The sequence below is a fragment of the Cupressus sempervirens genome, chromosome 8 (genome assembly GCF_028749045.1).
Source record: "Cupressus sempervirens isolate cs-2001-9-10 chromosome 8, ASM2874904v1, whole genome shotgun sequence".
Lineage (NCBI taxonomy): Eukaryota > Viridiplantae > Streptophyta > Pinopsida > Cupressales > Cupressaceae > Cupressus > Cupressus sempervirens.
The window spans coordinates 372726442-372798530 of record NC_143125.1 but is presented as its reverse complement, the minus strand read 5'-3'; positions in this window follow the sequence as shown (position 1 = coordinate 372798530).

Genomic DNA, 72089 nt, shown 5'->3' with positions numbered 1-72089 from the left:
TGTCCTATTCAAATGTGTCATCACTTTTTGCAAATCTATGTGATGCCAACGAGTATACTAAGGAAGTTAAGGACAAATTATCCAAAATTGATACTGATCTTAAAGCAAGTGCTCAGCAACTACAACTTGACCCTAGTTTAAGCTCTACACATTTCAAAAAGATTAGATTTTTGTTAGATATGCAAGAAAAGTTAATTAAGAGAAGAAGAAAGGATCATGATCCTTCCAGTCATGGATTCTATGCAAAAACACATTGTATATTCAGACCTTGATTCATGATAACAACTTCTCTATTGCTGACCACATGATTGAATTATAAGCAGAAGTGCAAATTTCCATTCATACATGCAAGGTATTACAAGAGAACTAGGATAAAACCTTTTCAATTACCCTCAAGGTACACTCTGAGTTCTTATCTCATTTTGGTGTCTCCATGTAAATATTTTGAATAAATCTTTGGCATTGCTATCAAAAAGGGGGAGATGAGATATGAGAAGAGATGAGATATGGGAGAAAAGTTAAAGAGGGAGAATAGAAGAGTTACAGGGGGAGATATGTGTATAAAAAAAAAGTTACATGTACATGGTAGATCAGATAGTATGGGGAAGAAATATGCTATGGAGAAGAACTACTCTGTATATGCTTTACAAAGATCAATTTTGAAAAATCTCAAAAATAGACTGAGCTAGTACTGCATGGTAATTAATACAAGGTGTTTAGTTTTGGGCTAATAAGTGTTTTTGTCACTAATGCCAAAGGGGAAGATTGTTGACATATCAGTCAAGTTAAAACTATATAGTTATTGAGCTCATTGAACAGTTTACAATTTTTGCCATGTAATTCAGTAGCCACCAAGTTTTACAATTGCTACCGAGCCCTTTGGACCAATTCCAATGGTTACCAAGTAGATTCAATTAGTGTGAAGTCCAATAGTTCAAACCAAGTATTTTAGTGTTCACTAAGTTTATCAGTGGTTACCGAGTTTGCAGTTCATGTGATGCAAAGACAGTGTTAACTGAGCCACTTCATGGTAACCAAGTGATTCAATGTTTTCCAAAATACACAATATCTATCGAGTGACCAGTGTAGACTGAGTTCAAGACTACTTGAAAGAGATCAATATGGACCAAGCTTCTATGTCTACCAAGAGCGTGATCATGCCAAGCAGTGACATTGGATGCTGAGTATCAGAACCTCACCAAGTTAGTCTTAGGAACTTGAGTATCTTCATGTGAGCCAACTTTGTAATATTTGTGTTTATTTGTGTCATGGCTGACTTTTTAATTTTTTAATTTGGATTGTTATGTATATGTAATGTATTGTATCATTTCAAATATATGAAAGTGTATAAGCAAGAATACAAATGTGGGCAAATGTATTGTGAATGTAAAAAGTTCAAGTTCTGATAGCAGCAGATAAAGAATTATGAAGGCCATATCAACATAAGGAGAAACAGTGAAAAATCTATCATATAAAGGTGATCAGTACACTAAGGAATCTCTATCAACAAACTCAGTTGCAAAGTAGAGATCTATCGCTTCATCCTAACAGGTGAACTAGTCAAAATCCTCTAACAAGGTAGACCTAATAGTCTATTCTAAATCTCTTTATCGAGTGCATACTTCATTGTATGCATGTAAATCCTCTCACAAGGTGGACCTTGTAGTCCTAATTGCTCCTAATAGGGAAAATAATCAGAAATGATCAATGTAAGCCTTAATAGGCCAACTTTATGTTGTATTACTAAAGTTTGTAGATATCATCCCCACCCCAGTTTTACTTTCTATTTGGAAGGTTTCTGGGTCACCATATCATTGTGTTCAAGTGTTGTGGATAATTTCATGTTTTCAGTTTCTCATGCATGCAATTAGATTAGATGTGATGAACAAAGTGTTAATTCATTTATTGGATTAATTTTTGGAATTGGTAGAAGTTTTAGAAGTTACCGATTCACCCCTCCCCTCTTAGTAACTTAGCATAGTCTTGAATATTTCCAACAATATGGTCTATTTTTCATCTCAACTTGTACCACTTTTGTAATGACATGTGAAATTTTTTAATAGATAAATTAGCCATTATGTCAGCTAAAATATTATTTGTTCTATGAATCTAATTAATAGAAAATGCATTTAAAAACTCTAGTAAATCACAGACATAATTTCTATATCTTTTTAACTTTGATTTTCTTGTTATGAACTTATCTCCAATCTGATATATTATCAATTCAAAGTCTCCAGATATCGAAAGAAACTTTATTTTATTAAATTTTTCCATATTTAGTCCTAAAATTAGGGCCTCATATTTATAAATATTATTTTTGCATTCAAAATTCAACAAAAATAAGTACCTAATTTTTTTACCTTGTGGTGATTTGATGACTACCCTACTCCATTACCTTCCTTACTATAGGCTCCATCAAAATTCATTATCTCATTGTTCTCTTCCTATGGAAATACCTCATTGGCATCTTCTATATCCTAAATGAGTTTATTTATACTTGGAAGTTATCAATATCTCTCTGGAAGAAATTGATTCTAATATCAAGATGGAATCTTTTGACAAGCTATTCAAACCTTGACTCCTTATCAATTATGATGTTTTGGACATTTATTGGAATGGTATCATAAGACATATCTAATTTTATGTGCCCTCTAACTAAATTTGACCATTTTCTTAAGAGTAACATGGCATAATAGGAAAGCACTTCTACCACAATTATGTTTGTTTTATAGGAGACTTCAAGATAAGTGGGGAATCTAAAGTCAACATTTTTTATTACACCCATAATAGGCACTAATATATTGTCCATATCATAACACTTTCCATAAGTAATTCCAAATTTAAATCCTAATTTTTTTATAACTTCTGTAGGCATTATATTCATAGTCGCTCCTAAATCTACCATGCAATTTCTTGCTAATTTATTATTAATAAATAAAGATAGATAAAAAAGATCCACCTATGGGGAAATATCATTAATATTTGTCCCAAGATGAATAATTGATGTCTCATTAACATTTTATTCTTTGGCATATTCTTTTTTATTAGTTTTAGAGAAAATATTTAAAATCACTCTTCCATATTCAAGAATTTTAACAATTTCTAAAAATGGAACTAAAAATTTTAATTGTAATAAAGCATTAGAAATGAATGATATGTTACTTACTAGTTTCTTACCTTATACATATTGAGTTACCTATGGGTCAGTCTATTGTTGATCCTTGGCCATCACCCTTTCTTTATCTTTCTTATAGAAAGTGGGAATTTCAGTCCTCTTTCCCATGTCTGGATTTATAGTTTTGTTTCTTAGCTTATAATTACTCCTTTCTTGTTCAACTAATGAAATTTTATGATCCCTTCTTTCCTCTTAGTTTGACAACATCATTATAGGCCTTTCATCATTATCAGAAAATACTTGTTCGGTGTAATGATGCTTTATTCTTTTTGTGTGAACATCAGGAATATATTAATATTTAGAAGAGTCGTCTTCTCCTTAAAATGATTTAGATGATAATGTATTTTTTGTCTATTGATCATCTCCTAGGTGAATTTCATATTCTAGTATGGTTCTAGCCACTAAACATTGCTCAAGCATATGAGGTAATTTGGAGGCTTCACATAAAGGACCATTTTCAACATAATTATTATTTTTCTTTAGAGGAGTTTCATTGTTCCTTATTGCTTTACCATCCTTCCAAGTTGTATTATAAGGAATGTCTTGCAATCTATACCTATCCATTTTGTAATATGGTTTATCATTCGTATTAGACTTCATTCCCTCATTCTTATTATATCTTATATGAAGATCCTTAATCACACCCAAGAGTTTATCAATCTTATCTTCATCTTTTTTCTTCCTGGGGATTTAGAATCAAATAGTTTAGGGTAATATCTTTTACCAACACCTTTTCTATCATTCTTAATTTTATTTCAACCTTAAAATCTTCTTCTAATGTTCTTGGTCTATGTGACCTCATCTCATATTGAGTCTTATTTTCAAAAACACTTAAGTAAAATTTTATTAGGAATAAATCAATAGGTCTGATATCTTGTGGTATCCTATTTAGAGCTTTATTAAACCTTTTATTAAACTCAAAAAATTACTCATTTGCATTTTTCTTAACACTAGCCAATCTATGTGAGGCAAAGGAGGCATCAATATGATTTCCAAACTTCTCAAGAAATAAATCAAAAAATTATTTCCAACTTGATATAGATTGTTTAGGGAGGCCTCTGAACCATTTATCAACATCATTGGTTAATGAATGGACAAATAATTTCATAAAAACATTGTCATTTTGTTCTTCAAATTCTTTAACAATGTTCTCTATATTAATCACATGTATTTCAATAGATTGATTTTCTTCTCGAGAAAAGTTTGGTATAGTAGTTCTCAAATCATTTGATATAGGTTTTGGATAACCTACTATTCCAATGAAATATAATTGTTTATATCTTTCAACTATCATTGGATTTCTTATTCATTGATTTGTATGATGAAAATTTTATCTTCTTTGATTGTTCATCATGTTGTTCAGATTATTAATATGATTTTTTCTCCAATCACCATCAATCTTATCCCTCTGATTCTTATTTTGATCAAGCACATTATTTATATCTTCATCCCTATTATACAAAGGATTATTATGTATAGTATTAAATGAAGAATTTTTATTTTTATGAGTATATTTAGATTATTTACCTTTTTCTTTCACTACATTCTCTCTAGTTCATTTTGGATCAATGATATTATCCTTTTTGAAACCTACTCTCTCTAAAAGTTCATTGGGAACCTTTCTCAAGGATTTTGGTTTTTTTCTCTAACATAAAAAAATTTGAATAGATTTTGTGATATTTTGAGCTTTCATTAATCTCATCTTCGTCATCATCTCCTTCTTCATTAGTTTCATCATCTACTTGATGAGCTTTAGGCTAATCTTGATTAAGGAATGAACCTATACCATTAAATAGATTTTCCTCCATTTGTTCATTATTTTCTTAATCATAAGCATATAACTCTCTTTCTCTCTTAGCAAACTTCTTATACCTTGTGAATGACATATCCATTTTTTTTTCCTTTTATGTTCCTCTTCTTGGGAGTGTATTCAAGACATTCTAGATCAAAATGAACTGACCTTCTTCCCCACATGAATTTTAGGGATATGTCTCTATTAATTTTCTTCTTTTCAACCACCAATAAATGATCATTCATGAAAAAATATATTCATAAATAACAAATTGAGTTGCCACTTCTCAGAGGATCGAAGACTATATTTTCTAGGTCTTTTCCTCAGGTAGAGTGTAAAAACTTGTTTCTTTGGTATGTGAAACTATAATTTATAAGTAACCTCACATTATGAATTTTGGTCAACTCTCCCAAGTAGATTCACCAATCTATTGGTTCTCAAAAAATTTGGTTGAATTCCTATGAGCCTTTCCTACTCGATGCTGAGAATCTCAACACAATCTTGGTCAATGAAGAAGATTGAATCACAATTGCTCAATCTCCACACTTTAGGCTCTATAAAACCTAAGTGGTTGTACCTATACTTATGCTTCTTGAGGAAAACTTAAAGATTAATTAAGCATACATTTAACTAATACTCTTGAGTTGGTGAGCATTTTCTCAAGGAGAAATCACATTTGAGTTTTTTGAATGTATGTAAATAATGGAGTGAAATAAGGTATGTATGCATGGATAAGATAAAAAAATCACCTTCCACAAAATTTTACTTTTGTATTTAAATTCAAAGGATAAATATCAATTACACAAAACATGCATATGAGTTTTTCTTGTCAAGGATTTTCCCCAATTTAAATCTATCAACAACAATATGAATCCAAGAAGACAGTTCATAGATGACAATGTTTATGATCAATTCTTGGACTTTGGAAGAGAAGCAAAGTATGTTTATTTGATTCTAAAAATGAGTATAATTGGGTTGTGACTAGTTGTAATATCTACCCTATGCTACATATATACATATATATCAATGTGTTTTGTATTTTTTTTTAATATCTTGTTGTATATCCTTTCTATTCTAAGGTCTTGGTACCCTTTCTTATGGGACATGAAAGGGTGAAAAAAGCTTCAAACCTTTAGAAAAAGAAAATAACTAAATAACTAATTGCAACCACTCACCAAAATTTACAATAAAAAAATTAGAAAATTTCCAAGAAAATTATAATTCTCGCACCATGTCAAGAATCTCATCAAAATTTTGGTTGCCTTAAAGATCTTGGAGCTCTACAATAATGGAGAAAACTTTAGCCATGTCTTCCTCAAGCTCCAATTCATGAGTGTTACTAGAAAATCTTGCATAATTGATCCATGATTCCTAGGAAGATGCATACATGCTATTGAGAATGTCCAACTAGTCTTCCTAAGCCAAAGCTAAATCTAGTTACATGAAAAGCTTTGGGTCACCCTCTACATTGTAAGATTGAATTGGAAATATCATGGCTATGTATCTTTTAAGCTTGTACATAAGAAAAAAAGAGAGACAACACTACAAGAACGTTTCTTGTGAATGATCTCATAATATCCTTTTAATAATAGTCAAAAGATGCATTAACTCTAACCATCCCCATCCTTTCACATGTTTTAACATAAAGTTATTGTCACATCTAATTCAATGCAAATTTAAGAGCACCAACTGTACTTAGCTTATTTTACATAATATCATGAGGCTTGAGAAATAATGTTGTATTTTTTCCTTTTAACATTAAGTTTTGTGATTATAGCTTTGAAGAGTTCTTCCTCTGATGAAGTTACAAAATCAAGACAATATTATTTTTTAACCCAATAAATCGTGAAATAAAGTTGTCAAAAAACCACAAGCTACAAAATTGCAAAATTACACAAGTAAGGTTGTGTCCTAAAAAAAATTGCAACATTAGAAGGTTGAAAATTGATGCTCAATAAAATTGTGAAATCAGACATAGAAGATTCATTCATCTCTAAAATTGTGAAATTGGAGCTCTTCTTTTACCACTTGTATAATATTCAAAATTTTGGATCTTCACTACCCCATAAATTCTTCCCATCCAAAATTTAAAAAAATCGCTATATCGCAACCTTGCCCAAATGAAGACTCCAAAAATGAGGAATGGTTCATCCTTGAAGAAATTTTGTTTTAAGTACCATTAGAAGGAATCACTTGCATCTTGTTTATCCAAGGCCTACCCAGTAGTATGTCATATGCCAAAGATATGTCAAGGACCTAACATATGACATCTCACTCTATAGGTCCTACTCTAATAGGTAGCACAATAAGACCCTTCAATTTATTTCCTCCTCATCAAATAATTTTATTTTTATTTTCCTCTAAGTATCAATGGACTCCTCATCATAGCTTATTTGAATCAACAAAGAAACAAAATAGATGTTAAGACCAACACCATTATCTATTAACACACAACAGACACATTTCTTATGGATCATGACCTCGATATGTAGTGGTTGGTTATGACTATGATTTAAAGAATTAATGTCCTCCTCAGAGAAGCATAGGTAGTAAGGTGAAGCCAGGTGACCCACCATGGAATGAAATTGATCGAGATAAAAATTCTTAGCTATGCTCACCTTAGTAAGAGCTTTGTCAAGAATCTTCCAATGAGAAAGCGATATTTTCAATAGTTCAAAGATGGTTATCTAAGCATTAGTTCTTTGCAGTTGTATGAGAATGTTATAGTTGGAAATATTAGAGGATTTTTCTAGCTTTATGTTCTTTCTAGTAGTTATGCTAGCAACAGGTTTGTCTTTAGTTTGTTATCACTTAGATGTAGAGCCTTTGAGCACTATCTTGGCATGAGATCATGTGACAAAATTTGCACAAAATTGGGAATTTCCCTGATTAGATTTAGGAGATGCATTTCATTTAAGGACAAATGGAGTCTTTGGTTTTGTTTTGTTGTCACTTTTTCCTTTGATTGTGATAAGATCATAGTATTTACATTCCATATGTTCAACCATATTGATCACATTGTCATCATTGGTATATGTATAGTTGAACTTGGTATTATTTTTTGATTTGGATGTTCCTTCATTTTCATATGGAGAGAATGGTTCCTTGAATTCTTTATGATCCAAGTTTTTGTTATGTCCTCACACAACTACATCACCATCATCAATTAGGTCCTAGATCTTGTGTCTCAATTGGACATAGTTGTTTGTTTTATGACCTTTGTTTCAATGGTATTCACATTTGTTCAACTTCATTCCATGATTTAGGTATTAGTTGTGGGATCGTACATATAAGAATTATCCAGAGGGCTAATAATTTGATTTTAAATAATTGCCTTATAGACCACTTTAAGAGTCTCACCAAGAGGTGTGTAGTCATTCTTTGGTCTAGGAACACTAGGTTTGTCTCTAAAAATGTTTATAATTGGTTTAGTGTCTAAAGCATTCTTTCTAGTAGCTTTGGTTGTTTGCATGTTATTTGTAAGATTGAAGACAACTTTGGGAGGTTTTGGAGTAATTTTATCCACTACCCATTCATTCACAATGTCACAATTCTTGTTGATGTATTAGGGTTTATCTTTTCTTGAGTTAACCCCATGTTTGTTGTCTTTTTGTAGAGTCAACTCACCTTTATTGATCATGAATTCTAATATATAGACAACTTTTTTATCATTTCATTGAAGGTAGTAGGTATTTGAAGTTGTTTCTTATACCCAAAATTAGGTAGAAGGTTGTCCATGAATATGTCAAGTTTCTTATTTTTAGGTATCTTACGGGAGTATTTATTGTACAACTATCGTCATCTCTGGAGAAAGTTAAAGAATGACTCTCTTGTTCATTTTTTGAGGTTACAAAGATCTCTTATGTGAACTAAATGTTTGATATTGTGAGAATAGTGTTGGATAAACATATTCACAATTTAATCAAAGGTTTTGAATCTAGTGGGAAACCTTGAAAACCACTCCATGGCTTGTCTACCAAAATTATGTGGAAACAAGTGTAGGAGGTATGTTTGACCATGCATGAACTCCATGGATAGGGAACTAAATTCCCTCAAGTGATCTTGAGGGTTAGAAGTGCCAATTTTTTTTCATATTTGTGCAGTTCAACTCCTTTACGAAAAGGAGACATGTAGAGGTCTTTGTCAAAAGGAAATTGACAAATGGCATCCAAAGTGTATTATTTAGCAGGTGTGTCCTTATCTTTCATCATTTGGAATAACTATTCCTCCATGGTTTGGATTTTTCTTTTTGAGGTTTAGACATTTTAGTCTCCTCCTCTTTGATGAAAATAGTTTCCATGCCATTTTTTAGGGGAGCTTGGCTCCTTCTTTACCTAGTTTAAGGATATACTTCTCTTTCTCTTCCTTCATCGAGATTTCCATCATTTTCCTAAAGTTTTTGTTTTCTCAACATTTTTCTATGTCTTCTAGGGGTATTTTCTCACCATCCTCATATTCAAGAGTGTAGGTTTATCAATGCTTTTGTTTGTTAGTTTTCCTATTTTCATCTCTATTTTCCCCTATTTCTTGGTTTTGGTCTACCTTTTTTTACTTTTGGAAGTTTGAAGTATGTAGGGATTCAATATGCAAATTTATCATATGTAGATGTTTTATATCAGGAGTTGCAAGTATGTGTGTCCCATTTGTAGTGACAATATCAAGTTCAGGAGATTATTCTTAAGAGTTGTCTTTGGGATGCTCTCAAAAAAATGGGGTTTGAATTTGATGTAGTTTATGGAAAATGAGTTTTTGATGAAAAATATTGTGATGATCCTTCACTAGGTGTCACAAGTGAAGGAGACCATGAGGATCCCCAGCTATACTCAGACTATGTGTAGAATTTGGAACAACCTCTATCTCTACCTCTCCCTCTTCTAGATCTACACAAAGGAAACATGTTTCCACTTCTAGTTACAAAAGTCATAGACAAAAAAGTGTAATATTTTTAGACTAGGACCAAACTTAAAAATTCATCTCAAATTAGGTGGAAATGATAGCAAGGGTGATGTACAACAAGTTATGAATCATCAAAGTAGTGGCTAGAATAACCAAGAGATTTGACTATTGTGACAAAGAGGTGTGATAATATAGTAGGATACGTATAATAGTTGAATAAGAGACTTTTTTGTATGTGGGTGATAAGTGTTTAACCAAAAAGGTTAAACTTTAAATATAGGTTGTTGCAAAAAGAGAAGTGTATAGAGGTTCCAAAATAGAGACTAGATTGGACTAAAGATTTGATAGGATGATAGAGATACCTTATTATTTTAGAAATTTTCACATAAGCTCACATGAAATAATGCTTCTCTAGGTGAGATTTGGTATGACCCATGCAAGTAAATGAATAGCCCAGGTGAGTGAATACCTTTCCATGTGAGACTTGGAATTAATTTTAATAGTTTGACCAAAGTTTTGACAACACTTGAGAAAAAGATCATGCAAGAAAAAATATAATTACTAGGTAATAGGTTAATATTTATAAGGAAAGTAAAGAAATGAAGCAACCCTAAGATCCTAACTCACACAATATTTTCCATAGGAGTAGGTGAGTAAATAGGGAAGTTTCTTAGTTTTGATAGTTTGACAATTTCTCAAATTTGATAGGTTTGTTTTCCACATTTATGTGAAATAGATAGTAGGGATGCAAAAAGTAGTTGTTGTGTGTACAAAAAGTATCACACTTCTATTAACCATTATTCTTGGGAATACCCATGAAAGAGGGCATATGAAGAGGTGGCTTATAGCTCTATCTGTGACATGCAAAGGTGCTAAATAATAGTATGGTAGCTCTCAAATGAACCAAGTTATGTAACCCTTGCAAGGTGCACCATAGAATGAGAGATTCAAATATGGGAGCAAAATTTCTATCATCCAAGAATATATAATTATTATAATGCAAATGAAATCTAAATGAGAGAAAGTAGAATGTAAGATAAACTAGAAAATAAGTATTACAACCTCTATTTAGACTAGATGATTTAATCTATAAGCATGGAGAGAAACTAGAATGAATGAGAAGCATGAAGAATTAAGAATAGAAGATAGAAGAAGAGGAGCTCCACAAGTATGAGATCTTCAATCCTACACCATAACATTAGTAAAAGAGTGGAGTTGTTAAGTGAGGAGAGAGCTCTCCCTTTTAAAGAGAAATGGATGATAGAGAGCATGTGTTAGGGATTGTTTTATAAAAGATCTTAGGGTTAGGGATTGTTTTATAATGTGATGCAAAATTGGTTCTTGTGACAGTATTGAGCTGTAAGGGATTATAGATTGTAATCAGGTTATACTCACTGGATCGTAATAATATCAAACTTGTTACTTTGTGGATGTAGCCTAGGAATTGGGTGAACCACGTTAAATCTTGGTGTCTTGTGTTATTTTTTGTGTGATCTATTATTTTATGTTATTGGTTATATTTGCATGTAATTTTTATTTTTGTCTATAGTTTAATCCCAACAAGTGGTATTAGAGTGAGGTTGTTTTTTCAATTATCCTTTGCAAGAAGTCTCACGGTTGAGTGGGAGCAATGGAAAATGAGGGTAAGCTGAGAGTTGATAGGTTTAATAGGCAGAACTTTCAGTTATGGAAGATGCAAATGGAAGACTATCTTTATTAGAAGGATTTATGGAAGCCATTGGAAGGCAAAGCCAAGAATTAGGGATCTATGTCAAATGATGAATGGGATATTTTGGACAAAAAGGCACTTGGAAGCATTTGATTATGCCTAGGACCATTGGTGGCATTTAATATTACAAAAGCAAAGAGAATAGAAGAGTTAATGAAAACCCTAGCGGCACTATATGAAAAGCCCTTCACTTCAAACAAGGTATTTCTCATGAAGCATTTATTTAATATGAAAATGGTAGAAGGTGGATTTTTTGTAGATCATTTAAATGGGTTTAATACTATTACTAGTCAATTATCTTTTGTGGGTATCAATTTTGAAGAAGAAATTAGGGCTCTCTTGATTTTGTGTTCTTTGCCTGAAAGCTGGAATGGTTGTGAGTAATTCTATTCTTAGATCTAGTACCCTAAAATATGATGATGTAATTGTTGTTATTTTGAGTGAGAAAAGTCATAAAAAATATCAAGTGGATCTACATCAAGAAGTGCTTTGAATACACAAAGCAGAGGCAGAATGACTATGTAGACGCTCAAAAATGGTTCGCATCTATGACCTCATCACTTCTTCATACTAATTTGTCCCATTTTCTCATTCTACTAACTTTGATCTTTTGGCTAGATTGACCATATTTTGTCATTTGTATCCCCTTTCATATCAATTTCATATCAACTCAGAATCATATCAAATCAACTCAGAATCATATCAAATCAACTCAAAATCACCTCAAATCAACTCAGAATCACCCCAAATCAACTCAAAATCACTCAAAATCAGTCCTAATCAACCTAAAACATATCAAACATCCCAAATCAATCATAATTTATCTACTCCCAGGCATTTGTGTGGCTTTCAGTGCCTTGGAAACCTATCAACTTATCAATCTTATCAATCTGACCTTAGTACTGTCATGGCTCTCAGTGCTAGGTCAAAATATCATTCATGTCATTAAATATTTGAAATTTTTGAGGCTTTCAATGTTAGATCATGGCATCATCAACCATTTTAATAATACTGATAATGTCCATCGGTGTTATTATGATCGAACCTTATCAATCAATTTCAATCCTGTAGCATTTACACTGTCGGTTAAATGTTACATATCAACCAGTTCATGTCATGTGTCCTTGGCATGTTATCAACTCCAATCAATCAATTTGACCATGGATTTGGTCTACCTTTTCATCATCTTATTTGATATCCATCATCGTCACATTTTTATCAAAGGATACGGTCGCATTCATTTAATCAATTTGGCCAATTATCTACTAATTTTCTATATAGGATTAAATAACCCATAATTTAATTCTATTCTTTCTAATTATTCTTCCTAATTATCATCCTCAATTAATTAATTTTATTAATTAATTGATTCATTATCTGCAAACCATGGAAATTCTTAATTTCCTAAGTTCCATTTTTCATCATTAAATCCATTTTCTACTAATTCTTATTTTGTGGAATAACAGGATTTTTAATTCAAATATTTCACAAAATATTGCATCATCATGACACTTGGATGTGACACCTCATGGATCCTCCTTTGACACTTGGCTAAGATTTGTCATAATCAAATATTATTACCTCTTACGCATGTCCCTATTTGGCTTATTCGTCATACATTCTTGGCTTTAAGTGGGTTGAGGAATCTTATGATGTGTCATAGATTCTCTTCCAAATTTGAAACTCATGTGTCATAGAATCTTACTTTTGGCATATTCTGTCATATGCATCATAGGAATCTCTTGCCACATCACATGTCTATGGGTGACAAATCCAATGCTCTCACCCTACATGAAAATTATAAAACGGACACCCTTCCTCTCATTTTCGGGGGGGGAATGCTAAAGTTTTGAAAATCCAAATCTTTGAGTCTTTAAGTCTCTATTTTTTTGCATGCTGCATTCTTGCTCTCACATTAAATCACACTTCAAGTATTCTCATGGCTTTATCCCTATCATAGGCTCTTTGCTTCAATTTTGTGTGCACTATAGGCAACTTTGGAGCTAAAATCATTTGGAGAAGAAAGAAGGACATGGGAGCTACAAACGGAAAAGGGAGTTTTTGATTATGTTTTCTTTCTTTTGTTTAGTTTGGCTTTCATGGTAGACTAGTGGGTGCTAACGTATGATTATTGAGTTTTTTGATTTTCTCATAGTATGTTATGCATTTAACCCATTTTTCTGGTCCTACATTTGGTGAACCCGACGTGAACATGCATATCTAACTTGGGTTTTCTTGTTTTGTGCTTGTAGGTGCAAGGAAGGAGCTCACTTGGAAGAGTATAATAACTATCTGCTCTTCCTTTTCACACCTAGATTAATTAGGGGGTCCAATAAAATGCTTATATGCTCTCATTTCATGCATTCTGTTAGCTTGCTGCCCTAGGGTGCACTCTGCTCTGTCAGGGCGCACTTGGGACCCCTAGGAGCAATTTTAGGAGCCCAGAAGCCACCAAATCCTCTTTCTACTATTTCTAACTTACCAAATGCACCCATTTGGGCCCCAACTACATCATCAATGTAGTCTACACTATTTGGGTGCACTTGGGAGTGTAGTCTTCAAAATTTTAGTTTTTGGGTCTTGACTAGGCACCTATTTCCCCACACCCTGCACCTGACTTCCCAACTGCACCCTAAAACTACCAATTGTGCCCAACTGGGCCCCAACTACATCATTGATGTAGTTTTCACTGTCTAGGTGCACTTGGGGATGTTCAAAGCCATTTTGGCCTTCTGGGGAGCAATTTGCACTGTCAGAGCACACCTAGGTTCATAGTAAGCACATGCACCAATCAAAATATGCATTTCAAGATCCTATCTAGATTAGGTGATTTTGTGTTACTGATGATCTATTTTCAGCATGTGGCAATCATTGGATGAAGATATGATCATAACAAACTACAGATGTGTGTGCTTTGCAGGACGTTGTCGAAGACTTTGTGTGTCTTTCAAAACTATGTGTGTGGATTTCCTAGATTAGATAACATTTTGTTTGGTGCTTAAAAAGAACCTTTTTCTTTCTTCCTGGTGTGTCTGCAGTGTTAGATCCCTAGGAGTTGCATTGGATGTATCCTCTCCCCTCGCCATTTGTAGATCTTGGGTGTAAGAGAAATTCGTGTAACTTCTATAGGAGGCTTGCCTTGGACCAAGATACTTGATATTGGGTATGCTAAGGGATGACCTCAGAGCGATAATAGGCCAAATCCAGGTCAATGTTCTAGCTACTATATAAAATTTTATTACAGTGAAAGTTGTGTCAGCGGTATTGCTGCGTGATAGCTCTCCTCCAGTACCCTTGTGGTGCATCAAACCCCGGTTCTCGAGGCTGGAAGACCTTATGCGAAAGTTTATCATTAACTTTCTGAATGGAATGCCCTTACTAAAAAACATGTTTTAGTGGCCAAAATCCTTTCTATCCACTAGCTCAAGGGGTCACCCATGCCCGTGAGACATCCTACATTCTCATGGTCCTTAGTAGAGGCAACAGTACCTTGGGAAGTGGATCTTGGTAGCCCTGAGAAGTGAGTGCGATGTAAGGGGGAGCTTGTGGTACCAAGATCTTAGGTTGTCCACTCTAGATAAGCATAGCTGAACTTCAATTCAAGTAGGAATTCAGTGGATATCATCCTAAAAGCCTAGGTTGTGGTCTATTTTTTAACCTTTTACAACAGCTATTCTTGTCTTAATGTGTCTTGCGTGTGTGTAAAACATAATCAAGATAAAAGCCAAACTATTAAATTTACACCTTGGATATCATTTGAACCTATCAAAACCTCACACATTTCCAAAACATTTCAACTTGTATCAAACTTTGCAAACATTGATTCAACACACTCGAACCTTGGAAAACATGGCGACTTGTGCTCTTAAATGTGCTTGGCAAAATGTAGATCTCACACTTGCATAGATTTCACTTGCATTCACCCTAGTCCAAGCTTCATTCTTACATAATATATACTTCATATTGCACCTTTTAATCCTCATTTAGTATCTATTACTTTTCATATTGCATCCATTTAGGTTCTATTTTACTTTCCTTAGTTTTTGCATTCCCATCTTAGAATCAACACTTTGCATTCACTGCCTTGCATCTTTACATACCTATTCATCATCTTGACCACTTTATCCATCATTTTGGGTGTCTTAATCATCATTTTGAGCATCCATACTGGCCCTAACACTATCCTCTACCATTTACCTCTTTGTGACATCAATCTTGAAACCATAGCTTCGAGAATTGCATCAATTTCAGCCCAGCTTACCAACTGCGCCCAAAAACTACCAACTATGCCCAACTAGGCCCCAACTATATCATTGACATATTTTGCACTATCTAGGCACACTTTTTGGTCCTGAGATCTAGTTTTGGGTTCCAAATAACATTTTGGGGCTTCAACAGTGTCCCTAGATACCTGGTTAGCTCCCCTTGCACTAGCTTGACCAGATATGCATTCTACAGCATCTAATCTTCATCACCTTCACTTAATAAATCATTCTATATGTCATAACCTTCATTTTTCATCTCCCAACCCATCCTAACATCAACCCCAGCATCCTGGCTTCCTGGCATGTTAGTTTGGTAATCATACCCCTCAGAATCAGCAAACATTCTTCCTAGCTTACCAACTGCACCTAGAAACTACCAATTGTGCCCAAACTAGCTCTAAGTGCATCAATGATGTAGTTGGTACTATTATGGAACACTTGGCACTATTAGGGCACACTTGGGTACCTGCATGACCATTTTTGGCCTTCGAATTGCACTTTAGGACCCCAAAACTGCATCTAGGAGCCTCTAGACCTCCCTATTCTGCACTTGACCCAAAACTGTATCTTGCACCCAAAATCCCCTTTTACATCATAGGAATTTTCCATATCACATATTTTCTCAGCATCACCATCATTTCAAGCCCTCAAAACATCATTTTGAACCCCCAAAACCTTTGAATTTAGTCAAAAATCTAGACAAAGTATAAGTCTTAGAGTATCTCCTAGTGTTGATAGATAATGGATCTTGACTAGTCTTTTTACCTCTTTGCTTATCATTTTCATTGGTAAAAATCTATCTATGTCTTGATATATTTGACTTTTTCATCTTTTACCAATTTTACCTTTTCATCTTTTATCAGTTTTTGGTCAAGATCCAAAGTCCTTTATCACAAGGTTAAACTCTTAGGCAAAATACTTTCAAAAGGTTTTATCTAAGTTCAAAACTTTCCATATACCCTTGTCATAGCATAATCATATCCCTAGCATCCTCAAACATCATTTTGACTTACCCTAGTGGTATATCACCTTCATATTGCATTGATCAAAATCCTTAGCATCATTTTCACTACCAAACCCTATCAAATTGTCCATCAACCAAATTACCTTCTTGAGCATTTACCCTCATTTTGCATGTCCCAAACATCATTATGAACCCTAGAAAATCATGCTTTGCATGATATAACTTGCATACATCAACCTTTAGCATCCTTAACAAGTCCAAAACATAACCCTAATTGTCATTTTGCATACCTTAGAGTCATTTTCATCCCCTCTAGTCAGACTTCAAAACATCACTTTGCATTTTGCATTTGCATAATATCCCTAGGACATTTTTAATTTGCATATCAAAAACATAATTCATTTAGCATTTTCTCACATTTCATAACATTCCTAAACAATTAAAAGTCCCAAAAACACTCATATCTTCCATACCCACCACTCTAAAATCACCCAAAACACTCAAAAATTCTATTGCATTTGCACTCTTAGGTATCATGCCAGCACTTACTAGGACACAATCAGCTCAGAGACCCAAAGAACTCTATCAACCTTTGTTTTTTGAGGCACAAGCACAACCAAACCTTTTCCAAGACAAAGAAAGAGCAAGAAAATCCAACAAACCTTTGACGAAGACCAAATTGAGGCATCACAACCATTACTAGCAGACCCCTTGAACATGTATATGCAAGATCCTCATAATCAAGCTATGGCACAAACAACCTTGAACAATGCACCTACCATGAGATTTCCTCCAAAAAATTCCCCCACACATGGGATGGTTCAATGGAGTCCTGACTTTGAACCTATATTTGTGCCAATGCCACCAGGCGGAGGAAGTGTACCAACCTCCCATGATGATGAACAATCACATGCATTTGAATTCAACCAACCTAACACATCAAACATAAAACAATGTATTGTACACCTAAGTGATGAATCTAATACTAATTATGGTATCACTGATGAAGAAATGGCTAGGGCATGTCAAGACAAAAAATTTTGCAAGAACTTCAAACGTTTGGCAGCACAAGAAATTATCAAATTTAACCCAAACTTGGAAGGTCCTAGGTCCAAAAATCAAACCAACACAACAATTGAAAACATCCAACCCATGATAAATTTGGACTTAGACAAGGGAAAACAACCTTTGGAGTTTTAAAACACAATAATGGCACCTATAAGGTCCCATACAGAACCAACAATTTAAATCCTCCAAAGTACATTTGAACACATCAATGTTAACCCCTTGTTTGATGAAATACCACCAATCCCTAAACACCCCAAAAGGACATTAAGACTTGATTTTAGTCACATGATGCAACAAAAAGATGCACCTAAAGGGACCCATGCTCTAGGGATGCCAGACATACCTTCTTTGGAGGCAAATCAACAAAGTACACCTTTGCTTCTAACTTTACCCCATGCTACGACATCAAACACTATGGAGCCTCTCATAAATAAAACATGTGAAACATCAAGTGCAACCATCCCTATGGACACACAAAGGAAAAGTCTTATTGAAATTACACCCATTCCCAATAGAAATGTATCTCATAGTCAAGTCAATATGATGCCACAAGCAGGAACATCTAAAACACAAAGGTACCAAAACAACAATACAAACATGATGTTCAATTCTCAAGGACTTAGTCAACCCCCACGACAACAACAACCTAAAATGGTACAAGGAATCAACACTTCCAAGGCACAATCAAGTCTACATCTACTTGATACACATACCACATATCAACAACAACAACAAATGCAACAATAACAACCACAAGTGGGGCAAACATCCAACATTCCTAACATGCAATCCCATGTGGACCCACTTGACTTACACACAATTTATCAAAAAAAATTCCAACAACAACAAATGATGTTTGCTAAACAACAAGAGCAAATCAAGCAATAGTTGGAATACCAAAGATGCCTTGAGCAACAAATCACATACCAGCAACATTTGTTACAACAACATGTGCCACAACAACCTCAACAAATACCTCTAGAACAACAAGCATGCACATGGTCTCACATACAACCAACAGAGGTATCCAAACAACAACTACAACACATGACACAACAACAACACATGGTACAACAATCGCAGTCAATCCCACAACAAGTGCCACATCAAATACCACAACAAGTTCCCCAACAATAGGGACCTTTCTATCTTTGAGGTGCCAACTTACCTCCACCCAGTGACACTTCATCAGACTCATCAGACATAGAAATGTCAGAACCAAGTAGACATAGTTCTTGCCACAACAAATGGTCTACTCATAGACACAAAAGACTTGAAGGAAAGACCATCATGCAAAACCCCATTGAAGAACTATTACAATAATTCAAACAACTTTCCAAACAAGTCGAGGCATTGGGAGTTGAAAAGGAATAGGCTCTATATATGGAAAGGGACCTACGTCCTAACCCATTCGATAAAAGTCTATATATGCCTCCATTCCCAAAACACTTTGAAGCTCCAAGGTTTGAAAAATACTGAGGAAAAGGCAACCCTATTGATCACATCCAAGAATTTTGTGCTTCATGTACTAAACTCAGTGATGAACCCACTCACCTTATGAGATTGTTCCCTTGTTCTTTAGGTGGGCCTGCACTTGAATGGTACTCCAAACTTCTTGGTAATATCAAATCTTGGTTAGAGCTAGTAGACAAGTTTATCTCCCACTTTTCCTTTAACATTACAAATGAGGTGACACTTTCTGATTTGTGCTCAACTAAACAAAAGGCAGGAGAGCCATTCATCACATTCTTACTCCGTTGGAGAAGCTTAGTTAGTCAATGCTCATTAGACATCCCTGAAGAACAACAAGTACACTTGTACATTGAAAACTTAGTCCCAAACTTAATGTATGAACTCAAAATCAAGAGTCCAAGCACCATTTCTAAACTAATGAAAAAAGGGGCTAGTATTGAAGATGCTCTTATCCGTAAGGGAGTCCTCAAGATAAACAAAGAAAACACAAGCACCAACTCATCTAATGACAAGGAAAAAATTTTCTCCAAAAATAAGAATGTGACTAATGATGGCATTGTGGATGCCCACACAATTAGCACAACACAACCTCAATTGACTTTGAAAGGTGTCAACCCTACAAATTCACAAACTCCTAATCAAACAACACCTCAACAACAGAAAACTAAGACTTCCACGCAAGACAAAAGACATCCTAGAACCAAGGATAGAAAGTTCACACCATTGGGAATACCTCTTGAGAATGAATTGCAATAGTTACTAAGTAATAACTTCCTACAGCTACCCCCAATCAAAGATGAACCATTGACTAAAGCTGATTGGTGGGATGACAAAAAGTATTGTGATTACCATCGCACAAAGGACACAAGACTTCATCATGCTTCCAACTAAAACATGCAATACAAGACCTTATTGATGATGGTGTCATCATAGTTGATCCATTACTATTAGCATCCAACTCTGATTATATTATTTTCAAAGATCCTTTGGGTAATCATGACAAAGAGAAACCCTCAAGTTCAAACTCAAACTCACAGGGTAATGTGGATTACACATGCAATGGCTATGACTACACCATCAATTGCTTTAATGAGTCTGACTTTCACATATCCACATTCACATTGAAGGCTGAAGACCCTCATTGTGTTGTCACTACACACCATAACAAGATAACCCTACCTGGAACCCCAGCTAGACCTACTACTTCTACTAGACCTGTACCCCCATCTAGACCTACTGCTCTTACTTCAGCTGATTATAGCCTTGTTGAACAACTTGGCAAAACCCCTGCACAAATATCCATTTTGGACCTACTGCGTGCATCCCCCCAACACCAAAAGATCTTCGAGCAAGCCCTTAAAGAGTCAATAGTCCTAGATAACATGGATGTTGCCCAGTTCCAAGCCATGGTTGGGAACCTATGCGCGTCACAACATATCACTTTTTCATCCCGAGATATTCCTAAGGACAAACCTAACCATAATGATCCCCTTTATCTTGAAGTCTTCATCCATAATGCCAAAGTCAGACGTGTCTTAATAGATGGAGGAGCAGGACTGAACATCTGTACTCTTAAGGTTGTCAACAATTTGGGTTATTCTAAAGATGATATGTATCCCTCTCAAAGAATCACAATAAAATCTTATGATGATGGTGAATGCTTCTCCAAGGGCATCATCACATTACCTATTAGAGTTGGTCCAGCTACTGAAGACACATTGTTCCATGTCCTAGACATCGAAATGAATTGCAACATGATACTAGGATGCCCTTGGCTTCATGCTATGAAAGCAATCCCTTCTACATATCATCAATGTCTGAAGTTTTCCTATCACAATGTAGAGGTTACCATCCCCGGTGATCCAAATCCTTTCCAATTTTGTGCTAATCTAAGAGATGCTATTGCATACCAAATCCCAACAAACAATGAAGCACAACCCACAAATTCCTCTAAGTATGTGGATGCTGATATACTGCTCAGTAAAGCCAAGGAAAAGATGAATATTGAAGACAATTGGTGTGGAGAGTACTTTATGTCTCAAGTCTCCCACATCAAGGAGTCACCACTTTCTCCCATAAGTACAAAGAATTATACTTCTATCAGTGAGAATACATCCATATGTATTAAGAAAGCAAAAGCAGAATGAGAACCCTCTTTGATATCTCCTAGCAAGTATGGACTTGGGTTTACCATCATGTAGAAACAAGGCTATGATGGCTATATTGGTCTTGGATCTCAGAAACAAGGAATCATTGAACCTATCACTACAGAAGGACAACCTCCTAGTTTGGGGCTTGGATTTAAACCATTATGAATAGGTCCTCCTAGTACCACGGTACCTACATGTAAGACTATGGATGTTTTGAATGATGAAAAGGAATCTAAGGATATCCCACTTGAAACCAACAATCCCCTAGTCTCTGAACATAATCCCAATGACCCATTTGAATTAGTTATCCATATATCTACCTTCAACCAAAGCCCATTCAACACTGATGATGACATCTCCTCAAGTTATTTTGAACCTTTGGATTGGGACCAACGTGGACCACCAATTTTTGATCAATTCGATAATGATGACACTCTTATAATAGAATTTGAAGGCATTATGACTAAAGATCATAAAGAAGTAGTTTCTCCTAAAGAGAACACATTGGCATATTTTTGGGAGCCAACTCCACTTTCTATTTACAAAGCAAAAAGAGAAAAATATAGCAAGCATAGGTCTCTTGGTGGAAACCGAAAGGCACCATTAGACCATAAAAAATCAAAAGCTAAGAAGCTCCCAAGGATACAAAATGAAAAATATGATGCCACAAATATCAGTGTTCCAGTGTTCAACATGCCACAAAGTCTTTTGGAGCTCTCTCAATCAGCATTCATGCAGAAGGTCATTGGTCTCAACCCTCCCAACCCTCCCTTATATCCCTTTGTTTATCCCCAAATCTAGCTACCTAACCAAAATCAATCTTTTATCCAACAAGCCTTTGCATATGTCATCATCAGTGACATCCCACATGATACATCTACTGACCCAAATATCGTCAAATGCCTTGATTCACAAGAGATAGACATTGTCTTACATATGGTACACGATGGTATCTCTCGAGGCCTTTCTAGTGGTTTGATTTTAGCTACAAACTCAAAAAAATCCTCCATAATTATGGTCAGTCATGGATCTAGAGCTCATCAACTAGCAGCACCAATAATAGATATCTTCTCAGCATTTGTCAGTGACATTCTTGATTCCATCTAAAATTCATGAAAAAATATCAATAAATTGCAAAAAGTCCTGAAAAATATTAAAAAAATAGCAAAAAGTCATGAAAAAAGAAAAGAAAAAAGTGAAAAAAGTCATGAAAAAATGGATGGCTTGATGAAAACCTGGCAAACAGGCATCTTGGCACAAAAATTTGAGTCAAGAGAAAAATTCCGTCCAAAAGTGAAAACTTGGCAAACAGGCACTTTCGGCAAGTACCATTGTGAAAACCTGGCAAACAGGCACCATGTGTAATCAATGTCGCTCCTCCATCTATCAGGATTCCATCTGGTCTTTTCCCCCTCTATCATTCCTTGATCATATCCTTCATATTGCAAGACATCCTTGGTCCCTTATCATGGCTCACAAACTGGTTAATGTCCTTTGTTACCTTGCCTAAGCATCACCAGTCTGCACACACACTTTGTCATTAGCCTTTGTACATAGTTTGCATCTTGTCTGGGGGCATATTACCTACATGGTGCATGAGTTTGAATTTGAATTGGGGGCATATCCCTAAGTGCTTTTTATCCATTAGACCTATCGCATAATGGATTGGAGCTAACACTTGTTTATGCTTATACAATCCTAAAAAAATCACTAAAAATCACATAATGTCCTAAAAAATCCTAAACATTCAAATACAATCATGAAAAAATCACTAAAAACCATAACATGTCTTGAAAAAAAGCACTAAACATCATAAAATGTCCTAAAAAAACCCTAAAAATCGTAAAATGACCTGAAGAAATCAGTTACACAAAGACATCAAATATTCTCAAAAACCATAAAAATCACAAAACCCGTCAAAATTTTGCAATAAACCTTGTACATACTCACTGTGGATAACCACCCCTTTTGTGTAAACACTTGCACTTTGCAAACTAAAAATCAAAGCACTGCACTTCAATGCCAATCACACTATCTGACCAACGTGCACAAACAATCCATCCAACATATCACTACGAACCTATCAACTGAATCCACAAATAGTGCTATCACATTATCAACCTGTTGAACACCATCTAAACACCTAACACACTAAAAAAGAAATTAATAATGGACAGGGATAGCTATTGGCTCACGCTGTTTAGTGAGTGATTTATTTTTGCTTTGTTTTTTCTTTATAAATTGATCTATGAGAGTGGCCAAGATGGTTCATGGTCATATTTTTCCATTTCTATCTGTTACAATGTACCTTTTGAGAATCTGGGGCATGTACATATGCCTCAGGAAGGACAAGGTCATTCTCTGTTTGCATCGTGCTTGTTTACACAAAAGGCTTGCATTTGCGCTCTGGCCCTTTATGCCATGATGCATTGCATTCCATTTTCCATATCAAAATAAAGCTCCATTTGACATATAGTGCACTTTCTAGTAGAAAAAGTCTTTCCATCATACTAACATCTCCTCATCTCATCTTTCTTCTTCATCTCATTCTCCATCATCATGATCATGTCTTCTGATTCACCAAATCATCTTCATCTTGCATTCATGCATTCTTGCATCATCTTACACTGTCAATCAACTTTCTATGGCTTTCCATCTAGTTCAACCTTAGTATGACATTTTTCTCATCATCTTTGACCAAATATGACCATTTTTGATGGTTTCCCTCATGTTATGACATCTTTCCATCATTTTGGGCATGCACGCACAGTTTCAGGTCATTCCGAGTCCAATCAAGCTGATTCTGGGCCTCATAGCCTTTTGGGGCACAATTTTCACTTTTTGAGACCACTTGGGCTTACCAAGTGCATCAATGATGCACTTGGTTGAGTTTTGAGCATAGTTGAGGACCTAGGATACCCAAAACTACTCCCAAAGCCCTTATGTTGCACTCCGAAGCCCATAACTTTTGCATTTTAACTCAGAATTGCAATCCGTCAATTGCGTTGGATTCATATCTTCGTTATGGAAAACATGAAATAGAATTTTCATCATTCTATGTTTTTCTTGAGTGGTAACCCATGCAATCACTCTCAGGCTCCCGATTGACCCTGTTTTGCACTCTGGACCTCATAACTTTCACATCTTAGCTCTGATTTGCGATCCGTCAGTTGCTATGGTTTTGTCTTCTTGTTGTCAATAAATTGAATTATCATATGCTTATATTAGTCAATTTCTCGAGGGGGCACCCATATATATCATCCCTACTGGGGCATGTTGTAGCTTTCTCATCAGTTATTCTTTGATACAACGCTCTAAATCACATTGTATCAAAGAGGGGCAAAATGTAGATGCTCAAAAATGGTTTGCATCTACGAACTCATCACTTATTCATACTAATTTTTCCCATTTTCTCATTCTAATAACTTTGATCTTTTGGCCAGATTGACCATATTTTGTCAGTTGTATCCCCTTTCATATCAATTTCATATCAACTCAGAATCACCTCAAATCAACTTGAAATCACCCCAAATCAACTTAGAATCAATCAAAATCAGTCCTAATCAAACCAAAACATATCAAACATCCCAAATCAATCATCATTTATCCACTCCTAGGCATTATTGTGGCTTTCAGTGCCTTGGAAACCTATCAACTTATCAATCTTACCAATCTGACCTTAGTACTATCATGGCTCTCAATGCTAGGTCAAAATATCATTCATGTCATTCAATATTTGACATTGTTGAGGCTTTTAATGTCAGATCATGGCATCATCAACCATTTTAATAATATTGACAATGTCCGTCAATGTTATTATGATTGAACCTTATCAATCAATTTCAATCTTGTAGCATTTACAATGTCAGTTAAATGTTACATATCAACTAGTTCATGTCATGCGTCCTTGGCATGTTATCAACTCCAATCAATCAATTTGACCATGGCTTTGGTCTACCTTTTCATCATCTTATGTGATATCCATCATCATCACATTTTTATTAAAGGATACAGTCATATTCATTTAATCAATTTGGCCAATTATCTACTAATTTTCTCTATAGGATTAAATAACCCATAATTTAATCCTATTCTTTCTAATTATTCTTCCTAATTATTGTAATCACCTAAAAATGGTCATCTAGACTATTAGCCCCCTTCTCAGCATTTTGGCTAATTTAATTTAATCATTTATTTAGACCAAATAGCTAATAATCAATTTATTTGATTATAACCTATAGTTTGACTATGCTATCCTAAGTTCATTATTTGATTAAAAGAACATGTCCCCTTTTAATTAAATAAAAGACCCCATTCTTCTAACCCACTTAAAGTGCACACATAAAGTCCCTTTTCTATTTTACAATTAAAAGAAAAGGCTTGTGAGACTTTTGTCTTATGTGACAAGTTAACTTATATTCTATTGGTTGACTTGTGTGTGCACATGGATCACTCCTCTTTTCAAATTCCACCGTTGATCATCCACCATCTTCATCTTGATCTCTACCATCCGTATGACTTTAAAAGGGAGAGAGCTTTCCCCCTCAAAGGATCCATCTTTTGAATATTGTTATGCTGTAGGTTTTCTAAAAATTATCTTTGGAGCTTTGTGGAGAACTTCTCATTTCTTGTCTCATTCTCTCGTTACCATTGCACACTAGTTTAGACTCATACTTACATGCTAGTTTAGTCTATTTTGCAATAATCTATCTCACATAGCTTAATATTTGAATTATAACACTCTCATCCATGCTTAGAATAGCTGCACCTTTCATATTCATTCTAGTTTAATCTTTAGTTGCATTGCATTCTTGAGGAACTCCTTGGGACATTTGCATTCTTACATCTTGTCTTTGGAACCTCCCATTGCATTGTTTACTAGCAAGAAGAGCATCTCTAAGGCTCATCTGAGAGCTTTCTTATTTTTGAAATATACTCTCTTGCACTCCATGGATAGGGAGCTCTAAGCCGGCATCCAAGCATTCCAAACTCATGGAATCGTTTGGATAGAAGGGTTTAGAGTGTGACACAAATCAAGCGTACATTTTTTGGCACCCACCATGGGGCTTGAATCAAGTTTCTAACTTCATTTGATTTTATTTTTCATCTCTAATTTTTACAACAGCATATTGGATCTACTCAAGTTTTTTTGTAGAGTTATCACTTGGGTTTTAAGGCCAACCCATAAGTAGATTGGTTTCTAAGGCCAAAAATATAGTTGGTTTAAAGATTTAATCATATCTTTTAAACCGCTTGGATTTTGGTTTTGAAATTGTTTTTACAAGTTGGGTATGTGTTCAAAATGTCTCAGTCCGGTTTTCAAAGCATTTTGACGTGATTTGCGAGAGTTATGATTTTTTTTATTTTTCATAAAAAGTCATTTTTGATCATAAATCAGTGCATTTTTTAGAAAAACTTACATTTTCAGAAATCTTTTTGAATTCTAAGAGGGGTATTATCTTTGTGTTTTGACTTTTGAGGTCATATTAGGGATCAAAAACCCGATTTGATAAATCTGGCCTGTTTTGACAAAATCAGTCTTTAGGGCACAAATGAAGAGATTTTTTTGAATTTCTTGCATTTTTGGAAATTTTTCTAATTTTTAGCAAGGGTCTCTTCTTTTCATTTCTATTTTTGGATCCAAAATAATAGCAAAAAAGTCTAATCTTGTTGACTAGGTCAAAAGCAAAGAGTAAAAATGAGAGCATTTGTGATTAGTTTGCACTTTCTTTGCATACACTTGATTGGAAGATAACGTGGATATTTGAGGCAACTAACCACTTTTTATTGCAATATTTTATGTTATTTCACACTAACTTGTGGTGCTAACAAGTTGTGATTGCAGGTTTCCATCCTTGTGAAAAAAATCAAAACATTGCATAAAAAGAATGCATGTCAAAGCTTCAAATGCACAAGGGCTACTAATGATTATTTGTAGGGTTTCCCAATGCATAAAAACCCAATTTTTCTTGTTCTTTACTTTTACATGTGCGGCATATACTAGTTGTTTATTTTTAGGCACATTAAAACTTACAATTGGGATCTTTTGGTGATAGGAGAGTATGCTCTTCACCCTTGTGGTGAATCATAAATCTTGACTTACCATTTGGTTTCAAGAGTAAGAGGCAACTAAATCTTCTTGGCATATTTTGGAGAAAAAAATTAGAATAGGAGAGTATGCTCTTCACCCTTGTGGTGAATCAGAAATCTTGACTTCCAAAAGTCGATCCACTCTTTGTGTAGTTTAGAATTCTTTAGAGGGCCTTCTCTCGGACAACCTGAGAGGAACGACCCAAGTGGGGACAAGAAAATTACCCAACTCTTCTAACCCACTATAAACTCAAGGCTATCAAGGACACAAAACCTTGGTAGACGTAGTGTTTGTCTTTGCCTAGTGTGATCGCTTATGGGATTTCAACCATAGGGAGATCACTAGGCAAGAATACTTAAGGTACTCTTGTGGTCACGAGATTGGTTACTCGTCGCAAGGTGAGGTGTCTCGTAATTGGGAGCAAGAGGAACACTATGAAAGGAAGCCCTATCTAAACACTCTAAGTTAGTAACTACCCTTTTTAGCCACTCAACTTCTTGGTGCAAGGATTGATCCTAGCGGACTACCCGGATCACCCCAAGATTTTACACTCACCATATGTGTTCCATTGGTTGTGCTTATGGAACTTCCATGAAAAATCCAATATCTCTTGTGGGAAACCACTTGGTGTGAGGTGAAGGAGCATCAAGCGTGGGCCAAGTTGTTGAGTAATGAACCATGACTTTTAGGTAGATATTGCTTGATGTGTTCTTGAATGTGCTAGACCTATGAAAATCTTTTGAACATACATATGATGATAATTCTAGGGAATTCTTTTGAGACCTCAGATATGCTTGTATCATGCAAGGTTGCTTTGTCCCTTTCTTGATTGTTTGAAGACTACTCCATGTGTCACTATCTTGCTTGGAAAGAAATTGCTTTTGAACATCAAACTTGCTATGCTATCAACTATTGTCAAACTTTGCCAATGAAGTCAAAACATCAAATGCAAACATTTTCTTGTGTTGCTTGCTAAGGGGAGTCTCATCATTTGATTTTTATTTTCTATGTCTCTAGTTCTTGAACATGCTTAAAGTGACTCTTTGGTCTTGGTGCTCTTGGTCTTTCTATCTTCATGGTCTATGTCCACTTGCTAGTTATCTTTTTGCTGAAATGGTTGCCTTGATTTCTTGACTACACTCTTGGGTTGGAGAGTTGTTCACTTGTCACCTTGCTTGCTCTATCTATTTGGCTATTTGGGCATCTTGCCTAGCTATTGACTTGAGTCATTCATGTCGTAAGTTTTATGGACATATTGTTTGACAAGTCACTTTAATCTCTCTCTACTATCTTGGTAAGTGAACACTCTACCTCCTATAGTTTCAACATCAAGTTATCTTCTATGCTCTTTTATGCTTGGCTTTGCATCTAAAACTATGGGATCTAAACCTTGTGCTATCAAACCTTGGCCAAATCTAGATGATCATGATATCCTCAATGTCACTAAAGAGTTTCAAGATCTATATGCACAATACAAAGAACTAGAAGAGACAAATGATCTTTCTTATCTTCATCTCTCTAAGCGCATGACAGAAATGAAGTCTAAACTTGAGAAAAGGTTAGAGGAGAAGATTGCATCATTACATAAATCTTCCTTAAGGTCTTTACATGCATGTGAGTCACCTTCTTTAAGGTCATCCTCTTCTTCTAGGTCTACATGCTCTACTTCAAGACATCAAATGTCTTTATCTTCTAGATCTAAAGACCTTTGTAGAGAACAAGCACTTGAGCCTATGCCAAAATTTCATGATGGACCTATCTTTGACGAAGATAATGATGAAGACATGAACACATGCTATTCACTTGAGAAACAACAAGAAGATCCTAGACATATTTTTGAGAGGACTTTTACTCCCTTGGAACATTCTTATGATGACATTTTGCAAACACTTATTGAAACTACGCTCATCATGTTGCCTAAGTCTAGCTCCTATGGAAATCCTTTCTTGGATGCTTATTGTGCTTATCATCAATCTAATGACCATGCTACTTTTGATTGTATAGAGCTGAAACATAAAATCCAAGATCTTATGGATAATGGAATTACTGGAACCTCTAGTGACTCATGTGTTGAGGATACTTCTCTTGAGCAAGATTATGTTGATGAACCTATGTCCAGTAGTGGCTCCATTACATCTTCCACTTCTTCCAACACTCATGCATCTCCCAACACTTCAAATATTTCTAGCATGCCTCCATCAAATAAAGAACCTAATGCTTTCCACATTGACCACGTGTATCCTCAAAGGCTGCCTCTAAAAGAAACTCAAGCTAACCTTCACTTGGCTGCAAACCTTTTCCATGCTACTAATCCTAAACATCCTCAACCTTCATGCACTACTATGCCTAATCCAATAACTACTACATTCACTCTTCATTCTCTCTTGTCCTTAGAAGTGGCTCCATGTCAAGAGGACCCTCAAAAAGAAAAAGCTATATATGTCAAGAAAGATCAAGATCAAGCACCCTTTCATCTTCAAAATTTCACCCCTCCATATCATATGTCTTTTTCATCCCCCAAGTATGATGAAGATACCACTTCCATTATCTCCCTTGAGCTTACTGAAAATTATGAGAAAAGTTCTCTTCATATGCTATCCAAAGCTACTTGTCAAGATCAAAGTATCCCCTCATGTTCTACTTCTCCACATCCACTTCAAAATTGTGCTCAAGCTTCAAGTGCTTCTATTAAAAATGTTGTTCCTATCAAAGGTACTCATGAGTCTATTTATGGCTTTGACCATGTTGCTCACTCTAAAGATGTCGATATCCCTTTTCACCATCCATTTGCATCTCCTAAGTCTATCCTTGGTCCTCATCCATTAGAGCTCAAGCCTTCAAACCTTCCATCTATATTGGGACCTTATGTTCATTCATCTCCTACATTTTCCACTCCTAGCTCTCTCATCATACCTCAAGATCAACAAAGACACTCATCCTTGATGAATTTTCACCCATCTATACATCTAAACCAGTCATATCATCCTTATTCATCCACAAATCCCAAGTCCTTTGGAAGAAAGAATAAACATAAGAATCCATTGAAAAAAGAAAGATCACTATGTCCCATCTAATCAACATGTGAATGCTAAGAAGGATAATGCACAAAAGAGACCACAAAGGTCCACTACTCAAAGAGCTAAACCAAAGAAAATATGGGTTCCTAAATCCATCATTATACAAATGCACTCTCAAGCACCCAAAGAATGAGGAAAATCTAAAGCTATGTGGATTCCCAAGTCTCTTTTAAAAGACTTCAAGATTGAAAATACTTCAAAGTTGACATTCAAGCTTCCAAAGGTTTCCATTCCATCTTCTTCCAAAAATCTTCCTAAAAATATTCCAAAGCCTTCCACTCCACTTTTTTCCAAATCTTTTCTACCACCTCATACATCTAAATCTCAAGCTATTTCATCCATGATTCCTCCATTGTTCCAATACCCTTCAAGGTGTGTGTCAATGTTAATCTTGTCCAATATTTTAGCTACCCACATGAAATCCTCTAAAGCTTACACCTCCTTTCTATACATGAACTCTTATCCTCCATATATTCTTCCTACTACCATTTCCCTTTCATCACTCTATCAACATCTTTGAGCATACCTTTCTATGGTCTTGGCTTATCATGGCTTATCTTTCCTATAGGAGCACTATCTAAATTCAAAAAGCTTGAGCTCTTTCTAAAAATAAAATAAAAATAAAAAAAATAAAAAAATGAAAAAAATTGAAAATGTGCCTTGGTGAAAACCACTTCTTGTGGCACCTTGGTAGCAAAAGTAAAGAGAAATAAATCCATCCTATGGTGAAAACTACTTCTTGTGACACCTTGGATAAGTACCATGATGAAAACATGGCAAACAGACATCATGTGTAGTTCTTCCACCATCCATCTATCCCCTCTTCTCTCTTTGATCTTGACAATGTTGAGCTATCTTTGCATATTGGCTATCTTATCCATGAGATTCTCTATTTGTGCTTTCTCATTCCCTCATAGCCTCCATCTTGAGCTTTATTTTTATTGCTCTATCCCATCGCTATCCTATCTAGTTGACCCCTTGGTCTTTATCATAATAAATGAAACATGGTTCTCATAGGTCTCTTGACATGGCTACTCTTTTGGACTGCATGCTTTCATGCTATCTTACTCATTAGCTTCCATCACTTATCTTCTATTCTATCACACTTGTTGGTTTCACCACTTATCCTACATGCTATCTTTCTCATTACTTCCATTGCTTATCCAAAACATGCTTCATATGACTATTTCACCTCTTTCCCTAGCTTGGGTACTCCTAAGGAGTCAGTCCTTGAGGATCACTTTTACTTGCTTCATACTCCTTTCTTATCCATCTCTGCTTATCCACTGGCTTGTTTCTCCATCATGTCCTATACCTTGCTAGACATTAGAAGAAAATGATGTGATCTTGCTCTAGAACTAGTGATCTTTAAAACCTTCTAAAAATTTCAAAAAATCATATATGATGCTGAAAAAATTCTAAAAATTAGAAAATGTCTTGAAAAAATGATCATCTTAGTGAAAACCTAGCAATAGGTGCTTTGATGTATCACCAAAAAAATTGAAAAGTTGAAAAATACAAAAAATTTTTAAAAAGTCCTGAAAAAATCTATCAAGTGGTGAAAACCTAGAAACAAGCACTACTTGAAACCCTTGCACCTATGTCTATCAATCTCAATCATCCATTTCACTACACATTTCCTAGCTTGGAATTGTTTCTTTTCCTTGTCTCAAGGGCATAGCTACTTAGCCTATTAGGGTATTCTTGTGCATTAGGGTTTCTTTGACAACTCACAAAATAGTGTTTCTCAACACTACCCCCACCCACCTTGACATCAAGTGTTTTTCAACACTTTTCAGATAGTTTACCTATGGTCTTCGATGTCACAATATTTCTCACTATCAGAATCAAGTCTTGAAGAAATGGTCAAGTGACTTACACACACACACACTTAAACACTTAAACGACTGAGCTATGCTGATATTTATCTACTTTGTGTACTGTCTATGATGATTTATTTACTATATGTTCCATCCCTAATAGTCTTTCAAGGATGTCATTGACTAGAAGACTAGGGGCATGGGGCATGTTTTATTGATTTCTACTTGTGGGTATACTTTGTTTGTCTATAGTGTTGTAAGCATTTATGCTTGTCCTATCCAACATTTTGACTTACAAATGTATCATCCTTGACTATTTTGCAAAACCACACTCAAGGTTTATCCTGGCGCTTATGCCGTGATACAGGTGTAATCTTGCTAAATTAAACTTAAGGAATCTAATCGCGTAGTTATCTTGACTTACATGTCTCTGATGCTTAGATTGGATTTCCACATACCTATCTGATATCGATCATATTCATATCCTCATAGTTATACTAGTGATGGTTGTATGATCTCATGATGTCCCTAATAAATGCTCAATGATGAAATTGAGAGTCTAAATGTTATGCACTTCTTGCTGGTAAACCACTTTGCATATTAGCTTGCATTTCAGGTTCATTTTCTAGATTAGTCTTGCATTCTTGCATATGGGGAGAGCTCTCTCTTCATCTTTTTGTGGACATATCAGCTAACTCCTTTCATATATTTCTTTATTTTCTTCTTCTTCATGCCTTTTCACCTTCTTAATCTTTCACTTCATCTCTTTTCTATCTTATCATCACATTATATAACGTTTTGACCTCTTAAATAATTTCAATGTCCTAGATTCATTTTCTAGATCGAAATCCAAATTCAAGTTCATCTTGATGGTCAAAATTGTCTTTTAAAATTCTACTTTCTTCTGAGCAGTTAGCTGACCTTTTGAGGTCTAATCTCTGAATCATCACTTGGGCATCTTCATTTCTTCATGTCTTAATCATTTCCATACTTCATATCTACTTCAATTCACCATTTCATGTCTAAAATCACCTTTCTACTTGTTTTGACCTAATTTTTATGATATATCTTTCAAGGTCAACTCTAGTCAAACTAGGGCATTTTATCAATTTCTTATAGTCATTCTTGGGTTCTAATCATCTATCTTTCATCTTGGACATTTCTTTATTCTAATTTTCTCATGTCTAGCCAGTTTTTGCATCCCCTTACCTCATTTCAATTTCAATCCCGAGGAGGCAGAAATACTCCATTGCTGATTGTTACAGCTATCTATTTCTTAGGAGCATTTGTTTGACCTTATCACTTACACTCGATCTATTCAATTTGCTAAGTGTTAGCATTCTTCTTGAATTCTGACATCATCTTTTCCTAGTGTTCAGTACTACCACTATCAGGCTGTATATTTAGGACTTGCTATCTTTTTCTACATTTTGTTTTTCAAAATCAGATATCTATATCTATCACCACCTACTTGGCTTTTTATTTTCTTTGACATAATGTGTTCTCAGATCAATCACGCATTAGTCAAAGAGGGGCAAATTTAATCACCTAAAAATGGTCATCTAGACTATTAGCCCCCTTCTCAGCATTTTGGCTAATTTAATTTAATCATTTATCTAGACCAAATTGCTAATAATCAATTTATTTGATTATAACCTATAGTTTGACTATGATATCCTAAGTTCATTATTTGATTAAAAGAATATGTCCCCTTTTAATTAAATAAAAGACCCCATTTTTCTAACCCACTTAAAGTGCACACATAAAGTCCTTTTTCAATTTTACAATTAAAAGAAAAGGCTTGTGAGACTTTTGTCTTATGTGACAAGTCAACTTATATTCTATTGGTTGACTTGTGTGTGCACATGGATCACTTCTCTTTTCAAATTCCACCGTTGATCATCCACCATCTTCATCTTGATCTCTACCGTCTGTACGACTTTAAAAGGGAGAGAGCTTTCCCCCTCAAAGGATCCATCTTTTGAATATTGTTATGCTACAAGTTTTCTAATAGGTATCTTTGGAGCTTTGTGGAGAACTTCTCATTTCTTGTCTAATTCTCTCATTACCATTGTACACTAGTTTAGATTCATACTTATATGCTAGTTTAGTCTATTTTGCAATAATCTATCTCACATAGCTTAATATTTGAATTGTAACACTCTCATCGATGCTTAGAATAGCTGCACTTTTCATATTCATTCTAGTTTAATCTTTAGTTGCATTGCATTCTTGAGGAACTCCTTGGGACATTTGCATTCTTGCATCTTGTCTTTGGAACCTCCCATTGCATGGTTTACTAGCAAGAAGAGTATCTCTAAGGCTCATCTGAGAGCTTTCTTATTTTTGAAATATACTCTCTTGCACTCCATGGATAGGGAGCTCTAAGTTGGCATCCAAGCATTCCAAACTCATGGAATCATTTGGATAGAAGGGTTTAGAGTGTGACACAAATCAAGTGTACAATTATCATCCTCAATTAATTAATTTTATTAATTAATTGATTCGTTATCTGCAAACCATGGAAATTCTTAATTTTCTAAGTTCCATTTTTCATCATTAAATCCATTTTCTACTAATTCTTATTTTGTGGAATAAGAGGATTTTTAATTCAAATATTCCATAAAATATTGCATCATCATGACACTTGGATGTGACACCTCGTGGATCCTTTTTTGACACTTGGCTGAGATTTGTCATAATCAAATATTATTACCTCTTACGCATGTCCCTATTTGGCTTATTCATCATACATTCTTAGCTTTAAGTGGGTTGAGGAATCTTATGACGCATCATAGATTCTCTTCCAAATTTGATGCTCATGTGTCATAGAATCTTACTTTTGGCATATTCTGTCATATGCATCATAGGAATCTCTTGCCACATCACATGTCTATGGGTGACAAATCCAATGCTCTCACCCTATATGAAAATTATAAAATGGACACCCTTCCTCTCATTTTCAGGGAGGAATGCTGAAGTTTTGAAAATCCAAATCTTTGAGTCTTTGAGTCTCTACTTCTTTGCATGTTGCATTCTTTCTCTCACATTAAATCACACTTCAAGTATTCTCATGGCTTTATCCCTATCATAGGATCTTTTCTTCAATTTTGTGTGCACTATAGGAAACTTTGGAGTTACAATCATTTGGAGAAGAAAGAAGGACATGGGAGCTACAAATGAAAAAGGGAGTTTTTGATTATGTTTGCTTTCTTTTGTTTAGTTTGGCTTTCATGGTAGACTAGTGGGTGCTAACGTATGATTATTGAGTTTTTTGATTTTTTCATAGTATGTTATGCATTTAACCCATTTTTTTGGTCCTACAGACTGAAAGAGGCAGTAATTTCAAAAATCATTAGAAATCAAGAGGAATGTCAAAGGGGAGGAGGTCCCAATAGAGAGGACCAAATATTGTTGGAATTGAAAGAAACATGATGGAGATAAATTAGATGGAGAAAAAGAGGCAAATGTGGTAAGTAACAAATCCAAAGAGGATGCTCTACTTCTATCTTTAGAAAGTGTTGATGATTCATGGGTTTTAGATTCTAGTGCTTCATTTCATGCTACACCTCATAGAGGTTATTTCATTGATTATGTCGAAGGGGATTTTGGGCTTGTTTATTTGGGGGATAATGAACTCTATCAAATTATTGGAAAGGAAAAAATTAAGATTAAGTTGTAGAATGAGAATCATTGGCTACTACATGAGGTAAGATATGTTCTAAGGTTGAGTAGGAATTTAATTTTAGTAGGGCAACTTGGTGATGAGGATTGTGTAGTTACTTTTAATGATAAAAATTGGAAGGTTTTAAAAGGTTCCCTTGTAGTAGAAAAATGTATGAAAGTAGGCACCTTATATCTTTGTATAGGTCATATTGTTCCTTCTACTTTAATTGTTTCAGAGAAAAATAAATGTTCAGGAATAATTGCTATAGTTGAGCAGGGAGAATAAATAGCTCCTATAGATTTTGATACAACACTGTGGCACAATAGACTTGGGCACATGAGTGAGAAAGGTATGAAAGTACTTTATTCAAAGAAATTTTTACCAGGTTTGAAATGTGTTAATATGGACTTTTGTGAAAGTTGTGTGTATGGAAAACAAAAGAGAGTGAGTTTTGTAAAGACTAGGAAGGAAAACAAAAAGGAGAAATTAGAGCTTATGCATACAGATGTATGGGGATCAGCTCAAGTATCTTCCCTTGGTGGCTCTAATTATTATGTTACATTTATTGATGATGCAACTAGAAAAGTATGGGTTTATTTTCTTAGACAGAAATTTGATATATTTCAAACTTTTAAGAAATAAAAATGCTTGGTTGAAAATGAGACTAGTAAGAAATTAAAATGTCTCAGATTTGATAATGGTGGTGAATATTGTAGTCATGAATTTGAAGATTATTGCTCCACTAATGGTATTCATATACAAAAAACTATTCTAAGGACACCATAGGAAAATGGATTGGCTAAAAGCATGAACATGACTATAATGGAGTGCGCAAGAAGCATGAGGTTGCATGTTGGGTTTCCCTTATACATGTGGTTAGAGGCTATCAATATTATTTTATATTTGATTAATAGAGGTCCCTCTACTCCTTTGGGTTGTGGTATTCTAGAGGAAGCATGGACTGGTAAGAAGGTGAGTTATTCTTTTCTCAAGGCCTTTTGTTGTAAAGCTTTTGCTTATATAGATTCTAAAAATAGAACCAAGTTGGAAGCTAAGTCAAAGAAATTTGTATTTTTTGGATATAGCATTAATGAATTTGGTTATAGGCTTTGATATTTTGAAACTCATAAAATTGTAAGAAGCAGTGATGTCATATTCAATGAGAAAGTGTTGTACAAAGATCTGTTGTAGCAACTTGAGAAGAAAAAAGATGATTATGTAGTGCTAGATGATACTCCAAAAGCTAATGTTCCAACCATTCCTCATGATGTGCAATAATTGCAACAAAAAATACAACACACACTAGTGAATGTTAGATGATCAACAAGGCAAATTAGAGTTCCAGAAAGATTCTCTCCCTCTTTGTATTCAATTTTACTTACTGATGTTGGTGAACCTAAATGTTATGATGAAGCTATGTAGGTGGCTACTAAAATTCAATGGGAGTCTGCGATGAAAGTAGAAATGGACTCTTTGATGAAAAATAAGAGTTAGAATTTATGTAAATTTCCTGTAGGTAAAAAGGCTTCATAGAATAAGTGGGTTTATAGGTCAAAAGAAGAGGATGGAGGTAAGAAAAGATTTAAAGGCAGGTTAGTTGTGAAAGGATTTGTGTTGCAAAAAGGCATTGATTTTAATGAGATATTATCTCATTTTGTTAAGATGACTTCTATCTATACTATTTTAAGTATTGTGGCTACTGAAGATTTACATTTAGAGTAGCTTGATGTTAAAACAACTTTCCTTCATGGTGATTTGGATGAAGAGATATATATGGCTTATCCACAGGGTTTTGAGGTCAAAGGTAAGGAGTACTTAGTGTGAAAATTGAAAAATAGTTTATATGGCTCGAAACAAGCACCTCGGCATTGGTATCTAAAATTTGACAATTTTATTGCATGAGCATGGATATCGTAGGTGTCATTCAAATCATTGTGTTTATTTTAAGAGGTTGAATGATGATAGCTACATTATTTTATGTTTATATGTTGATGATATGCTTGCAGACGGGTCTACCATGGATCATATTAAGGGGCTAAAAAGCTAGTTAGCACATGCATTTTCTATGAAAGATTTGGGGGTAGCAAAACAAATCCTTAGTATGAAGATTTCTAGAGATAGGAAGAACAAAACATTGACACTATCTTAGGCTAATTATGTGGAGAAGGTTTTGCAACATTTCTCTATGGAGAATACTAAAGCTATCAGTACACCTTTACTTGGTCATTTGAAGTTAACTAAAGAGATGTGTCCTAAGACACAAGAAGAGGAGGATAAGATGTCCAAGGTACCCTATTCTTTAGTTTTAGGAAGCTTGATGTATGCTATGGCATACTAGGCCAGATATTGCACATGCAGTGGGAGTTGTTAGCAGGTATATAAGTCATCCAGGTATTGAGCATTGGAATGTAGTCAAATGGATTCTCAGATATTTGAGGGGAACATCCAATAAGTTTTTACACTTTGGGGGTTCTACTATTGATTTATAGGGCTATGTTGACTCAGATTTGGTAGGGGATATTGATACTAGGTAGAGTACTATAGGCTATGTATTTATTATTGGTGGGGTAGCCATGAGCTGGGTTTTTAGGTTACAAAAGGTTAATGCTTTATCCAGCATAGAGGTGGAGTATGTAGCTACTATAGAGGCAACCAAGGAGATAATATGGCTTCATTTCTTCTTGGAAGATTTGGGACACCCTTAGAAGGATCATTATTTGTTTACCAATAGTCAAAATTCCATTCATCTTGCAAAGAATTCAGCTCTGCATCCAAAGACCAAACACATACAATTGCGATACCATTTCATTTGATCAATTTTGGAGGATGGATAGTTAAAGCTAGAGAAGATATATACAATTGAAAATCCAATAGATATGTTGACAAAGGTAGTAACAAGGGAGAAGGTGAACTCCTCTTCAACTTTGGTTGGTCTCCTAGACTAAACATGAATAAAATAATAGCAGAGTCCAGGGTGGTTTGATCTAGTGGGAGCCTCATGGAGTAGCGACAGCTACAGGATCAGTCTCCAAATGAGAGATTTTTGTGTAGTGTGGAGCCTAATCAGTCCCCAAGTGGGAGATTGTTAGATTATGGTGACTGATTAGGAAAGTACTGTACACAATTTTTTGGGCTAAGATGTAATTATTAATTATAACCCTAAAATGGTAAAAATACTTGAATAAAAGAGCTTAGGGTTAGGAATTTTTTTATAGTGTGATGAAAAATTAGTTCTTGAAGCAATATTGAGCTATAGGGAATTACAGATTGTAATCAGGTTATAATCATTGGATCATAATAATATCAGAGTTGCTATTTGGTGGATGTAGCCCAGGGATTGGGTGAATGACGTTAAATCTTGGTATCTTGTGTTCTTTTTTGTGTGATCTATTATTTTTTATTATTGGTTATATTTGCATGTAATTGTTATTTATATCTGTGGTTTAATCCTAATAGCATGAGGCAAGTTGCATGTGATCAAGGGTGGTGTTTGAAAGTGGGAGTGATCCATGTGCACAAGCATTTCCACCAATCATGATGAAGAGTTGACTTTTGTCCCCCATGTGAGACAAAAATGTCTTTTCTTTTCTTTTTAAATAAGGGAAATGCTTTTGTGTGTGCAACTTAGGATAAGAGATGAGTAGGTAATTTTATTTAATTAAAATGGGGACATGTTCTTTATATTAAATATGAACTTAGGATAAAGTGGTCAAACTATAGGATAAAATCACATAAATGAATTTTTGGAGATTTGATCAAGGATAAGCATTAGATAAATTATGCAAAAATGCTAGAAAGTGGGTTCATAATCTAGATGACCATTTTTGGGTTATTACATTTTCCCCTCTTTGATTAATGTGTGATCGGTTTGGGAACACATTACATCACAAAATGAATCCAAGATGATAGAGAGATCTGACTCTAAAGACTGGAGCATAGAGAGATAGTAGATCCTAAATGAAGAGTCTATTAGCATCAATAGTGAACATTTGGAGAGAGAAAAGACAATATTAGTACCTTAAAAAATCACTAATATGTGAAGAGAAGAAAATAGATAGATCAAGACAAAATAGATAGTTGTAGCAGAAAGCAATTTGCAACAATGATAGAATATTCTTGCCTCCTTGGGATGGAAATCAAAATGAGATAGAAGAGATGTAGAAATAACCTAGATTTGATCAAATCTAAATAAATAAAGTTTCATGATGATAGATAAGAGATTAAGACAAAAGAGTGACCACCAAGCAATGAAGATATGCCACGATTTTACTAATTTTGACCAAGAAAGATAAAGCATAAGAATTTAGTCAAAGAAAGAAGAAAAATGAAATGAGATGAAATAGAAATGAAAGTCAAAGAGTGGAAGAGAGTAGAAATGATGAAGAAATGATTAAGAAATGAAGAAATCATGATTTTCCCAACGATATACAAAGATTAAGCCTCAATAGGTTAGCCAACTATATAGAAGAATGAAAAAAATTGACTAGCAAGATGAACCTAAATTTGGATTTTGACCTCAAAAATGTCAAAAGTAGAAAAGATAGATCAAAAGAATACATGAGATGGTAAGATGGAAAAGAAGAGAGAAATAAGAAAGAAGAGATAAGATAAGATCAAAAAGATGCAAGAGAAGGATGAACGTGGTTAGCTGACAAATCCATGAAAGATAAAGAAGAGAGCTCTCACAACATGTAAAATGCAAATCTAAGCTAGAATGAACCCTAAAATGAAAGCTAGTGTGAAAAGGTGCAATTGCAAGGGTTACATAAGTAAGTCCTAGTTTTTATCATTGAGCCTTATTAGGGACATTAGAAGATCATACAATCATCACTAGTATGACTATGAGGATATGAATATGATCTATATCAGATAGAAATGTGGGAACCCAACCTATGCATTAAAAGACATATAGGTCAAGATGACTATGTAGTTAGATTCTCTAAGTTTAGTATAGAAAGATTACACCTATATCAAGGCATGAGTGCTAGGATAACCCCCGAGTGTGGTCTTGCAAAAATAGACAAGGATGATACATTGTAGGCCCAAAGTGTCAAGTAGGACAAGCGCAATGGCTCTTAACACCTTAGACTAACAAAGTATACCCACAAGAAGAAATAAAACATGCCCCATGCCCCCTATCTTCTAGTCCATGACATCCTTGAAATATTATTAGGGAGGGAACACTCAACAAATAAATCATCATAGACAACACACAAATAAAAGATAAAGTACATCATATCTCAGAAAGTTTAATGTTTAAGTGTGTATGTGTGTGTGTGTGTGTGTGTGTGTAAGTCCCATGGTCATTCTTTTAAGACTCACATTAATAGTGAGAAATATCATAGCATCCTAGACTATAGGTAAATTATCTGAGAAGTGTTGAGAAACACTTGATGTCAAAGGGTTAGTGTTGAAAAACACTATTTTGCATGAGTTTCCAAAGAAACCCTAATGCACAAGAAGACTCAAATAGGCTAAGCAGTTGTGCCCCCTAGATGAGGACAAGAGTCAATTCCAAGCTAAGAAATGTATTGTGAAAATGAAAAGAGTGAGACTAATAGACATAGATGCAAGGGCCTCAAGTAGCACCCATTTCTAGGTTTTCACCACTTGGAAAAAAAATTTAGGACTTTTTCCAAATTTTTAGGAATTTTGAGATATTTGATTTTTTTGTAATACATCAAAGCACTTATTGCTAGGTTTTCACTAAGATGATCATTTTTCAGGACTTTTTTTGATTTTTAGGATTTTTTCAAGATCATATATGAATTTTTTATAGTTTTTAGAATGATGTAGAGATTACTAGTTCTCAAGCAAGATCACATCATTTTGTTCCAATGTCTAGCAAGGTGTAGGACACGATGGAGCAGAAAGCTGGTGGACAAGGAGAGATGGATAGGAAAGGAATATGAAGTGAATGAAAGGAATCCTCAAGGATTGGATCCTCAAGAATACCCAAGCTAGGTAAAGATAGCTATATGAAGTAGGTTTTGGATAAGCCAAGAAAGCCATGAAAGGAGATAGCATGCAAGATAAGCATTTAAAGCCAATAAGAGAGATAGCATATGGGATAAGTAATGGAAGCCAAGAAGCAAGATAGCATGAAATCATGTAGTTTAAAGAGTAGACATGTCAAGAGGCCTAATAACCATGTTTTATTTTATTGTAATCAAGACCAAGGGGTAAACTAGAGAGGATAGCAATGTGATAAAACAATAATAATGAAGCTAGCTATGAAGGTTATGAATGAATTAGAAATCACAATAGGGAAACTGAAGGATAAAATAGCCAATACACAAGGATAGTTCAACATTCTCAAGATCAAAGAAAGAAGAGGGAATAGATGGATTATGGAAGAATAACACATGATGCCTATTTGCTAGGTTTTCATCATGGTACTTATCCAAGGCACCACAAGAAGTGGTTTTCACCATAGGATGAGTTTATTTCTCCTTACTTTTTCTACTAAGGCACCACAAGAAGTGGTTTTCACCAAGGCACTTTATTTTTTATTTTTTATTTTTTGGAATTTTAGAAATAGGTCAAGCTTTGTCAAGTTAGATTGAGCTCCTATAGGAAAGATAATTCATTATAAGCCAAGACCATAGAAAGGTATGCTCAAAGATGCTGATAAGGTGATGGAAAGGAGAAATATTAGGAAGAGTATATGGAGGATAAGAGTTCATTTCTTGAAATAATTGACCAAGTATGGATAGCAAGTAAGTGTAACTTTAGAGGATTTCATGAGGGTAGGTGAAATATTGGGCAAAATCAACATTGACACACACCTTGAAGGGTGTTGGAATGATTAAGAAATCTTCATGGATGAATGAGGTAGCAGAATAATTATGGAAGAAGATGGAGTGAAAGGCTTTGGAATATTTTTATGAAGATGTTTGGAAGAATATGGAGTGGAGACCTTTGAAGCTTGAATGTCAAATTTGATTTATTTTCAATATTCAAGTTATTGAAGAGAGACTTGGGAATCCATATAGCTTTAGATTTTTATTTTTCTTTGGATTCTTTAGAGCACATTTCTTCAATGATGGATTTAGGAATCCATATTTTCTTTGATTTAGCTCTTTGAATAGTAGACCGTTGTGATCTCTTGAATGTTTTTTCTTTATTAGAATTTACATGTCGATTAGATGGGACATAGTGATCTTCATTTTTCAATGGATTCTTGTTTTTATTGTTGCTTCCAAAAGACTTGGGATTTTTTGATGAATAAGGTTGATATGACTAGTTTAGATGGATAAATGAATGAAAATTTATCAAGGATGAACATCTTTGTTGATCTTGAGTTATGATAGGAGAGTTAGGAACAAAAAAATGTAGGAGATGAAGGAATATATGGCCCCAATATGGAAGGAAGGTTTGAAAGTTCTAGCTTAGATAGATAAGGACTAAGGATAGATTTGGAGATGCAAATAGATAGTGAGTAGTGATATTAGCATCTTTAGAGTGAGCAATGTGACCACGGCATAAATATACTCATGAGTAGCTTTGATAGGAGAAATACCTTTGATAGGATCATTTGAAGCTTGAGCATAGATTTAAGGTGGATGTGGAGAAGTAGAACATGAGGGGACACTTTGATCTTGACAAGTAGCTTTGGATAGCATAAGAAGAGAACTTTTCTCATAATTTTCATTAAGCTCAATGGAAATAGTGAAAGTGGTTTCTTCATCATACTTGGGAGATGGAAAAGACATAGGATACAAAGGGATGAAATTATGAAGAAGATGACAGGGTGTTTGATCTTGATTTTTATTTATAGATTTAGATTTTGGAGAGTCCTCTTGACATGGAACCACTTCTAAGGACAAGGGAGAATGAAGAGGGAATGGATTAAATCTTGGAGTAGACATAGTAGTTCATGAAGGTTGAGGATCTTTAGGCTTAGTAGCATGGAAAATATTTGCAGACAACTAAAGGTTAGCTTGAGTTTCTTTTAGAGGTAGGCCTTGAGGATACACATAGTCAACACAAAAAGCATTAGGCTCTTTATTTGATGAAGTCATGTTGGAGAGATTTGAAGTTTTGTGAGATACATTAGTGTTGGAAGAAGTAGGGGTGTTAAGGAGACCATCACTAGACATAGGTTCATCAACATGATCTTGCTTAAGAGAAGTGTCCTCACCACATGAGTCATTAGAGGTATTAATAATCCCATAAGATCTTGGACTTTATGTTTCAATTCGATATAATAAGAAGTAATATGCTCATTATGTTTGTGATAAGCACAATAGATATCCAATAATGGGTGTCCATATGAGCTAGACTTAGGAAATGTAATGAGCTTAATGCCAATAAGTGTTTACAAAATGTCATCATAAGAATCTTTCACTAGAGTAAAATTCTTCTCAAATTATACCTGGGATCTTCTTGTTGTTTCTCAAGTGCATAGCATGCATCCATGTCTTCATCATTGTCTTGGTCAAAGATAGGTCCATCATGAAAGCTTGACATAGCCTCAAAGGAGGTATCACTTTCTTGTTCTCTAAAGAGGTCTTTAGATCTAGAAGATGAATAAATTTGATGTCTTGGAGTAAAATTTGTAGACCTTGAAGAAGATAAAAAAATTTTATGTAAAAGTATTAAGGGAGAATTATTTAAGAATAAAATCTTCTCCTCTAACCTTTTCTCAAGTTTAGACTTCATTTCTATCATGGTCTTAAAGAGATGAAGGTAATAAAGATCATTTATCTCTTCTAGTTCTTTCTATTGAGTGTATGCATCTTGAAACTCTTAAGTTGCATGAAGGATATCATGATCATTTATATTTGGATGAGTTTTGGTAGCACAAGGTTTGAATTCCATAGTTGTATGTAATAATCCAAACATACAAGAGACTAAGGTGGCACAAGATATCTTGATGTCCAAGCTAGAAAGGTAGAGTGCTCACTTGTCAAGATAGAGAGAGTGACTTATCAAGAAAATTGTCTAAGCAACTTACAACACTAGCAACTCAAATCAAGAACTAGGAAATAAGCCCAATGACCAAGTAGATAGATAAACAAAAAAAAGTGAATGAATCTCCCAATCAAAGAGTGTAGTCAAGAGATCAAGGTAACCATTAGAAAAAGAGGTTCCTAGAAAGAGTACATAGATGAAGAAAGTGGGAAATACCAAAAGCCACTTTAAGCATCTTCAGGCACTAGAGACATAGAAAATCAAAGTCAACTAATAAAACTCCCTTACTAAGCAACATAAGAAAACTATTTAGACTTGATGTTTTGACTTGGTTGAAAATTTTTGACAATAATTGATAGCATAGCAAGTTTGATGTTCAAAAGAAATTTTTTCAAGCGATATAGTGACATATGGAGTAGTCTTCAAACATTCAAGCAAGGAAAGAAACCTTGCATGATACAAGCATATGTGAGGTCTAAAAAAGAAATCCCTAGAACTACCTGTTGGAATTACTTTAGAATAATTGAGAGGGAGGGTGAATCAGTTATTCAAGGTCTAGATGTACAAAATAAAACTTTTTCACAATTTAGTGAACCCATAAAACATTCATACCCATGCATGCATCCATGGTGTATTTACTAAAACTTATATGTTATTTTTAAATCAACTTGCAAAAATGTAAAGCATGAAACACAACACATTCATTAGTGTAATCACCTAAAAATGATCATCTAGACTATTAGCCCCCTTTTCAACATTTTGGCTAAATTAATTTAATCATTTATCCAAACCAAATTGCTAATAATCAATTTATTTGATTATAACCTATAGTTTGACTATGCTATCCTGAGTTCATTGTTTGATTAAAAGAACATGTACCCCATTCTTCTAACCCACTTAAAGCGCACACATAAACTCCTTTTTCTATTTTGCAATTAAAAGAAGAGGATTTGTGACTTTTGTCTTATATGACAAGTCAACTTATATTCTATTGGTTGAATTTTGTGTGCACATGGATCACTCCTCTTTTCAAATTCCACCATTGATCATCCACCATCTTCATCTTGATCTCTACCATCTATATGACTTTAAAAGGGAGAGAGCTTTTCCCCTCAAAGCATCCATCTTTTGAGTATTGTTATGTTGTAGGTTTTCTAACAGGTTTCTTTGGAGCTTTGTGGAGAACTTCTAGTTCTTGTTTATATTCTCTCATACCATAGAATTTTAGCTTAGATTCATGTTGCATGTTAGTTTAACTTTTATTTTGCAATAATCTATCTTACATAGCTTAATATTTTGATTGTAACACTCTCATTCATATTCTAGCATAGCTGCATCTTGCATCTCCATTCTAGTTTAGTCTACCATCTTGCATTACATACTTGAGGGATTCCTTGAGATATTTTAACTCTTGCTCTTGTCTCAAAAAACCTCTCGTTGCATAGTTTACTAGCAAGAAGCACATTTCTAAGGCTTAGCTGAGAGCCTTCATGCTTGACTACTAGCCTCTTGCACTCCGTGGATAGGGAGCTCTAAGCTGACATCCAAACATTCCAACTCATGGAATCGTTAGGGATAGAATGGTTTAGAGTGTGACACATTTCTAGTGTACAATTAGCACACTCGACACAATGATTTAACATGGAAATCCAATTTGGGAAAAACCATCAGTAACATGCTACTCCTTTTCACTCTTCTGAAGTGATGCCCTGTAAAAGGCCAACCCTGTTAAAGGTTACAATACACACTACTAAATGTGATCTGGTTAAGGGATTTCAATCACCCTATTAAAAGTGAGCCTTGTTAGAGGACTTTAGGCCATTCACTTGGTATGTCACCCTATTAAAGGATTTTCCAATGATTGTTAGGTCAACCTTAATCCAAAGGATTTACCCTAGATTGATACAATTGTTAGAGAGTAACAGTAGAGATTTGATCTAATACAACTTACAATTTCACTTGTAAATTATAGTTCTCTATTCAGTCCTCTATTCTGCTTTCCTTTCATACTTTGCAGCTTTGACAACTTGTTCACCCTTCAAACATTTATCTCCCTAAGCCTTCTTCATTGGTATGCCTTTGCATACTCTCATCTTGGGTCACTTGATGAAGCAAAACCCTTAATTCCTTCTCCTTCTTAGGTTTTTGCACATAACACCAACCTCTCTAACTCTTTTTCTTCATGACCAAAAATTCATATATAAAGGAAATTAAAATATTTTTCGCTCATTATCCATCATATAAACTAGGGTTTTTGGGATGGATATTCTAGAAACTTCTCCTAGAATCCATTTGAATTTGCCTAAAGATGATTTACATCAAATTTTGTGTCACTAGCTCATCAATCTTATCTTCCTCCTAGTTCATAAGTTCCAAGAAAACAAACTTGTAGACTTATATTTGGAAAATCTTCAATCTTTATCATAATGCAGCAGTTCGACATTATCAATCTTTTGATGCTTGGCACATACTGTGTTACTCAAGATCAACTAAAATTTACTCAGCATCAACTATATTTTATTGGTGCTCGACATCAACTAAAATTTACTTAGCATCAACTATCTATCTCAACATTTACTAGAATTTGTTTTTACTTAAATCCCACTGACTTTTTGCTCAGCTTGCACTAACTTTGCTCGACACCTACTATCCACTTGGTCAAGCTTTGCAAACAAACTTTATTTAACTTATTCTCTTAAATTTTCTAAGTGTAGCCAGCCATTTTGTAACCTTAAGTAGATCATCAATACATCATGTTATCACTATCTTAACTAATCCTTGTATTTCATTACATAATCATTAACTCAACATTTCCTCTAGGTGCTTTTGTTACATCTTATTGATCAAAACCTCCTCATCAATCAACTAAGGGATAGTACTTGAGTCTTGTAAGAAATTGTCTTACCAACAAATAACAAGTTTGACATCAATGAAAAAACAATGATTGAAAACATAGTCTACTTCAACAATCTCCTTCTTAACAATCTCTTTTCAAATGATATTTTCAATCAGATATCAACACTACCATCATGTGTGTGTTCAAAATATTTCCACAGGTCTAGCATATTTGAGAACATATTAAGAAATATCTACCTAAAGGACATGGCTCATTACTCAATAACTTGGCCCACACTTGATGCCCCTTCACCTCACACCAAGTGGTTACCCATGAGAGATATTGGTTTTGTCATAGAAATTCCATAAGCATAACCAAGGGAACACAAATGGTGAGTGTAAAATCTTGGGGTGATCTGAGTAATCCACTAGGTTAGTCCTTGTACCAAGATGTTGAGTGGAAAAATAAGGTAGTTTCTATCCTAGTTTCTTAGTAAGAGATTTTGTTCATAGCACTCCTCTTTCTTCGAATACAGGATACCTTATCATATGATAAGTAATGGACCTTGCGGCCACAAGAGTACATTAAGCATTCTCACCTAGTGATTTCCTCATAGTCAAAATCCCATAAGTACTTCCACTAGATGAATAGAAGTACTATGTCTACCAAGGTTTTGTGTCCTTGATAGCCTTGAGTTAATAGTGGGTTGAAAGAGTTGGGTTCACTTGTCCCCACTTGGATTGTTCCTCTTGATCTCTCAAGAGTAGGCTCACTAAAAGATTCTTGACTAAACAAAATGGATCCACTTTTGGAGGTTAATATTTATGATTCACCACAAGGGTGAAGAGCATACTCTCCTATTCTAATTATTTCCCCCAAATCCTCCAAATACACCAAGAAACTCAATTAACCCACTTACTTTCAAAATCTAAAGGTGGGTCAAGATTTCTGATTCACCATAAGGGTGAAGAACATACTTTCCTACCACCAAGAGGTTCCAATTGTAAGTTTTATGTGCCCATGAAATATGACCAAATATTAATATCTCCACACACAAAAATAAGAGAAACAAATCACACTCTTTTTTTTTGTTTATTTGTTTTTAGGGAGCTTTGCAAATAAGAATTAGTAGCCTCTTAGCATTTGAATCTTTGGCATACATTCTGTTTAGCAATGAATTGAGAAACTCCCTACAAAAAAACCAAGGTTAGGTCATAATAACCAAGTAAGACCTACATCATAAAGTGGTTAGTTGCCTCAAAAATACAAGTTATCTTCCAACCAGACATATGCAAAGAAAGTGTGAGCTAATCACAAATGCTCTCAATTTTACTCGTTGCTTTAGACCTAGTCAACAAAATTGGCCTTGCTTGATATGATTTCATCTTCAAAAGAAGAAATGAAAAGAAGAGACCCCTACTAAAAATTAGAGAGATTTCCAAAAATGCAAGAAAAATAACAATATCTCTTCATTTGTGCCCGAGGGACCCATTTTTCCAAAATAGACTATTTTTTTCAAATCAAGTTTTTGATCCCTATTATGACCTTTAAATTCAAAACACAAAGAACTAACCCCCTATATAATTTTTATACCTTTTCAAAAAACATAGATTTTTTTGAAAAATTTCTTGATTTGCAACTAGAAACAACTTTTTATGGAAAATAGTAATGTAAATCAATTGAAAATGATCTAAAAATTGGACTAAGACATTTCAAATGAATCTCCAACCTAAAAAACAAATTTCAGATCCAAACACAAATTGGTTTGAAAGATATGCTCAAATATTTGAAACCTAGGATCATAGCCTTCAAACCAATTTGCGCAAGGGTTAGCCTTAAAATCAAAGTAAGAAACCTGCAAAACCACTTGATTATATCCAAGAAGTTGTTGTAAAAAAAACCAAAAATGTTAATGTAACCAAAATACAAGCAAAAAAGCTAAAAACTTGGTTCTAGCCCCATGACAGGCACCAAAAATATGTGTACAAAAAGTGTCACACTTCTATAAACTATTATTCTTGAGAGAACCATAGAAGCAAGAGTCTCAAGATTCATCTTATAGCTTCATATCTATGATGTGAAAAGGTTCTAAATAATAGTATGGTGGCTCTCAAATGAACAAAGTTATGCAACCCTTGCAAGGTGCACCATAGAATGAAAGATTCAAAGATGGGAGCAAGAATGCTAGCATCCAAGAATCTAGAATGAATGTAATGCAAATAAAATCTAAATGAGAGAAAGTAGAATGCAAGCTAAAGTTAAAAATAAGTATTACAACCTCTATTAAACTAGATGATTTAATCTATAAGCACGGAGAGAAACTAGAATAAATGAGAAGCATAAAGAATGAAGAATAGAAGATAGAAGAAGAGAAGCTCCACAAGTATGAGATCTTCAATCCTATAGTATAACATTAGTAAAAGAGTGGAGTTGTTAAGTGAGGAGAGAGTTCTCCCCTTTAAAGAAAAATAGATGATAGAGATCATGAGGCAAGATACATGTGATCAAGGGTGGAGATTGAAAGTGGGAGTGATCCATGTACACAAGCATTTCCACCAATCATGATGAAGAGTTGAATTCTGTCCCTCATGTGGGGACAAAAATGTCTTTTCTTTTATTTCTAAATAAGGGAAATTCTTTTGTGTGTGAAACTTAGGATAAGAGATGAGTGGGGAATTTTATTTAATTAAAAGGGGGACATGTTCTTTTAATTAAATATGAACTTAAGATAATGTGGTCAAACTATGGAATAAAATCACATAAACGAATTTTTTGAGATTTGATCAAGGATAAGCATTAGATAAATTATGAAAAAATGCTAGAAAGGGGGCTCATAGTCTAGATGACCATTTTTAGGTGATTACAGTTGCAAACAATACAACCAAGGGAAAAATGACCTTGAAGGACATGGGAGTCTAGACAAGATTTGAACAAATTTGGATAGTTTTGACTTGACAAACATGCAATATTACTAGAAAATAAGTGGTAGGTAAGGAAAAACCTTTGTCTCACATCTTATGTGTATACATTCACCTCATACAATTGTGTCACCCCCTAGAGGGTTCCTATATTTTTGGTACTTCTAAGGACTCAATAATACATGTTCAAAGGTTACCCTTGAAGCAGGTGCCAATTTCATATACCACCTTCAAGCATCCAAGTGTATACCTATGGTGAGGATGTACAAGAGAAAATCTCTCCCCTCCTTACACAAAGATTATACCCCCTTTGGGAGTTGAACCAGTAGGAAAATATCTATAAAGTGTTTAATAAAATTCCATTCACATTAACCCTCATTCATCTTGCAAGCAATATTGAGGCCTCTCAACTACAATGTCATCTAAAAGTGTACACCCTTGGGAAGTAGGGTATAGAGAGTGACACCAATCAGTACTATAGTCACAATTTCCTCAAGGCATGTGATATCAAGATTCAAGAGGAAGGAATTAACATGGATTTGGAGTCTTTTTCTCTATAAATATTCTTCATTATAGTGATTTTGAATCATCAATGAAAGGCGTTTGCTCAGTTGGGTTGTCCCTAGAGGTTGAGTACTTCTATACACCTAATAAGTGACTTGATGACTTGGTTCAAATTCAAGGGTCCACATTTATGATTTTTTAAAGAGAATACTCCTCTAGCTCTTCACCTTACCCAAACATGCCAAACATGTTCATTACCAAGCTAATGCCTCTCCTAACAAACCCAAGAGCTTCTAGGTTTCTAATTCTCTCAAAGAGAGAAAAACATAATCCCCTCATAAATGGACAAGCTAAGTTATTTGTTACCTTTCCTTTCCTTTAGAGGGTATCATCATCCAAAGGGGTCTAGGCTTATGATTTACTCTTGGGCATCACTTCCAAGTAGTAAAGAGCATAATCCCCTATTCCTTTGTCTAGAGCCCATAAGAAGTTCACACGGCCTATTTAAACTATGTTTGATTTTAATTCTTTGACAAGCATCCTACAAAAAAACCATCAATGGAACTTTTTATGTTCCTAAGGAGTCTTTGACATACATTCTTCAAACAATGTTAAACTATTTCAAAAATTAGATAAATCACATAGAAATCTCATATTAGCAATATTAGAAGATAACAAAATCAATGAAATTCCAAACATAAATCAAGAAAATTAGTGCAATGATGCCAAATATCACATGAGACTTTGCTACTTCCCAAAAAGGAAATGATATCTTAGGTAAGACAAGAAATGGTACTCTACAAGACTATGCAAGTCTCACACAAGTTAGCATTCTATCGTGTGAGTTGAAACAAGTTGTCATGCAAGCAACTAGTGAACTTGTGTGAGGAAAGACCTTCCTAGGTGAGTGTTGAATATAGTGTATGGAAAGTTAAATGATATTGACAAAAATTAATGAAAATTAGGCAAGAAAATTGATGTTCCTGCCCCACGGTGGGAGCTAGAAATCTGAGTGCTAAATATGGCCTTAGTTTTTAGTAACACACTTCAACATAGTCATTATATGATGATTTCATCTGAGAATAAAAATTAGATTGTTCATCTTGAAAGACCCAATCATGTCGACCTATTTCCTTCTATCTCATTGGGGTTTAGATATGGGCTCTAAGAATTGAGAGTTCAGTTACCAAAGACCAACTAAGACCAAAGAATTTAAACAATATGAGATGCAAGACAAATCTAGATTTTCATTATTTTTCTATACAAAAGAGATGAATTTAAGCTATATGAAATACATATTTAATCCAAGAAAGAAAGAAAAACTAAGCTAAGCATGATTGCAAGTTGAGCTAAATGCGAGTACTATAAGAAATATGTAATAAAATTTGATGAATGTGAGAGTATTGAATGATCAAACAAGCAGAGTTTTGTAACTCATAAAATGCATCCTCCTTAGTGAGAGATAGAAGTTCCCAATTATAGAGAAACCAAGAATAAATCAACGATAGAGCTCAAATCAAATCAATGACTGAGATTAGATGAGAGTTTAGTTCAAAATGGAAGTTTCCAATTAAGAGGGAGTTAATTGTTTGTTTTTTAAGTGGATGATGTAGCTAACTTATTCTATTTCCTTTCCTGATTCTAGTTAATTGCAAGTTTCCATTCCTGAATTGAAGAAAATATTTTGAGGGAATATTTGAAATATTTAATTAAATATTGCCTCATTTTTTAATATTCTCAATTAATTGAATAATTAAAATGAGGAGATTTATTGAATCAAATATATTTAAATTTTTTTTGTGTGTATTTAGCTAAACGGTATGCATTAATTATATTAAATGCATTAGGACCTTTAATTAAACTAATTTGATTAGAACTATTTATTAGCCGAGATTAAGTCAATATTTAGGAATTGAATAAAGGTCTGTGATTATTATAGATTTGGGGATTTCTACAATTGATATTGAGATCAAGTAAAGTCAAATAGGATTAGAAATGGTTAGTAAATTAGGAATTTGTTGGTTGAGAGATTGATTTTTTTAGGCCAATGTACCTAATTGGTTTAGGATGCCAATTTTAGGGTATTACACATGGTTGATGAAGAAATGGAGTTGTATATCACAGTCTACAACTAAAGCTAAGTATGGTGTTGTTGCTTTTGATTGTTCAAACATAATATGGATCAAGCAACTATTGGAAGGAATGCAAGAGGAAGTTATCAAGCCTCTTACTATGTATTGTGATAACACAATTGCAATAAAAATATCCAAGAATCTTGTGATTCATGCAAAAACTGAGCACATATCTATCAAGTATCATCATTTGAGAGAGCAATTACAAGAGAGGCAAGTGAGATTAGAGTATGTGAAATCTAAGGAGAAAATTGTAGACATCAAAAGACCATTTCCTAAGGATTCTTTTGAGTATCGAAGAGGTAAGTTGGGGGTCCTTCCCCTATCCAAGATTCGCTAAGAAAGGGTGCATTTTTCATTAATTTGTGGATGATATTATATAAATTTTTGGAGTTGATGCAAGAGTTCACTCTTTAGGAGCTATTTCTTAAAGATGTGAAAGAAACTATAATGAAACTAGTGTAATAAGTACATGCAAGGTACTAGGTACTACTACAACATTTTATAAGTTTCTCATTCGATCTTATAGTTACTTTTGACATTGTTGTCAAAGGGGGAGAGAACCTAGAAGAAAAGAGATGAACTAATAAGGAAAATGATATCCTAAGGGGGTAGAATATGTAGATGGGATTTCTACAAGATGATATGAAGAGTTGCTATTGAAAAGTGAAGTACACCCAAAGATGGAGAAACTTTCAAAGTAGAGACTGAGATGGAACTATTTAACCTATTGCAGAGAACTTGAATTAAGTTAGAGAATTAAAGATTTGTTGGAATTTGATATTTTATGATGTAATTCTATGTAATGTAATATTTTATGTTTACATATTTTCATCAATTCCAAAGGGAGAGATTGTTATGCCCAACTGTTAATATTTTTTAATGTATATGTGAGAGTCATAACAGTTGTTATGTTGAAGTCTTTGATGTCAAACATTAATTAGTTAGGCATTATGTTGATTTAGTAGAGTGTCATATCATTTTATTGATGAAGAATATTTGAAGAAAGTATGATGAGTTGGAGTGTTGATAAGTGTATGGAATTCAATGAGCACTTAAATGAGTTAGACTGTGACAATATAATATTGGTTTGATTTATTTACACAATCTTAAGAAAGATATATATACAACACAATTTAGTTGGTGAATAAACGAATCATGTATTAAGTGAGATACTATTGTTCTCACTAAGAACCTAATAAAGAAGTGATGAAGTTTAGTGTTAGCCAAGTAATTTCAATGTTAACTAGGTCAAGTGTTGATTGAGCAAGTTATAATGGTCACTGTGCATGAACATAAAGAACAAGTTTATAAAAGATTAATTTGAGCTTGACATTTGATGAAAATTAATGATGATCAAGAATTTTTAAGGATGAGGAAGAAGTTATTTATGAGATCAACAACTAGATAAAATCAAAGAAGATCTAATGGAGAAGATTACTGATTTGAAATGGAGCACAAAATTCAAGGTGAAAGTCTATTTCTCGAGCATCTAGATTCAATGAATTTGAAGTTGATGGAGATCTATGATTGTAATTAAATAAAAAAATATGGAAGATTCTAGAATGGAAAAATTTTCTATTTAAAGAGATGGAAAATATGTTTTGTATGTTGACTGTTGTTGATGTAGATATTGTTGATTGAAGTGGAACAAGAAAGGATAAGGTGAATCAAGCAAAAAAATATTGAGAAGATCAAGCAAAGGAAGTGCTAAATGGATGTGTGAAGTGTGTGAATCGGCCAAAATGGGATTAAAGAAAATAGATTAAGAAAAGAAGAGATCTAAACAAGCAAGGTGTAGTGCTAAAAACTAATAAATCATTTTATTGATACTTTCTTACCATTGTAGCAGACACATATCTTAACTGAGTGGACCTAATAGTCTTTTGAAATCCTACATGGTAAAATCAATAGTAATGTTTATAATTCCTTTAGAGTGGGTCACTCTTTAGAAATTTTAAGGAGTGATAAGGTCTAGATGATCTTTGGTGTAAATACTCTAACAAGGTCACATTAAAGATATATATGTAACCTTTAAAAAGGTTGGCTTGTAATAGAGCTCACTTAAGAAGAGTGAAAATATTTGGGTTGCCAATTCTCAGATGGCTTTTCCATTTACAGGATTTCCACGTTAAATACTTGTGTCAAAATGTGTGAATGCTTATTGTGTTGTGTGTTTATTTCTTGTTAATTGTTTAATGTTGGAACTCTTAATAAGATGGATGTTTATTGTGATACACAGTATATCAAGGAATAAAAAGCTAATATTTTGATGCAAACTTTTTATCAGTTTGAATTGTGGTATTAGATTTGTTTACCGAGTTAATGATTAGAATGTTTAAGAAGTGTGATTGGTACAAAAATTTTTTAAGGTTTGTAGGATAACTAGTTATAATAGATTCACCCCCACAATTATCTAACAGTCAACATACTTGTTATGTTATAGTCCTTGATTATTTGACTAGGCAAAATCAACTAGCAATCATGAAAGCAATTCCTTACTGAGTTCATATTAGCTACTGCCATAAAGTTCATCTAGTAGATGTTGATCCTATAATTTAGAGAGTTAAATGATCTTATGGGAATTTCAAATAGTGTGGGGCCAAACTACTACCACTGAACAATCTCTGGGATTGATAAGTTGAATCTTTAGACTAGGGGGATTTGGAAAGCAAAAATAAAACTAAACTAAGGCGATGCACTAGAAGATTTTATTAATAAATAAGATTTGATTTTTAAATTAAAAAAACTCAATTAGAAAGACTAAAATGCAAGAATTATCTCAAGTTTGAGCATAATGTACCACAATCCCTTGATTTTTGAAATGATAAAAATATATTTAGATCCATGAAGCATATTATAACTTTGATATCTATTTGTGGGTAAATCCACAAAAATTAATTAGATGATACATAAACTCATTAAATATTGTATTCATCTATTTATCTTCACTATCACCACAAGCATGATATAGCTCCATATATTTAACTGTTTAAAACTAGAATACTGTGTAACATTGTCCAAATTAGAGAACACCTCATAAATATAATTATATGAGCATAATAAAGATAACTATTGTTCAAGTAAGATTAAAATCCATTATATTCATAATCAATTCAAAGTCAAAAGGTTGTATAGATAACAATCAACATTCTAAAATGACCTACAATTCCATGAAAATGAAGTTTGAGCATATATCTTTCAACAATACTAAAAAAAAATAGTGGTTTTGGTAAAACCATAGTATTGGTTGTATATGATTAAACCCACATAACAAAAATGTAAAACATTTGACATACTGAGATGGAAGGTGAGAATTAGCATACCCTTTAAAAAATTAAAGAACTTAAGTAATTAACTACATAACATATTTTAACTTTGTTGTAAAGGAAAGAACTAAAAGTAAACATTACAAGACAACACTAAATTTTTGGTGAAAACCAAGATGAGATATCCCACAAAGAGGGTTAACTTTAAAGTATTAAAGATCCAATTATTTAATACGTTGGGTGTCTTCACACTAGTATGGCTCACTACTGATTTGAATCACCATCAATTGGGCTCATTGGCTTGATATAGAATAATAATGATTTCTAAATGTACAAAATTGACCTGATGATCATGCACCTACAAATGCACTAAATACAATTCTCACTGTAATAAATTTTTTGTCATTTTTACTAATACCACTAACAATTTTCATATTAATATTCACATATACATATAATATCATAGTGTAGAGTAGAAAAATGGAAGCAATCCAACCATACATTAATGAAGGGGGAAGACCAAGATCCACCCCTTGGATTAGGTTTGATTAATACAAAAGGAAGTATCAATGCAAAACCCTAATGTAAAAGGGATGAATAACTCATATTTATTTCCATCTCACCTCTACCTTAATAGGGTTTAAGCAAGAAGATATACAATATAGAGATGAGATATAAAGATATGACAAAATGGTAAAGTATATAGAAAATCAAATAGAGAAAGATGATATACCTTGTGAGATACAAACCTAAAAATGAGCTATCAAATGACCTCGAAAAGGGTTGATTCTATACATCTAGACTAAAAACTGTGCTAGGGACAAAACCCAAAATGTGTTCAGTGAGTTATCAGGGGTGGACTAGATAAACTAGGGGCAGAATGTGACCATGATTTTCCCTTTAGGGGCACACTATGACCCTGATTGACTTTGTATGGTGTTGATTCTGATGTCACAATTTCATAGAGTCAAAAAGGGTTCCTAGATCCATAACTTGTTCATCAATCTAGGATCTAAAGCCTGAAAGAAAAATAGGTTGTTTGTGTATGTACCCTAAAATGGTTGACTAGACTATGGACCCCCATTCTTCAATTTATCAATTTCCTGAATCAATGCCTTACAATACTTTTAATTCAAATCAATTTTCTTGATCAAATCATAATTTATTCAATTATTTCAATATTTTCTAAGGTTTGATCATTTTATCAATTATATTATTTAATTAAAAGAAAACATCTCTTTTAAATAAATAAAATCATCTTATTTAATTAAAAGAAAATCTCATTTAATTAAATAATTTTATCTTATTTAATTAAAATCTCTCTTTTAATTAAATAATCTTATCTTATTTAATTAAAATCTCTCTTTTAATTAAATAATCTTATCTTATTTAATTAAAAGAAAACATCCCTTTTAAATTAATAAAATAATCTTATTTAATTAAAAGAAAATCTCTCTTTTAATTAAATAATTTTACCTTATTTAATTAAAATCCCTCTTTTAATTAAATAAATAAATCCCCAATTAAATCTCTCTTTTTGATGAAAAAAGGAAATAAATCAAATGAATCAAATAAAAATAAATAAAGATTCCATTTTTGCACATATTTCTAAGTGCTGGGATTTTTCCTCTCACTTATCTTTTTATGGATTTATCCCACATTGCTCTTGAGAGTTTCCTTTATAAGGAGCCCTCTCCTTCTCATTTTCATAGATCAAAATTTTATTGTTATGTAGTTTTGGAGAGCAATTTTGGAGGAAAGCTTAAGCACTTGAGCTTGGACATTGCAACTTCTCTTTTCTTGTCTTCTTTTCTCATGCATCCATAGCAATCCATTTAGATTACTCTTGCACTTGCATGTTAGATTAGATTTATATTTCCTTTTATAAAATAATCATGCATTTGTATTTCCTTTCATAGATTAGTTACCTTTCATGCATTGTTATCATATAGAATAGCTTCCATTTTCATTTTCATCCATATTCGATGATCACGGAGACTAGCACTCTTGCTTTTCCTATTTAGATCTCTCATTTTATGGTGTACTTGCATGGGTACAGATTAGGTCTAAAATGAGGGCCTTCATTATAAACCATTGCACTCTATGAATAGAGAGCTATAAGTCACCATTTGAGACCTCATTCTTGAGAAATATTGGATATAATAATTCATAGAAGTGTGTCAACATTTTTATCACATATTTTTGGCACCCACCATGGGGCAACCCACCTTTACATGTTGGTTTTGGTTATTTTTGGAGCTAATTCCTTTGTGCACATTTGTTTGGAGATGAAAATCCTAAATTTTCAAAGATTTGATCATATCTACCAAACAACTTGGAGGTTCAGTCTTGATTTTTTTTGTAGGTTGGCAACATATCAGAGAAGCTTCAGTAAAAAACTCAGAGTTTTTTGATGTATTATGAATTTTATATAATTTTTTTCTTTATTTTTCACAATAAAAAAATATTTTTCAATGCAAATCAGCATTTTTTAAAGAAAATTTGACATTTTTGGAAAGGTCTTTAAATTCCATAGGGTGTCCATTCTTTGTGTTTTAAATTTGGATACAATTTTATAGCTCATTTGGTCAATTTATGAGAACTAGTCTATTTTTGGAAAACAACATCCTAGGGCACAAATAACCAGATCTATTTAAAATTTTGACATAATTTTTGGAAATCACTCTATTTTTTAACAAGGACCTATTTTTTGTGTTTAGGGTTTGAGATCCAAATTCATATCATATAGGTCCAATCTTGTTGACTAGATCAAAAATCAAAATTAACAAAAGGACATTTAATGATTAGCTTGCACTTATTTTTCACATAGTTCAATGCATGATATGAGTTGTCATTTGGATGATTTTTTTGGTTATTAATTGTCTTAAAAATTTATTTTTAGATCTAAGCTTAGGGTTTTCATAAGTTGAGTATAAATTGCATATCATGTTTGCTTTTTTGTTTGTTTGTTTATCTTTCTTGTTGGAGAGTCTGTGGTTTGCTTGTGCAGAAAAGCTCAACAAAAATAAAAATGATGTAAAATATACCAAGCATGTTGCATGGATTACCAAGTATTCTACTTAAAGCTCTATAGCATTTGGTTTCCTTTCATTAAAATGAACCTCTCACATGTCTTACTTGAATGATTTCTTTCTTTCATAGATCACTATCAATTTTTGCTCTAAAAGAACGAACATAGAATTTTTTTCTTGCATATCTATTGCACATAGTAATTAGGACCTATAAACACTATTTTGGATCTTGAGAGGGTGGGCTTCAAGCACTTCTTGATGATAGAACCACTTGTAGGTAGGGAAGGTTTTGATCAACTCTAGGTTCACACATTGTTGAGTCTTTAGCAACTGACAATATGTTCTCTCTTAGGATTAACAATAATCATTGTTAGAAGAAAAACTTTGTTGAGTTGGTATCAATAATTTAGTGGGCCAATTAATCTATTTTTTTTATTTTTGTGACATAAAGAGGCTAGGGGATTATGTTCTATTCCCTATGAGAGCATCAGAAACTTGGAACCCTTGAATTTGAACCAAGTCCCCATGTGCTCTATGTTGTGAGTCTTCCTTATTAGAGAGGGTTAACCATAAAGGACACTCCCTTTATTGGGTAAACCATGTGGACAAAACCTCAAGTGGTATTAACTATTCCTACCATGAAATAACAACTACTATATAAATGTCCTTGTAGAAGAAATCTCCAGAGGTGTGGTCTCTTTTTGGGCTGTCAAATCTCTTTAGCAACTCCTGATTAATTAAATTCTCAGACTCTATCAAAACCTCGGTGTGTCACGATAGGATTTTTCCCACTTGAGAGTGCAAGAGTTGTAGAGTTGAGCATTACTACAAACCATAGTGCAACCAACTTTTTCATTTCTAGGACTATGTGCATGAATGAAAAACATTTTGAGAACATACACAAGTAGAGTCCTTAGGGAGTAGAATATTACATCACTATTCTTGTTCATGTGCAAGGTTGCTTTGTCCCTTGCTCATTGTTTGAAGATAATTATTTTCTTGAACTCCCTAATTATTTTCTTGCATGCCTAATTAATGCTAAAAAAAATTTAATGCATCTAGCTGGTCAATTAAAATGAACAAAATCTAAGTTTCCAAGTCAAAAACCAAATTTTTAACTTGCTTGATTTTCTATCTTGTTAGTTTCAGTCTTCCTTGGTCAATATAGGTCAAATCAAGTCACTTATCCCATTGATAGAAGCCTCTTTTCACTTTGGCTTCTTGCATTTTGACCTCTTAAACTAGTAATCTGTGATTTCATGAGTGACCTTTCTTGGAGTTGGTGAGCTGGAAATCGTCCTTGTTGAGAAGACAAAACTTTGGATCCTTTGATAACACACTTGAAGAGTCTTAGTAATCTCTTATCCATTCAATTCCATAAAAATTCAAATTCAATCAATATAAATTGGGTAAATCATCCTCCTAATCCATATATGTTAGGGTATTCACCCATTTAGTGGGCACCTTTGTGGTAGTGTTGATTTACACCTCTTGCAACATTCTATCTATCACCTCTCTTTTGGACAAGTGAGTGTTTTTACTATCTTGGTTTGGTACCAATATTTCTTAGGGTCATCCTATCACCTAGTACCTTTTCATTCATGTTGATTACAAAAATATATCAAGTAGATCAAGGAAAGAGACCTCAAGTAGTCTTTAACCAATTACCCTTAGTTCAAACTAGCCAAAAACGTAAAGGAAAATAAATTGTATTTGATAAATCACCCATGAACAACTTAGAAGTTTAATTTGGTCCCAAGAGTAACCTTAGTGAGTTGAGGACACCCTTAGCATCTTTTCGCTTAGATATGGATATGAGTTACACAATGATTCAACGAGAGGTAAAACATGGATAAACACCTTGATGACATATTTGAAAAATATAGAGATACTATTTTGTTTGGCAGCCCCTCCCATGAAGACTGATTAGTCTCACACCTTATCTCAACTAGATATCTAGATGCACACCAAAGGAGGAAATAGATAAGAGGCAAGCCTATTAAGAAGAACAATCACAACATGAAGACCAATACGATGAGCCTTATGGCACTAATGTGAATGAACCATACACTAATGACTTGTTTAGACATTCAAAACCAAGTTCATCACTCAAAACAACTTCAAGATACATGAGTGAAAGAATTGAGAAAATTGAGCATGAAAAGAAAGCTTTCCTAGACAAATAATATGAAAATGAAGAGAAATTTAGACTCCAATTATTGGAGAGAAAAACCTTGTTGGAGATAGAATGGAAAGCCTACTAGGAGGAACAAGATAGACTCTTGGCTCAACAACTTAATGATAAATTTAACATGTGTATTGATGGTGGAAACAACTCGCCTCCATCCACCCCTCCTAAGACTCCATGAAGTGGAAGATGTTCAAGAATACCTTCACAATCTTCTAACCCTAGAGGAAGGAGTACTTCAAGACATGATCATTATAGGAGACAAAAACCTCTTAGGAATTCAATACAACCTTCACGACATGCTCATCATGATTCACAATATGGGGGTAGTAACTCGAGTTTTGATCTCAACTCCCAAGGCTTCATGAAGATACAAAAAGAACCACTATTCCAATAGTATGTCGAAAGATAATTAGAGAAGAAAAAAGACAAGTTCCTAGAGAGTGTAATCAACAAGGGCATTAGAGTTCCCTACAAATTTGATGTGGACAAGAAGATTAAGAAGCAAGGTCCATCTCAAGAAGAAGAGATCAAAAAAATAAAGAGTATGATGGAAAAGATGTTGGTATCTAAGAGTTTACTCTCACTTGATTCAATTTGTCCTAATCCTTTTGACAAAAGTCTTAACATGAAATACTTCCCTAGAAAGGTTGAGATCCCTCAATATGACAAGTATGATGGGAATGGAGATTCACATGATCATGTAGGTCAATTCTATATCATGAGTTTTAAGTTCCATCAAGATGATTTGTACTGCATGAGATTGTTCCCAAGGAGTATTATAGGGCAAGTGATTGAATGGTTCACCAACATGACTACCCCAATTAAGAATTTCAAAGAGCTCATCCATAGATTTGTCCAACACTTTTCATACAACCTTTCAAGATCTATCACCATGTTGGACTTATGCAACTTAAAGAAAAATCAAGTGGAATCCTTTGTCACTTTCTTCCAAAGGTGGAGATGACAATGCTCTTGCTACTCTAGGATCATCCTTGAAAATGAGATGATTGACATCCTTGTTAGTAACTTGGTTCCCAAAATGTGGTATGAAGTCAAGAAGATGGTTTTTAATTCCTTTGATACCATGGTTGAAAGTGCATGTAGGATTGAGGATGGTTTGAAAGAACAAGGAATTTTGACCAAATATGAAAATGACAACAACAAAGTGGTCAAAATAACAACAACCATAACAAGGATAAAAGAAAGAACTAACATTGGAATAGGAACAAACAAGATGTCAATGATGGAGTTGTGGACTCCTCCAAACCCAACGATCAAGTTATTCTCCACTTGTCTAGTGTTATCCAAGCCATGAAAATGCATCTATTAAACAATAGAACATGCCAAGGTACCAAGATACGCCTAAGAAAGAGATGTCAATTTTCAAAGCTTGGTGATTCATATGAGTATTTCTTAAAAAAACTCATTGCTAAAAACCTTGTACATCCTCAAGATCTCGCAAAGCATTATATACCTGATGTTAAGTCACATTGGTGGGATGAGAAGGCATTTTGTAAGTTTCAAAATGGCATTGGACATTACTAAAAAATTTTGGAACTCAAACATATCATCAAAGATCTCATTGAGAATGGAAAACTTAATGTAGATGGATTGAACACCAATCCTTATCATAAGGCATTCAAATAACCTTTGCCCAAGTATGAGAAAGAGAAGGGAGAAACCTCCAAACATAAGAATAGAAAGGTTGAGGTCAATTATAGTTACACAGATGTAGAGAATGCTATCAACATGCTTGTAGTTGTAGAAGAAAACATCAACAAGATGAGGGGTATAGATCCCTATGGTTGTGATCTAGACATAGACTCTTCTCCTATCTTTGATGAAGAACCTATTGTGGTGCTAAGGGGTCATAGCTCTAGAATGGTATCTCAAACTCTCAATGTTGTCACACAAAGTCAAGGTCTCATTGTCATTACAGGACCTACTTTAGGTCAACCAAGTAAACCAAGTCAAGTGGCATCCAAGAATGTCACCTCAAAACCAATACTCAATCCTAAGTTGACCTTTAATCTTGTCCATTAGTTACAAGGAACTGCAGATCATATTTTGATCTTTGAGCTATTAGAGTTGTCCTTGAGACACAAGCAAGTCCTGGAGGATACTTTGCATGCAGTGAACATCCCCAACAACTTAGATGTTGATCAATTCCAATACATGATTAACCATATTGCTAGCCCTCATCACCTTAATTTTTTTTTAGGATGATGATAAAACTTTGAGCCACCCACACAATCTCACTCTTCATATTAAGATCATGATATACAATATCTATGTCGGGCATGTCTTGATAGATGGGGGTGTTGGGCTTAATATTTTTCCTTGAGTCTTTTTAAGGATTTGGGTTATTCTAAAAAAGTCATAGATGTTAGAAAAAAGATCACTATCAAAGTTGATGATGAGGTAGAAAGAAGTTCCAAAGGGTTGGTCATCCTTCTAGTTAGGATTGGCCATGTTGAAAAATATATTTCATTCCAAGTGGTTGATGTTGGTCCCCTTGCGTACAATATCTTACTTGGTAGACCGTGGATTCATGATATGCAAGCAATGTAATCTAAGTATCATCTATGTGTTAAGTTACCTTACAATGGAATAGAGATTTGTATAACTAGGAAGAACACTTTATCTATTAGCTCAATTTTAATGAGTGTTCATGTTCCCCTAAATAAAGAAGCAGAAGACTTTGATGCAACCTTAGCTGAATGTTAAGACAAGTTCAAGTCAGTAGACCTTGGAATGTGGGGTATCAACTCAACTCCCTCATAACACTACCAATTTTACCTAGGTCTTATGGGCAAGCCTTCACAAGAAATGATAAATGAGACCTTATTCTTTAGATATGGTTTTATTCAACACATTTGTAGAGTCTTCAGTGCCTATTCAAGATGAAAGAGGAGAGACGATTGTTAGAGATTGGATTTTTAGAGAAGAGAAATACATGCATAATCTCTCCTAAGGCATATGGAAGAGGGTATACTCTTGTCAAATAAATGGGCTATCCTAGACATGGCCCTCTTAGTCACCTATTAGATGCTAGATCCGAACCCCTTGATCATGCTCTTTTTGGATGCAAGTCTAAGGAGATGAATGGCCTAGGATTTGTGAATTGCAACAAGGACACTACTCCTATTCTTGATGAGTTAGATAGTGAAGATGAACTAGTATACATACCTAATTTGACAAATTGGAAAGATATGTGTGAAGATTAGGTCCCTTTCAGTAATATCCTTTGGCGAGATTTAGATAGTCCAGTCACTCATGAGATAGTTGCAGCCTTAGAACAAGATGAATAAGATGTAGAAAATCCTATCAGAGAATGTCAATGAAAGAATCTTGTCATTTGATGGAAAGAGGTCTTACCCTTGATGACATTAAAACTTCCACATCAAGATGTCCCAAACCTTCATGGTGTAAACATCTTAGTCAAAGTTCAGAAACAAGTTCATATGAGTATGAGTGGGACTCCTTCTCAAAGCCTTCCACAGTTGACATTGATGTTGATGTCATCCAGACTTATAGTTCTCAACTTGAGGTAGCTAATGAGTTGTGTGTAGGATTATAAGATCTGAACCCACATGTTTCCTTAGTAGACAATTCTTCACATGTTAGGAAAAAACCCAATTTGGGTAACTAAGAGGGATACTTGATGGACTCTAACTCTTCAATCATCAAAGATGATATCATTCACATGTACAACCTTGAACTAGTCATTAACTTACTTCTTTTTCATCCTAACCTCATTTATTGGTCCCAACACTATCAAGAACCAGAGCTCTTAACATTTCAAAATAATTATGAGATAACATGTTACTTGAATGCCATTGAACTTGTAGTCTCTTCCACCAATGAACTTGCTACCAGCATGACAGAGCTAGACATCAAGTACCTTAGTCACAAAATAAAAATAAAATAAAATAAAAAGAATAGGAGTTTTGATGGAAAAAACCACTATGTGGTGGTGTTGGAACCAAAAAAATTAAAAAGATATGATGTATCCAAGGGTGAAAACCTCTCTGAGGTGCCTAAGAATGAGGCACTTGATTTTCTCCCTAGCTACTTTCAAGATAGATCTTCAGTGCTTATTGAACCAACATAAGAAGTCAATTTGGGTATAGATGAGGCTCTATAGATAGTACATGTGGCTCAATTCTTTTCACCACAAGAAAAAGAAGCTTACACTAAGTTCTTATAGAAAAAGAAGATCAACTTTGCATGGACTTATTTAGATATGCGAGGGTTGGACACTAATCTTATCATGCATTGATCACTTGTCCATAGCTGTAGGTGTCAAACTAGTTAAACAAAAATTGAGAAAGATGCATCCTCGCATAGCTCTCCTAGTGAAAGAAGAATTAGAAAAACTATTGAGTGTTGGATTTATACGAGCTATTTCTTATGCAGAATGGATCTCAAACATAGTACTTGTATCTAAACATGAAAAATCCATTCGTGTATGCATAGATTTATGAGATCTAAACAAAGCTTTCCCAAAAGATGATTTTCCTCTTCCAAACATAGACATTATAGTGGATATGACTGTAGGTTATGAGATATATTCCTTGATGGATGGTTTTTCCAAATACAATCAAATTAAGATAGCTCCTAAAGATCAAGAAAAGACTACATTCACTTGTATATACACAAAAAAAAAATCAAATATCTCAAAAAATACAAACAATTCATAAAAATTCCTAAGAAAAATAAAATCACATGGTGAAAACTTGGAAACATGCACTACTTGAGACCCTTGCACCTATGACTGGGTGGAAATATTTATTTTGTGGTCGCTTGATACCAATTTATGCTCACAATATTTGACTTAAATATGAGTGACCAAATTTATATAGTTATTTTGTAGGACAATAATGTATTGTGCATATAGCATAATAAAAATCAATTTAATCACAACATTTTTGTAGGTAAATAAGCACAACATTTTTCTATACTTTTGAATGAGATGAATGAATTTATGCATGTATTTGATTCATAATAAATGAGTAATTAAAGTTACATATAATAGAATGTAATGCCTTACAATTTGACACATTAGTTTTAGTAAAACACCTTAAAATCTCAATTCGTGAACTAATTTTTTTCATTTTTAGTTATTTTAATTCTTAATTTTAATATATCTTTTTTTTTACATATTTTAAAATTAAAATTGCTAAATAGAAAGTAGAAACATTAATAATCTTATAAATAGATATATTTTTAAGCAATGTGTGTTTAAATGATAAAATCTAGATTTTAATATAATCTTTCTATACTTTTATACTTTTTTTTTTACATATTTAAATATTTTTATTAAAAAATTATTGACCCATAAATAGCTTTTATGTATAATCTAGATTTTAATAGAAACTTTCTATACTTTTTAATATGTTTTAGATTTTCTTTTTCTTTTTAAATTTGAGTTGCTAAATAACAAATAGAAACATTTCAATAAAAAATTTAATAAAATGTTACTATAATTTTTACATGTTTAAGAAGCATTTGTATTATTTATAAATTTAAATTATAAAATAAAATATTAATTATTTTAAATATGTATTTTTAAAAATAATTAACTATTAATAGTAAGTATTGATACCATTCACTACCAACAATTTTCTTGCAATGAGTTTTTATATTCATTTGTAGAAATATGAAACATTATGCCATAATTGTACTTTCTTACAACCTATCAATCTTCATACATAATGGGTGAACTTTTAAAAAAATTATAACATTTGTGAAAGAATCTCACTAATCCAAACTTGATGTAATTCATTTTCATTTTAAATCTTATCTAAACAATATGACTTCACTCTAGGATAAAATTTAATTTTCTTTTATTATCTTGGATTGAAGTCATAGTTTTTAGATCAAAAGTTTTAAAAAGTTGGAGCAATCCATTTTCTTATTTAGAAATTCAATCATAGACCTCTAACATCTTATATATTTTATAGTTGACTCATAAATCGGCTTCACAGTACAATCATTTTTTGAAGTATAAAAAACAAATTGCCCTACTAATCAAAACAACTAAGATGTGAGCCTCTAAAAAGATAATAGAGTAGTAGAGTAGAAATGAAGAATGAGTGATCTCTCTGGAATGAAAGCTCTACATTGTGATAAATTAAAATCTCAACCATATCCTATATTTTCAAATATACAAGCTGATGGAATGCAACAATGATATACTATAGAGCATATCTTAAAGATTTATGCATCCACTATGGTTACCAGATCTAACCAATCTGCTAAAGCAAGAAAACTACAATCGACAACCCTAAAACCACTCTATAGTACACCTTCCCTATTTCTACCTCTACATTTAATACAAACTCCTCTAGATTAATTTCAACATACTAATAATTAAGAAATACAAAACAAAATAAGTAGTCACCTTCTCTACCTGAATATTCTTATTAACAAATTCAAGGAATATAGAACCCATATTTCTTTCATTGGATCCTTGAGCATATGAAAATGTGCTTCTCTGTAACACCTTCTCTTGTGTTGTTGCATTTATAACCAAAACATGATTGAGTTTTGATTAAGTAAAAAAAAGTTTTAAAGGACCTGAAACCTTTACAAAAAATAAAATTCTAGAGATAAGAGGAGATGTAAACATCAGAGAAGAGTAGTACATGAAACATGAAACAGACCTCTAAAAAGAACAAACATGAGGTCACTCAAGAAAAAGCTAGAAAAGATAGCAAAAGAACAGTAAAAGAACAAAAACTGACCAACTAAGAAGTATTTATTAGGTCCACAGCCTGATCCACTAGAATATGCATATTATTAGCACTGGCCTTCACCTCATCATTCTTACTGACATCCTCATTCTTCTTAGAATGAGCATGGGTATGTTTGCTAGGTCCTTGAGTCTCTGCCACCAGAGAGGAGTCCTACCTTTTGTCAATCTCATTCCTCTTCAAGAGGTTACTCACATTGTCTGCCATCTATTTGAACAATTTTTCCAAATTTCTTAGTTTAGTATCCATTTTCAATACCTTCCCCTGAATACCACTTATGTCTTTATCCATCACCTTTTGTTTGGCCTCGAGTAGTGGTATCTTATGCATGAGATTTTTAACTTCTTCTACATTCCCAATAACCTTTGAAAGTCTATCAATATGTTGGCCCAACATATGCTCACCTTTGGTAGTTTTGCTAACTTGCTCCATTTCCTTGCCCAGTAGTTGCATTTTTTGCTTAAGGAAGCCAATCTGCTTCAAAATTGAACTCGGGTTACCAAAAAGGACCTTGGACGACCTAAGTCCACCTTCAATATTTTCATCCAAATCTAGAATATGCCCCTATTCTCCACCATCCTCATTATCTGAGTCCCCATTCTTCCTAGTTTGTAACCTATCCTCTTGCCACCTTAAAGATTTTATTTTCCTTTCGAGCCGCTGAGGCAGAGGCTCATCATTAGGAGGAGAGACCCGATCATCTTGAGAACCCTTACTACTCTTTCCTTTACCTCCACTCCTCTTATTATACTGGTCTCTCACTAATTCTTCCATAAAGTCACTGTCCTTGTCAGAATCACCTTCCTCGACATTCTTTTTCTTCTTTTTGGAACTGCCACCCAAGCAATTTTTCAAACTACCCAAACCCCCTTTAGCTTCAACTTGGGTATCAGAATCATAGCCCTTATCCTGGAGACTCCCTTCCCTATCCTGATCAACCCCTTTCAAACTACCCCTAGGTTTCACAATCTTTTTGGACTTTAACACATTCATAATCTAGACCATAAGACCCTCATGGCAAACATGCTCACCATTCGAGTCTTTTTGAATAGCCTAAGTGGAAGTACTAAGAGACTGCAATAAATAAAATGGGAAATTGATCCTAACATCATGCTGAAAGTGATTTTCTAACATGTGATGATACCCATACAACTTAGTGGATCTCCCATCCAAAGATATTTCATGATCACAAAAAGCACAAATCACCATGGTCAAGAAATAGAGGTTGGGTTGTAATACGAGTTACCTATTTTAACCAAGTGACCTTTCTCCTACTCTATTTCCACAAAATCATCAATGACCCTATCCGAGAGCTTCCTTTTCCAATAGAGATTAATCCCATCCATGTCCAACCCAATAGCCTCTATAATTACTACTTTAGTAATATCCATTCACTAGTTACCAACCATCATAGAGCCATCCTTCCAAGATTTGATAAATTGGTGCATAATAACCAGATTGTTACCTCTCAGCCTTTCCATATATCCTGTGACATTTCCTCACCTCAAAATATCCCACACCTCATACTTGTTCCTCCACTCCAAGCAGCTAGTTGGCTCCACCCTTTTCCTTTTTCCCCTCATATTCTCTACTCCAAATTCATTATTTTTCATTCTCTGAAAACCCCAAATCATTTTGTAACTAAATGCCACACTCCAAACAAAAAGAGGAATGGAAAAAACTGCCTAGAATCTATGCGAAATGCTCAACTTTCTAAAAGTCATAATCCACCACACTCCATACGAGTTCACCTCATAATTACAATTTACTAAAACCATCATAATTAAAATATTTTTTCTTAGATCTCCATTTATCATACTCGATGAGTTGGCAGCCATTTGGAGGTAAGGACTCATAAAAATCCCAAATGATTTTATGATCACTAAAACAAGCCACATTCATAGCCCAATCAACAATATGGTTGGCTTCTCTAAAATTATGAGTTATAATGCAAGTTTGAAAAGAATTTATAATATTAATAGCCTTAAAAACAATATTGATGATAGTCTATGATGGTTGAGTAACTTTATTTAAATAATTAATTATGTTGAGGTAGTTGCCTTCCACCCATATGTTCCTCAAATTCATCCTTTTGGCATAGATAAGACCATGAAGAGTAGTAGAGGCTTCTGCAACATGATTAGTTTGACTCCTTATTGGAATAGCAATGCACCCCACATAGTCACCATTAGAGTTTCTAATAATAACTCTACACCCTACTTCACCCGAGTTCCCTTTCGAGGCCCCATCAAAGTTTATCTTAAACTAATTCACTAGAGGGTAGTCCCATCTAACATTATCCCTTGGATTAAGATCCTTAATATTCATTCCCAAACTCCTTATATTCTAGCTATTAAGCACCCCTTCTTCTCACTCATTACAAGGTTGTTGTCCAGAGCCAATAATTTTAATATTTTCAATCATAAGGACCTTAATTTTATAGAACACCTAATTAGGATTGGAATCCAATCTTCTAAAGATCCTATCATTGCACTATTTCCAAATGCCCCAATACAGATAAGGAGGAATGAAGTCCCACAATTTGACAATCAAAGCATTCTTGGAAGGAGCCATCCAACCAGAAAAGAATGGTTGGATGGTAGCATGGAAAATCCAATCTACTTTTAGTAAGCTAAAAACTTTATCCTAGAACCTCTTGGTAAAGGGACAATGCAGCATAATATGATCCACCGGTTTCCCATCATTCTTGCAAAGGACATGTTGAGCTGTCATTTTACACGATGATAAATGGTAGGAATTCTTGTGAATTCCTCTATTAAAAAGCCAATCTTGTGAATCAACTCCAAGGTTCTAGGTTGTCTTATGAAGCACTGAAATCTACTCAGTTGAAGATAAATATGATTGTTCATGAGGAGGCCTTTACTGGTTCATTCTGACTTTAGATAAATGAAGAACATGCATGCTATTTCAAAAATAACACTAAAAAGAACTATGTTTTTGTATTTTATATTTTTTACGAATGCAATCTAATCATGTAACTAGTATGAAATCCTATTCTAACAAGGGGGTTAATAAAGAAAATAATGAGAACTGAAAGCAAAAAACTTGAATTTGAATGCAAATAACTTGAGATTGAAATCCTAATGGACATAAACTACAAAAGACAACACACTTGAGTTAAGCTTTTGAAGAAACCAATAGGTAACCAATGAAAATAGGAGCAAAGCTTCCTAGATTCCACTTATGCAATCGTCGATGGGAAATTTCAATAACTGAATGATGTTTCACTTTGCATCAAATTGCAAGGTCATGGAAAGTAGACTCATGCGAGACAAAGAGTTATGCAGACACAGTTTGGTGATTCCTTCTCGAGCTCAATACGTCAATGAAATTCATAAATCTATA